Below are 72089 nucleotides of genomic sequence, written 5' to 3' on the forward strand. Positions count from 1 at the left end.
GAACATCATTATCTGCCTCTAATATACTAAGATCTTCTAAATCATAGAATTCCTTGTACAAGGGCTCTACAACTTGTAGGAACACATCTTTCCAAAGTCTTTCTATTCTCTGGTTATGAACAGATACTCCAGTTATGTGGCTGCCACGCTGGAGCCCTCTCAAGATGTTCATAAGCAAGGCTACCTGTATGTTTTCTCCACCATGGTCTGACCTCATGCGAGACGGTAACCCATATTCTGCCACTGCTTTGGAGAAAGCCTGTAGAACTGTGCTTGAGCTATTGTCTGTGGCACAATGCAAATATGGAACAAGGCGAGAAAAACCATCTATGGCACCATGGATAACAAATCCCCACCTACAATCAAAAGTAAACATTTAAAAAAAGTTATTTTTACAGTAATAAGATATGCGTATTGTGAACAATACATATTTTTTCACCAATAGCAGTCAGAGCATTTTAACACCAATAAAGGTTAAATATTCAGATTATATTGTGCCTCTATATGGGGTGAAATGCAGAGTTCTCAAGTTTATTTTAATTAGGCAGTATTCACCTATCTACCAGGACTGGCACATATAGGTTCTGTTCTTTGTCACAATTTAATTATATGACCTCTTCTCAAAACAATGACCCAGTTAATTATGAAGATTCTGACCTTTCAGTACGATCACCTGAAGAATGAGGGTATGAGAGCCTAATCTATTACAAACAAATACAAATCTATTACTTTTCTTCCAGGAACAAATATGGCAGTTTAATTTGAGAAAATTGGATAGTTTTGCTTCAGACTTTAAAAAAATGCATACAAGCCATTGTGCCAAATTGGGACAAACATGTACTCAAAATTAATGCATGTATATTAAATACATAAAAAATAAAATGTAATAAAGTGATATAAAAACATTTTTCGTGGTCAATAGACATGAGCAGCCAAACAAATATCTTTAACATATGTGATTTCAGATCAGATAATTGGGTAAAATAAAATATTAACCTCGTTACCATGGACAGACAACTCGAGTATACTGATTTCTCCCAGAACTCGAGTTGATGTCAAGTTGATATCGGGCTTATGTCTTTGATTGCGTCACCTACGAACCCTGACCCCTACCCCTGTGCACGCTAATATATATTTAACACACACACAAAGTAGACTCACCTTATCAGCTTCATATGACCGTCCATATGCCACATGCTGTTTGGTGATGGGACGTGGTAAGATCTTCTGTTAATGACCTGGGCCCATCGTCCAGCACTGCTTACTGGATCGATGCTGTTTAGAGACTTGAGTATTCTCTGTCGCTGAACAAATATCCCCTTAGCTCTAAGATATCCATTCATCATCTATAGAGGAAAGCAAACATCAATTTGTTTTATTATGCTTACTTTTATGACACAGTTGTTATGACTCAAAAATATTACTATTATATTATTGGAATAAACTGCTGTAATACATCCAGGACATTATAATATTAGCATTGTTTGTATGCGCAGGTATCCATAAACAGGTATCTGTTCCAAATTATAATTATATTTTGAACAAATCAGATACAAACCCACATTTCAAATCTTTTTTTTTTTTTTTTTTTTTTTTTTTTAACGTAAACGTTCGTAGTGAAAGCGGGCACAGACCCTCAAGCATTAAAGAATAAACACCAATTTCAAAGCTGTAAATACAATAACTAACCTCGGCCCCTGCATTTGGATACTGGGAATGAAGTGACTTTACTTCAGTATCGAGTTCGCTGTCTGTGATGTTGCTGTGTTTGTCTCTTGGTGACAGACCCTCTGCTTTTAAGCGCTTATAAATGTATGACACTGAGCATCCTAAATGTTCAGCAATCCTCTTTCCTGTGTATCCTCGAGAAACGTAAATCTGGAGCTGGTGTCTCGAAACAGAAATCATTGGCAAACCAAACTGACCTGTATTAAAAAAAATTAAAAATTAAATGCGACAATAACCAATCCACGTGTGTATTAAAATGACTGTAGTTCCCAAAGAGAATAGAGACATTAACTTACCTTCTCTCCTCCGCTGAACCACGAAATCACCACCGGTATTTATGCTTGACTGGGTGTCAGAAATTCCTTCGTTTTCGAACACCGGCATTAATTCATGAAAACAGTTTGATATTTCCACTCTAACGTTTTCTGGAATTTCCATACTGATTCTATCAAAGTTTGTTTTTGCATTTTGAAACAGTCTATAACTGTTATCAATTTCAATAGAACCGTCTTGAAAATGTCTTTCAAGTGTGCTGAGTGTATTTTTAATTGCTCCAAGAGTTGTTAGTACAGCTTCAGGATGATCCATAGCGCATTTGCCCCCACCGTACTCCTTAACTGAGTTAATAAAATATTTCTCCTGGTTTACTTTTAAACATGAAGTTATTTCGAGATATCTTGAAATGGTTTAGAGATATCTCTAACTGACAGTTTGGCGCACCACGCTAGCCAAATCCACATATTATTTAAAGATATCTCTAAATCATTTGAAGATATCTTCAAATAACGTCCTTTTCATTTAAAGATATCTCTAAATCATTTGAAGATATCTTTAAATAACGTCCTGTTCATTTAAAGATATCTGCAAATCATTTGAAGATATCTATAAATAACTTCCTGTTCATTTGAAGATATCTTTAAATGGACATGAAGTCCATTGAAAACATAGAGCATTTTCACAGGAAGTCATTTTGAGATATCTTGAAATGGCTTCCTGTTCATTTGAAGATATCTTCAAATGAACAGGAAGTTATTTCAAGATATCTCTAAATGATTTAGAGATATCTCGAAATGAACAGGAAGTTATTTGAAGATATCTTCAAATGATTTGCAGATATCTTTAAATGAATAGTACATTATTTAGAGATATCTCTAAATGATTTAAAGATATCTGAAAAGTATTTAAAGATATCTCAAAAACATTTAGAGATATCTTAAAATGATTTAAAGATATCTAAAAATGCATTTTAGATATCTCATTTATATATGTTTATTTAGAGATATCTCTAAATCATTTAGAGATATCTTGAAATAACTTCCTGTTCATTTAGAGATATCTCTAAATCATTTGAAGATATCTTCAAATGATTTAGAGATATCTTTAAATGAACAGGAAGTTATTTGAAGATATCTTCAAATGATTTAGAGATATCTTTAAACGAACAGGAAGTTATTTGAAGATATCTTCAAACGATTTAAAGATATCTTTAAATGAACAGGAAGTTATTTCGAGATATCTTTAAATGATTTAGAGATATCTTTAAAACCCTCATTTTAAGATATCTCTAAATGACAGTTTGGTGTGCCATGCTAGCACAATCCATATGGTTTCCATAGTATTTAAAGATATATGTAAATCAATTTGAGATATCTTTATTTCAATTTTAGATATCTCAAATTGATTTACAGATATCTTTAAATTAATTTTAGATATCTTAAAAACTGCACAATTAAAGATATCTGAAATTCAATTTGAGATATCTTGAAATGTTTTACAGATATCTCTAAATATTTCAAGATATCTTAAAATGCATTTAGAGATATCTCTAAATGATAATTTGGCTTGCCATATAAAACAAAACTTTTTTTTGTCAATTTAAGAGCGCTGTTACTTACCGTTCCTAACTACCCAACTTCAAACTATCCGGCGGGCTTTCAAACTCCAATACAGAGAGGACATGGCGTAGCTGTAGGAGTGGCAGGGCGGGCTTAGATGTGTGACATCAGTAAAAGTTGTGCCCTTTTGTTGTTATCTGCCTGTCAGGCGCTTTTGGTTGCAAACTTCTGCCTCTTGCTAATGAGTGGTCTTTTTGTGTTTGCGTCATACTTTTTGTTTTTGTGTTTCTCGTTTTGTGTTTGCGTTTTTCTTTTTGTGTTTGCGTCATGCTTTTTGTTTTTGTGTTTCTCGTTTTGTGTTTGCGTTTTTCTTTTTGTGTTTGCGTCATGCTTTTTGTTTTTGTGTTTCTCGTTTTGTGTTTGCGTTTTTCTTTTTGTGTTTGCGTCATGCTTTTTGTTTTTGTGTTTCTCGTTTTGTGTTTGCGTTTTTCTTTTTGTGTTTGCGTCATGCTTTTTGTTTTTGTGTTTCTCGTTTTGTGTTTGCGTTTTTCTTTTTGTGTTTGCGTCATGCTTTTTGTTTTTGTGTTTCTCGTTTTGTGTTTGCGTTTCCCTTTCAAGTCGAAAATAACCATCAAGTATGGGATATTGCCGTCAGGCAGTAAGGATTGGCTGAGCTTTACAGCAAAGCTGCCGATAGCCCTCTGGGCGAGCTGCCACGTAAGCCAGCCCCCCTTGGAGCTTACTATAGAACATAAGAACATAAGAAAGTTTACAAACGAGAGGAGGCCATTTAGCCCATCTTGCTCGTTTGGTTGTTAGTAGCTTATTGATCCCAGAATCTCATCAAGCAGCTTCTTGAAGGATCCCAGGGTGTCAGCTTCAACAACATTACTGGGGAGTTGGTTCCAGACCCTCACAATTCTCTGTGTAAAAAAGTGCCTCCTATTTTCTGTTCTGAATGCCCCTTTATTTAATCTCCATTTGTGACCCCTGGTCCTTTTTTCTTTTTTCAAGTCAAAGAAGTCCCCCGGGTTGACATTGTCTATACCTTTTAGGATTTTGAATGTTTGAATCAGATCGCCGCGTAGTCTTCTTTGTTCAAGACTGAATAGATTCAATTCTTTTAGCCTGTCTGCATACGACATGCCTTTTAAACCCGGGATAATTCTGGTTGCACGTCTTTGCACTCTTTCTAGAGCAGCAATATCCTTTTTGTAACGAGGTGACCAGAACTGAACACAATATTCTAGGTGAGGTCTTACTAATGCATTGTAAAGTTTTAAGATTACTTCCCTTGATTTAAATTCAACACTTCTCACAATATATCCGAGCATCTTGTTAGCCTTTTTTATAGTTTCCCCACATTGTCTAGATGAAGACATTTCTCAGTCAACATAAACTCCTAGGTCTTTTTCATAGTTCCCTTCTTCAATTTCACTATCTCCCATATGATATTTATAATACACATTTTTATTGCCTGCATGCAATACTTTACACTTTTCTCTATTAAATTTCATTTGCCATGTGTCTGCCCAGTTCTGAATGCTGTCTAGATCATTTTGAATGACCTTTGCTGCTGCAACAGTGTTTGCCACTCCTCCTATTTTTGTGTTGTCCGCAAATTTAACAAGTTTGCTTGCTATAGCAGAAGCTAAATCATTAATGTAGATTAGGAATAGCAGAGGACCTAATACTGATCCCTGTGTTACACCACTGGTTACCTCACTCCATTTTGAGGTTTCTTCTCTAATCAGTACTTCCTTTTTCTACATGTTAACCACTCCCTAATCCATGTGCATGCATTTCCTTGAATCCCTACTGCGTTCAGTTTGAGAATTAATCTTTTAAGCAGGACTTTGTCAAAAGCTTTCTGGAAATCTAGTTACCTGGTTCGGTTTTGTCTCCCTTTTTGTGGATCGGTATTACGTTTGCTATTTTCCAGTCTGTCGGTACAACCCCTGTGTCAAGAGACTGTTGCATGATCTTGGTTAGCGGTTTGTAAATAACTTCTTTCATTTCTTTGAGTACTATTGGGAGGATCTCATTCAGCCCAGGGGATTTGTTTATTTTAAGAGCTCCTAGTTCCTTTAACACTTCTGCCTCTGTTATGCTAAAGTTATTTAAAACTGGATAGGAGCAGGTCGACATGTGGGGCATGTTGTCCGTGTCCTCCTTTGTAAAAACCTGTGAAAAGTAATCATTTACTATATTTGCTCTTTTTTTTTTTCTTCATCTATGATTTTGCCATTTGTGTCTCTTAGACATTTAACCTCCTCTTTGAATGTTCTCTTGCTGTTATAATATTGGAAAAACATTTTGGAATTGGTTTTAGCCCCCTTATCAATATTGATTTCTATCTCTCTCTTGGCTTTTCTAACTTCCTTTTTGACTTGTGTTTGCAGTTCCAAGTACTCTTTCTGTGTACTTTGTTTTTGGTCCCTTTTAAACGATCTGTAAAGTGCCTTTTTTCGCTGAATATTTTTTTAATCGATCTATTAAACCATTTTGGCCATTTTGTTTTAGATTTAAATTTGTCTACTTTTGGGATGTAATTGTTTTGCGCCTCTAGTACTACATTTTTAAAAAACAGCCATCCTTTTTCTGTGGATGTTTTCTCTATTTTACTCCAATCTACTTCTGTTAGTCTCTGTTTCATACCTTCATAGTTTGCTTTTCTAAAATTGTAAACCTTAGCGTTAGTCATTACTTTTGGGGTTTTAAAAAACACTTCAAATGAGACCATGATGTGGTCTGAGTTTGCCAATGGCTCTCTGACCTCTGTTTTAGTTATTCTGTCTTCGTTATTTGAAAAGACTAAATCAAGTTACAATGTATTTACTTCAACTGAAAAAAAAACAGTTTTAAAATAAGACGCTACAAACCTTTTCAGTGTCAGTGGTTGTCTGTATCTGAACAAACAGAGAGAATTGCGAGTGTGGCTGGCGGTTCCCCCAATGTGCTGAGGGCGTTGTGGAAGTGCCACTACCCCTTCCTGTTACGTGTTTGTAGTTTTTACAGAAGTTGTACCTCGGTTAAGGGCCTTGTGTGTAGTTTTAAAGCAACAGTTTTAAAGATTTTAGTTTCAAGTCAATTTTGATCTTAAGAAAACAAATTTTTACCCTAAAACGGTAAATAAAACTAAAGTATAGAGTTGTTGTTGTATTTTTTAATTTCTACAAATAAAATAAGGCATATGTTGACCCAGCCATGCAGAAAGATCAGTCTGGGTCTCTCTTGGCAATGCTGGAGCGGCCTGTAAGCTTATGCAGAAGTAAATGAACACAAAAGTTTTCAAAAGTACAGACTGAAGGATTATCAACTGAACAAAACAGTCTTTAGGCACGTATTTAAACACTTTGAAACCTGGTGTTTATGCTGAAATACACAGATCATGAATGTCTATTTAAGTTTATTTAGTCTAAAGCTTAAAAACGTTAAAATAAAATAAAATAAAATAATAATATGCTCCAAACATTGACAATCAGCGGTCATATTTTAGACAATTTCCAACTTTGTTACAACGTATTTACTTAAAACAAAAAACAGTTTTAAAATAAAATGTGACAAACTTAGGCTGTGTCTATTCTTGTGTGAGCATGGCAAACTGAGAGACAATTGTACAAGCGACAGGCCCCCCTCATGGGCGAGGGGCTGGGATTACACTGGCCTGTGGTGATAGGTTATAGGTGGTAAGTGACTAGTGTGTTTTATTTTAAGATGCTGTACAAGAGTTTGCTGTAATTCCTTTAGGTAGAATGAGAACGGTTTCAGAGAGGGGAACGGTAAACAATTTATAAGTTAATTAAAACAAGAATTGGCTGTGTTGGTGTTTGTGTTAAATAAATAAAACAAACAGTAATTTATCGTATAGATAGCCCCTCTCAATAATGACAAAGAACACTTCTCGTTTCACAGTATGTCACTCCCGTTTTGAAGTTTTTCATACATAGGACAGTTATGTATTTACATTAAACTAAACAAAAACTATTCCGGATAGCCTGTTAAAAAGTGCGCAGAATAGCGGCTTATCTGTATAAAGAAAATAAGTGTCAAATTGGTTAACAGAACTGGTTAACAGACCTGTACGCTTACACGATGCATAAACCAAATAGGGGGAACATTTTTAAGATAAACAGAACAGTGGTGAACTAGCGATGTGCCGGTATTCAAACTTCAACAATGGTTTTTGGTTACATTTTAACGTGTATAGCTGCGCTGTCTAATAAAGCCCTTGTTACACGAGTCAATTTACTAGCAACTTTTATCGCCTGCGACCAAATCCCGTGAGGATTACCCCGTGTACAGCCCTGACAATTTATTGTCAACGTTCTGGCAACTGCGTGGCAACGCGATTGCTTGAGTGGACAGCGATCCTACTCCAAGCAACAGGTTCCAGGCAATATCCAATCAGAGCACTGATGTGTGTCACGTGATTGTCTGCTACAATGAAAACAACAGTTGAAATGGAACCAAAAGCCGCAATTACCTGGACTCATGAGAAAGAAATACTCGTAGAGTTTTATGAAGGGTGGTCAACACATCGTTATTTTGGTAGTGGACTGTTTTGATAACAACCAATGCTGGGAGAGTTACTTTTAACAAGTTTTTAAAACTAATTAAAATCTTTGTCCAGCTATCGTTAACTACGCCCAAACTGCACCTTGTTCAGGTCTCCCCTTCATAATATTTAAAATACCTTTGTATAAAAGACAGCAATAATAATAATAATAATAATAATAATAATAATAATAATAATAATAATAACAGGGGAATAAAAATGTCCATATTATGTTATTTTGTTACCTTTTTGTAAACCGTTACTCCGCAGCACTGATAATATAACCATAAAAGGCCGTTTTTTTATTATGACTTTATATATATATATATATATATATATATATATATATATATATATATATATATATATATATATATATAATGCTGCTTTTTGCAATTTAGGTGGATTTAGTTATTCTAATTGAACTGTTTAGAGCACAAATTCCTCTGGGGGGATGAACAATATTTTAAAAGAGGAAAACGAGAGGCAAAACTCTCTGAACTCAGTGGGATTCTAGGTGTTAATGGCATGGAAACAGCATATAACAGTAGGTATTTTACAGCATTTAAAGAAATTAAGAATTATCGTTCATTTTTATCTACGCGTAGTACTGTACGTTAAATTGAGTTTTACATATTTGGCTTATTTGCTTGTATTCTGTAAACGTTACTACTTTATTATTATAATTATTAGTTGTAAAGATGACAGTAATACTAAATAGTTGTACTGGTGCTTTGTATTTGTAAGTATATGACCTGAAAATCAGAACCACGTGACGTAGTTCTTAAATATGATTGGATATTGCTTGGATTAAAGGCAATTTGTATCGAATGCGAGTTGCCTGTTAGTTGTATCGTGTACAGGTCAAATCCCCCGTGGTGACGTCACAGGCAACACGTTGCTACAATTTATGTTGCCAGCGCATTGACTCGTGTAACAAGTCCCTAAGGATGCAGGGGCTGGCCCTTTTGTCTTTATGGCGGAGAAATTTAGCTCTAAACTGACACGTCCATGGAGATACACCTAAGACACATTTTTTACGTCTACCGTTCGTAATGTAACGGGGTCGAAATGACCCGTTGTTTCACATTTTTATTTTGCACTTTTTATTTTATTTTTTATTTGTATATTTTGATTTGTACACGTTTTCTTTGATAGGGCACTTTGATTGATTTTGTAGCACTTTACTGTTCCTTCCCCACTGTTGTGTTTTGTACTACAACTAAGATGTGTTGTTAATTAAACACACAGGGGCAGGAGTTCCGATAAACTTCAGATATCTTTTTATCTGTTACGTTCTTGTAAAGTACACATACACTTGCATTCACTTGTGTAGATTCAACAATCAACCACTAGGAGGTATACATAGAATTAGCATTCATTTGCATCAGCAGATTTGCCATAACATATATAGCACCCACTCAGCTAATTAATTAATTACCTGGCAATGGAAACTAATACGCACCTGACTGTAAATGTGTTTATTTGTTTGCTAGAATGGCCATCCACCGTCCCATTCCGTCAGACCTGAGACTGAAAGAAAACGAAAATAAATGGTAAACCTAGTACTGACGATGATGATTATGTAGTTGGGAATAATGTTTATCGATGTCCCCTCTTCTGCACTCACCGGCGGTTTGTGTTTTGTGTTTGTTTTTAAACTGGTTGTTTTTATGCTTCAGATCTTTATTGTGATTTTAAACAAAACCCGTGTTTGGTGTTGTGTGTGTGTGTTTTTTGTACAAAGCACCTACGGCGCTATTGCAATGATCTGATGCTAATTCTTAATTCTGTGCAATAAAACATTATTTTAATTGACAACAACTGTGTCCTGGTTGCTCCCTTCCCTGATTTGCCCTTTAATTCTGAGGGTGCAATTCCCTCTGTGGCGTAGCAGGTGTTACAGTAAGGCGTGGGATTTAAGACCGGGTGTAACTCAAAGACACGTACGGCCTGATGGTGCAACAGGCATACATTATAATTCTGGTTTATTCCTAGTTTTAAGTCGGACGTAAATACAGAGGCCACAGAAAGAGAGGGAGCCCAAAGACGACTTGGAGAAGAGCAGTAGAAGCAGAGCTCAAGCATCTCCCCTGAGCTGGGGCACAGCAGAGAGACAGGCCAACAGGGCTGGCGAACTCTCAGCACTGAATTGCTGTAAAATTATTCGTTTCAGTTCAATGTGAGCACATTTAAAGTGAGGGATTGTGAAGCTAGTTGTCTTAAAACACAGCTTAACAAAGGAGTTTTTTTTTTTCTTGAATCCTCCATGCTTCAATTTATTTCTAGCAGACACCCTTATCCAGGGCGAATTACAATTGTTACAAGATATCACATTTTTTTTGCATACAATCACATTATTTTTTTACACATTATTTGACATACAATTACCCATTTATACAGTTGGGTTTTTACTGGAGCAATCTAGGTAAAGTACCTTGCTCAAGGGTACAGCAGCAGTGTCCCCCACTGGGGATTGAACCCACGACCCTCCGGTCAGAAGGGGTTGTAGCATTCTGTGGCCTGTGGTCCGGACCACTCAGCGCTGTGACGTCACAGTGGTCCGGACCACTCGGACCACTCAGTCACAGTGGTCCGGACCACTCCAGCTGTCGCTGTTATGTTATGATTTCAAAGTTTTCTTTTCTTTTTCTTTAGTGTTAACCATTAGGTGTAATTCGGTGGACGCTGTAGAGGGAGATCCCTCGCTGAGCTTCCAATTTGTATGTGTATGTTTGTATTTGGCTTCTCTAGCTCCCTGGCAGCTCTCAGTGGGGTCTGGATTAGCCATGCAAATTACTTCCAGGTGGGGTGGGGTGGGGGGGCAGTTCAGTTTCAATCAAGTTCCAGTCTCTCTGCCAATAGCTTGCGCAGCTCTGTTTGGTTTGGGCAATCCCGTTAGGTAGCTTGCATGTCAATCTCTCCTCTTTTCTATTTATACATCCAGCACTGCTTCCTCCCTTTGTCTGTGTTTGTTTTTATCCTCCTCATCCTCCTCCACTTCCACTTCTACTTCCACTTCCTCTTATTTCTAATCCCGCTCCGTCCGCACGGGGATCTCTCTGGGGGGGAAGTGATTTTCACTCCCCCGACTGACCGGGTCGGCCTCCTGCCCATGTCACTGCCGTCCCCGGCTGTTCCTCGCCGGCTAGAGGGGACCCCCGGCCACAACTATCCTGTCGCAGCTCATGCGCTAGCCTCACCAAGGCCACAACCTTGCTACCCCATCTACCTAGTTTCTTTTCAGGTCCGCACACCCTTATGGCCCTTCTGGCTGGCCGAGTCCCCACCTGCCGAGCCGGGCCCCGCCACGGGGGGGGGTCTCTATTTTCATCTCTCCAACACAGACCCGAGACTCTTTATCTTAACTCTCCACGCTGCCCAGTTGCCAGCCACGCTGCCTGAGGATGCTGCCTGACCTGGTGAGATGTGAGAGTTCAGAGTGTTATATGTCGTTGTCTTGTCCAGCTCTTCTCATCTCAGGCTATCCAGCTTTATGTCTCTAATTCTGTGTTACACAAGCACCCCCGTTCCTCAAATTAAATCCCCCTTATTCTGCACTAATCAAGTCCTTGTAAGCGACCAGTGAATTGCCAGTTATGTTATTTTACAAATAGGTATGTTACAGTAATACATGCCAGTGTTAAGGTTTATAATAATCAGTACAGGGGACTACATTGCTTTTCATTGCGCTGAGTGGTCCGGACCACTGTCGCTGTATTGTTTTCATGGTCAGGACCACTCGAACCACTCAGTCACAGTGGTCCGGACCACTCCAGTTGTCGCTGTTATGTTATGATTTCACAGTTTCCTTTTCATTTTCTTTATTGGCAGTTATGTTATTTTCCAAATAGGTATCTTTCAGCAATTCATACCGGTGTTAAAGTTTATAATAATGTGCTTGGGACCCGTTACCATTATGATGTGTATTTAGAAAATTACAAATACAGTGCAAAACAGATATTTCCTAATAGACAATGCTGACATATTTTATTTACACATCTTTATATATTGTAACACAGCAGGGAGGGGGTTAGTATCCTCCCTGCAGAAAACATGTGCGTATGCACATTTTGGTTAATTGTTTTATTATTTAATTATCACCCGCACCTGGTTACGATTGTAAATTAAAACCAGGTGCAGGGTATTTAAGAGAGGCAGCTAAACTGCTCTGGACTGCTGAGTAGAAAGAGACAGAAGGCGTGCGCTGTTTCCGAGCTGTCAAAAAGGAAACTGCATTTTGTTTTATGCCAGGTAAACGGTTTAGCCGTCCTGCGAGATAGTCAGGGACCTGCATAAGTGTTTAGTAGTGTGTATTAGAACTAAGTGTTTGTTTTGTTTAGATTGTGTATTAAAAATAGCGCGTAAGCGCTTAAAACTCCATTTCCTGTGTCCTGGGTCTGCTTTGAAAGGGGCAAACGAACGACCGTGAGTGCCGGCCGGGTTACAATATATATTGTAGCGTGCACTGGGGTAGGCAGCAGTAGGGCTAGTAGGTGACATAATCACACACAAAAGACATTGTATTTGTGTCGTTTTTGTTTCTTAATGTTAAATAATTGGAAGAAGATACACTGTGATTATTAATTTTGTGAACTCGCAACGCTTTAAACATGTTATTCTTACTTCAATCAATATCATTGGTTAATAACCATTATACAATCCTTTCGAATTCGCGAACTTTTTTCTCATGTAACATTGGGGCAGTTTACAAGCAAAAACGGAAAAGCGTGACAATAGATCTGTTTCCACGTTTACATGAGAGTTTATTTTAGAGAGAATGTAGTCGTCCAAATGCAAACGACCTCATTAATAATAAAATTTTATGGGAGGGTTTATTTAAATATCACCAAACGCGCTGAAAAGATATGCTGCGCGATAAAGGATATCGTTCAAATAATGCATAGGGGTTTACACGAGGCTTTATGCGCTAGGCAGAGATGATGAGGTTACCCCCCATCTGTCTAGAATGCAAAACGCTTGCAGTTAAAACGAGTCATGATGCCAAGAAGAAGAAAATATTTATTGTTTAGAATTAGTGTTTCTAGAAATGGTAGAAGTATCATGTGTACAAAACCGACAGCACTCACCAATTCCCATTACTGCTTTTCTTATGCTTCTTAGGCTACTGATGTCCTTTCACACACCCATATATATTGGTCTTAGGCAACTGCGTAACTGTTAATGCGCTAAACAAAAGTAGTATGCGTTCAATAATCACAAATATATTAAAAACAACTAATGATGTGTTGGTTTCAAACAGGTACTTTGTTGAAATATTAAAATTAATTATGCAGAAAATGTGGAAACTTACACAAACGCTGTTAATATAATAAATACATAATTTGTGTGTATTTGCTAATTTGTTATAAGGGTATATAAAATCATAGGCCTACTTACAATGTAGTTGTGACAAAAATGGATGGATGGAGAAGACGCAGACAAACACTGGTTAGATTAAGTCTTGTATGGGAAGAACTCCTTCAGGCCCATGCAATGGGCCTACTACAAGACAGGAGACATCAACTATTGATGAAGAAGTTCGTCAATTGTTTCAAGGGCGGAATGTGGTCGCTGATCGTCCCGCTCAAAATAATTCCCCTGCATTCAATATGCAAAGAAACTTTATCACATCTGGAGCAGTTCCAGGGATTTTAAATAGAAGGGCCAGGTAATTATTATTATTTCTGAAAACATATATGCAATTCATTTCTTAAGTTATGCTGCTAAGGACTATTTTAATTTGATTCAGAAATACGTACCTCCAACTCATGATTAATACTTCTACTCTAGTGAAAGTCTACTCATTAGTATATGCAAAAAGATAAATAAAATAAAATAAATAAATAAATAAACGATGTAAAAGAACCGATTTAACATCCCGTATTACACAGAATAATGTACAAATGCAATGTTTTGGACACAGTAGTAATAAAGTAATTAATACCCATTATCTTTGCTTTGTAGTCGCCCTGGGTAAGGGCATCTTCTATACTAAATAATAATAACAAATGTAGGCCTATTATTCTTTCTTTTATTTGTATTTATTATTTCCGAGCTGTATTTGTATTTTAGTAGCAGTATTTACATATTACAAACGGAAGGTAGGATTACAATGGCACCAACAATTGTAAAGCTTTTAGTAAGTTAATTTCTAATAATGAGGCCTACTGTTCAATTTAATTCAACTGCTAACTGCAACCCCCCCCCAAAAAAAGCCCTCCATGAAAGCAAATATTTTGGGTATTAGTTACATTATGTTCAAAATATTGCATTCTTCTTCTTCTTCTTCTTCTTCTTCTTCTTCTTCTATTTCTTTGCAGACACCCTTGTCCAGGGCGACTTATAATTATTATATTATTTTTACATACAATTACCCAGTACTACTGCAGTGAATTATACAATATTTATCTTTTGGTTGTATAATATAGTAAATATGACTATTATAATGTATATGTATACATATTGAAATGTGGAACTAAATGTATGGTTTATGGGCCTGGGGGGGGGGGGGTAATATAGGCTATATTAATATTAAGTGAATATGAGGCAAATGTAACCAGATCTTCATTTCCTGCAATGCAAAAAAAATTAAAAATCTGCTCATGGAAGTAATTTATGGGCATTGTCATATCATTGTAGTTTGTACAACTGCATGTCCGTTTGCTTTAGGAACAGATGAGAAATAAACGAGTTGCCATTAAGTGATATATGTTAAATTTACTGGGTTGATGTTTTGCTTTTACTGTATATATTTTAATTAATTATTAATTTCTTAGCTGAAGTCCTTATCCAGGGCGACTTACAATTGTTACAAGATATCACATCATTTTTATATACAATTACCCATTTATACAGTTGGGTTTTTAGTGGAGCAATCTAGGTAAAGTACCTTGCTCAAGGGTACAGCAGCAGTGTCCCCACCGGGGATTGAACCCACGACCCTCCGGTCAAGAGTCCAGAGCCCAGAGCCCTAACCACTACTCCACACTGCTGCTCTTTCTTTATAGGTATATCATGACTTATACTAAACAATATACTATTTTGAGTAGATAATCCTATTTTAAGGCTAGTTAGTCCTGAGTAATATAATGAATGCAGTGGTCATAACATTTTTAAATATATATATATTTTGCACAGAAAGAGACCCAGAAATGTTTGTGGCCCTTTCCACAAAGATGTTTGTCTACTAACGGGTCCCAATGACACAGACGTCCCGAAAGGCAAAATACGCTTATACCTGGCAGAGCAAGGGCATCTGGTTTTAGGTGTGAGATTTATGAAGGAGTGGGAGCCATATGAGGTGCAAAACCACTTGCACACAGTCTTTGAAAGAAACCTGACAGAAAACATTCAGTGAGTAAAGGAAGGCAGTCTTTGTAAACATAAGCACTTTATCATTTGTGTTAATATAATGATAATTGGTAGTTAAGATTTAAATATATATTATAATGTTGCATTTTGAAGAAGTGTGCTTTAGGGTATGATGTATTCGGTTTCCTAAGACAATGATATATTTTAGCTTGCATTCTCTATTCTTGTAGATTTGAAATAATGGTGACACTCCACAACAAATTAATAAAGCCAAGTCTGGAGCGAGACCAAAAGATGAATGGACTGTTACTAAATAAAATTTTCAAGCAAAAAACTGTGTACCTTCGTCCATCTTTACAACTGCTGGTCGTTCCTGCAAATGCAAAGGTAACAGTCAATGACTGTTTCTATTTGTTCGAATGTACAGTATATAGAAATGGCGATTGTTAAAGATTATAGTCATTCATTCACAGTCTTACTGTATTTATTTTTAAAAGCAACTAATTCAGGCACTTTAGTTTTCTAAACTTAATTCACTACAGGAGTTTTTTTTTTTGCAGAAGAACAGAGGTACTCTGTCAAATAATGATGATGATGATATTGAAATAGATTTGACTGATTTCAGTCCACCAATGAACAGCCTGAATGTAACAGTTCTTCAGGTCATTGAGGATGCTCCTTCAGAACTCATAGATGCTCCGTATTCGACAGCAGGTTCAGATGGGCCTCTTATCATAACAGAAGAAGAAAATGCCACAGTTTCCAGGGTTCTTGATTGTCCAAGGTAAGAAATCACACCTACAGTAATGTGCTTACACTTTATTTGATCCAGATTGTGTATTATGTCCCAGTTGTACGATAAAAAAAAAGTGCTAGTTTTTTTATTTTTACAAATATTAAGAATTTAGCTATTAGTATATCACAACAGGTCATAGTCTTTCTTGAATAGCAACAGATTTGCAGGTCATGCTGTGAAATCGGTGCCACAATACCTGGACTCCTATCAAATCTATTTTCTAGTGAATGGCAGTATGCTGCTTTATTTGTTGATGAAGAGCTCAGCGAAAGCTTTGAAGATCCAATACCCCTTTCCACTGGTATTGAAACATCCCACCATGAACGGTAAAGTTGCATTTGTGTTTCATACTTCCTTCCTTATAATTAGGGCCCTATGTTTTTCACTACTTGTTTTTTTAAACCGTGTTTCAGTTGATTAAAGTAACGCAATGGGGTGAGTGTTAATAATTGCTTAATTGGTAGTTTCATGAGGACACTGTATCGGCATCTTGAGGTGCAGGTTGCAAAAAAACGTAAGGCCCTACTTGTAATACATTACAATTATAACTGTTAAAAGGGGGACCATTGTAGCTTTTATCTGTAAACCATTTAAAATTAAAGACAACTTTTTATTATCTTTCCTTTTATAGGCATTTAGTTTGATGTATAGGTATATATTCTTATGAGTTAATGTAGTTTTATTTGTCAGATATTTCTTTGATTTTTACATTTATAGTATCACAGTCAAGTGTTTCTGACAAGATATTTGATACAATAATATCTGCTAAAAAATAAATAATTATTTTCTTTTAATATTTCTTATTATTTCACCAGAGATATTGGGGATATTCTCTGTGAGCTGGCCTCCCAGATTGATACAGAAAATGTTTCCCTGTTTAATATCAGCCGGAATCACCTATGGGAAGGAGCGAAACGAGGCTTTAAAAAAAAAACTTTCTTACCTTGCAAAAGGCTTTCGGTGAAATTTATGGACGATATAGGAGTGAGCGAAGGAGCCGTCGACCTCGGAGGACCAAGGAGAGTTTTTTTAACCATGCTAATGGAGTCCTTGCACCAAGGAAGCCTCTTTGTGGGACCAGACCATGCCAAGTTCCTAAACTACATTAGTGGATGTAATGAATCCATGCTTTTTTAATTCTTTATCATTACGTTTTCAGTCTGTCTAGGTCTAACATTCTTTATTTCAGTGATAGTCTCGGATGACTATTTTTATGCGGGTATGACTATTGCAACATCACTGGTTCATGGAGGACCTGGCCCACAGTTCTTATCACCAGTACTTTTTGAGGCGCTTTCAAGTACACCCGAGTCCACATTTGTGGCAGTGCAAGATATCCCTGATATGGACATAAGGAACTATCTGGAGAAGGTAAATATTTGCCAATTGTGTTTGCAAAAGTAATCTACCATCATATTTACAGCTTTTTCTAATCTTATTCATCAATGTATCTATTGATTAGAACAATTATTCACATTATGTTGCACAGGTATGGAGTGAGATTACTGTAAAATAGTATGTACTTGTATTTACCATTATGAATAAAAAAATACGACCATGAATCGTAAATACGACCACAAAAAAAAAAAACAGGAGTGCGAGTAAAAAAAAAACAAAAAACTACATTTTGGATGAAGATTATACGCTCAGAAGTCCTAATCAATTGTTCCCACCATTAACAATCTGTGGCTTCTGTGATGTATTTTTGACAGTGATATCACACTCCATCCAACTCGTAGCTTTTTTGATTCATAGTCATATTTTTTTTTTATTCTTGTAAATAGTACAACATATTTGACAGTAATCTCACTCCATAACAGATTGCCTGGAAATGAATATAAGTAGTCTTTTCTTTGCAAAATGTAATATGAAAGATTTATAAAGACAAATTGCATTTTTATTTTTTACAGCTTCTAACTTACCAGGAAGAACATTCAAACACAGCAAACTTATTTTGAACCAATCCAAACTCTGATACAGCTGGCTGGAATACACAAAGTAAGTTATCCGTAATGCTGATGATTATCGCAAGATTGCTGAAGAAACTGCACATTGGTACATTTTTGGAAGAACACGGGCAGCATTTGAGAGGTACACTCATTCTGCTCGGCCCTGCCCTGTCCTGCTCGGCCATCCCCGGCCATGTGCACTTGGCCCCCTACGTGGCTCTGTTCTGCCGTTCTGCCCTGCTCTGCCCCGCTCTGCTCGGCCATGCCCTGCGTTTGGCCCTGCTTTTAATTCTTATTAAACAATGCAAAGCTGCAATGTAGATTTTATGTTTGTTGGTTAACTTTGCTTTGCATTATAAATGAAAGGTAATTGGTTTTTAATTAATGTTTAATTCATTTTGATGTTTATTTTTCATTTTTAAGAGGGCTGTAGTGGGGTCATTAAAAACAATGTGCTTGTTCAGGCTCGGTTTATGGTTGGGCTCTTTGTTCTCTGGCACTGTACGATATCCATATTTCACACAGACTTCACTCCAGTGGTCTGCTCTTTTTATCTTGTGATTTTGTACGAAATGATTGTTTTAGTAATTGTCATTTTTAACACACAGTAAGGCAACTGTGGAAGGAAGCACCCTTCTGAATATTAAATACCTCCCTTGTGGTGTCATTTGCATACATTTCAATGGCATTTGTCCCCGGTATATAGTCCATGTGTTAAAAAGCAGATAGAGCATGGTAAGCTGAATCAGGCCCTATGTTTTTAATTCTTAAAATGTCCATTCTTTTTCAGATTAAAGGAAGGGCTGAAAACTCTAGGTGTACTGGATGCTATGACCAAGTATCCCAATGCATTCAAGCATGTCATGTGCTACACAGAAGACACCCTCACAGCCAAGACATTTGATGATATCTTCCGCCCTGTTCTACACCCATTGGGCTCCAATAAAAGGGGAACAGAAAATCTTGTATTGTCTCACTGGAAAGACTTTATACAAGAACTACAAGGTGACTGTACTACTGTTGTTCACTAGAAAAAAATACATACTTCTTTGTAGTTAGGTTACTTTTCTAACTTGTTTAGGGGATTCATCTTTCACTCAGCTGGGCACACTGTCTTTGGAAGTATTTTGATTATGTTGATGTTGGCCACGCAAACACAGTAAGTAACAAGCTTGCTTTATTTATTTATTTATTTATTTATTTGATTAATTTCAGATGAGCCATCAGATGTCACATTGAAGTCATTACTATTCTTTATTACTGGCTGCAAGACCGTACCACCACTGGGATTCAGACCAGAACCCACTGTAGATTTTTTACATGATGCTGAGGACAATGGAGAGAAATCAAGATTTCCAAAGGCAAATACATGCAACTGCACGCTGTTTTTGCCAACTGTACATGTAGTTTATGAAGAATTCACTGAAGCCATGAGATATGCTGTTCTAAATTGTCAGGGCTTTGGCTTTGCATAGTCAACTATTGATCTTCTGGTGTGCTGGATGGTAGGGATGCTCCAGATAAAACCAAAGAAAGGAAAAATAAAAAAAAAATGAGAAAAAAAATACAGTATACTGGATTTCTTGTTTTTCCTGGTCCTGGGGAGATCTGTGTGTTCTGTTTTTTTTTCCCCAACTCAATGATTTAATTGCACCCTTCATTTAACTAATAGTTTACCTAATCTGAGCTTTTTCTTTTCTTTGGAGCTCTTAAAGTTAATTTGAAGTTACAGGTATAGAAAAGAATTGTGAAACACTGCTTTAACCAATTCATCAGTTTCAAACAACAAACACTAAATGGGCAACTGATTTGATCATTTATTATTTCCATGGCAAATGCAAATTTATTTATATTAAATATTATTTGTATTAAATATATTTGGCTCAGCACTACTTTTTATTATTAGTCATAACACAAAATTGAATGTTTAATAATGGTTTTGAAAAAAAACCTGACAAGCAGGGGTGTGCTCTAAATTACTTAAGTGGGCCAATTATGTATTTATTTATTTATTGATATTTATATAGCGCTTTTATCAAAGTGCTTTACAAAGTGTAACAGTACAGTATAGGATAAATGAAAATTGTATTAAACAAAGGAAACTGACAAATATGTAAATAAATGAATGCTGGGAAGGGCAGGAGAGGACAATAGACAAACAAAAAGACAACAACAAATCTAATTGGAAAGATGGTATGGAAGGATTCGGAGGTGAATTAGGGTAGGCCACAGAAAATAGGTGGGTTTGAGGGAGGAACGGAATGTCATTGGGTTGGGAGACTGCTTAATATTAAGGGGGAGCCTGTTCCAGTGAAGGAGGGGGGGGAGGGGCAAGAAGAGAAAAGAGAAACCACAGTAATACGTTAACAGAGGTAAGATTGAATCCAAGATAAAGGTGTACCAGAAATACCAGGATTAGACAGAGTGGTAGAGAGGACAGAATGATCCACGGTGTTGAAGGCTGGCGAAAAATCAAGAATAAGACTAGAGGAAAGGTTTGCATGCACAGCATTAGCAGATGGTTGTAAGTGATCAGAGGTAGAGGAGAGAGATGTGGCAGAGATGGAGTTGAAGATAACAGAAAGGAATTGTTATTGGAAAAAGGAAGAAGAAAGAAAGAGGACAAACAAAGGAGGTTTGCTAGGAACTATGGGGATTGAAGCTTTTGACCTGGACAGGCTACTAACCCAACTTAAAAGGGACAGGGGGATGAGTATCCACCCACATATGTAGCATCGGGAGTGATACAACAACATAGTTTTTGCAATTAATTGAGTTGGAACGTAATTATTTGTATACAACACTATCTAACATTGTTTATCACATAATCCAAAACAAATAAATAATGATTAATACCACTATTGTCATCATCTGATAATGGATCACAAAGCGACAGAAGCTCCCTGTGGTTTTCAGCGCTCATTTGTACTGTATTATGTGGAACATGAATGTATGTGTCTGCCTCATTTGCTGTAATTGGGCCTGCATGGTCAATTCCATAATTATCTATGCCACTCAGAAGATCTTGTGAATTTACTGTAGTAAGATTTGAAAGTATTCCAGAATGCCATAATGCTAAGGGAGACATTGACTGAACAGTGCTAAGTCGATGGTAATTCCACTGGCGAGTGAATTCTTGCACAGAATTTCCTATTCTTGGAATGTAAACAAAGTGTAATGCACATAAATCAACTTCATTTGTAGAATCTAAGATTCCAATGTTTTCCATGTACATAAACAATTGCCTATAAAACTCAGAAACCACTCTGTTCACTTCACCCCAAAGACGCTCTATTCTCTGGTTGTGAACACTTCTGCCTGCAATAAAACTTCCTCTGTTTCTGCCACGGCTCATAATCATGTATCTAGCAACATCAATGTTTTCACCACCTCGATCCCCTCTAACTCTCAGTGGTAACCCATACCTTGATACACCCTCTTCAAAGAAATGCAAAACAGTAGCTGCACAATTGTTTGTACAGCATGTCAGGTATATAATCATTCTACTGTAACCATCAATGCATCCATGGTACACAAATCTCCATGAAATAAGCTTGTGATTTGAATCAATGTGCCTGAAATGACAAAAGAAAAAATATAAGTTTTAAGTATTAGGTTTCCATGGTTTCCAATAAAACAATTTACACATAATGTACACAATGGACCTTGTGAATCCACAACCAAATAGTGTTATATATATATATATATATATATATATATATATATATATATATATATATATATATATATATAATTTAAAATCTTTAATCCCTAGCAGTACAGGACTGGTGGATTTATAATTTACCTTAAACTTTATTTTTACCTTAAACTTTCCTTAATCATTATATAAATGTTTAAGTTCCTACCATAAATGATTAGGTCCTCTGACATTATATATTCTCCTTCTAATTGTATGCTGTCTTCTAAGGGCTCTGCCAACTGGGTCCAGGGCATTTAATCGATCTCTAATTCTCCTTCTCTGAACTCTTAATCCTCTGGCTAGGACACCACCTTAGAATAAGAGCAATAGTTCATAATGTTGTTTAGTTCGAATTAAATAAACCTAATCATAACTACATGCAAGTACACTTTCACCTGTATTGCCTAAAATAACATGCAATATATATAACAAATAACTATTGAAATGTGTATTTTTTGTGAAACCTCTAAGTTGCACTGGGTAAGAGGATATGCACTGATTGAGACCTATGCTTTATTAAACACCTTTGATGAACAAATACCAAAAATTCTACAGCGAAAAATGTATTTTACCTTGAACATAGTTGCCTCCTGCATTCGGCGTTTCTCTCAGGATTTCCCTTATAATATTATCCAGTTCAAAACATGATTCCCTGCGCGCAGAAAACCTGATTCCCTGCGCGCAGAAAACCTGATTCCCTGCGCGCAGAAAACATGATTCACTGCGCGCGGAAACATGATTCCCTGCGCGCAGAAAACATGATTCCCTGCGCGCGGAAACATGATTCCCTGCGCGCAGAAAACATGATTCCCTGCGCGCAGAAAACATGATTCCCTGCGCGCAGAAAACATGATTCCCTGCGCGCGGAAAACATGATTCCCTGCGCGCGGAAAACATGATTCCCTGCGCGTGGAAAACATGATTCACTGCGCGCGGAAAACATGATTCCCTGCGCGCGGAAACGTGATTCCCTGCGCGCAGAAAACATGATTCACTGCGCGCGGAAACGTGATTCCCTGCGCGCAGAAAACATGATTCCCTGCGCGCGGAAACATGATTCCCTGCGAGCGGAAAACATGATTCACTGCGCGCGGAAAACATGATTCACTGCGCGCGGAAAACATGATTCACTGCGCGCAGAAACGTGATTCCCTGCGCGCAGAAAACATGATTCCCTGCGCGCGGAAACATGATTCCCTGCGCGCAGAAAACATGATTCCCTGCGCGCAGAAAACATGATTCCCTGCGCGCAGAAAACATGATTCCCTGCGCGCAGAAAACATGATTCCCTGCGCGCGGAAAACATGATTCCCTGCGCGCGGAAAACATGATTCACTGCGCGCGGAAAACATGATTCCCTGCGCGCGGAAACGTGATTCCCTGCGCGCAGAAAACATGATTCACTGCGCGCGGAAACGTGATTCACTGCGCGCGGAAAACATGATTCACTGCGCGCGGAAAACATGATTCACTGCGCGCGGAAAACATGATTCACTGCGCGCAGAAACGTGATTCCCTGCGCGCAGAAAACATGATTCACTGCGCGCGGAAACGTGATTCCCTGCGCGCAGAAAACATGATTCCCTGCGAGCAGAAAACGTGATTCCCTGCGCGCGGAAACATGATTCCCTGCGCGCAGAAAACCTGATTCCCTGCGCGCGGAAACATGATTCCCTGCGCGCAGAAAACATGATTCCCTGCGCGCGGAAACATGATTCCCTGCGCGCAGAAAACGTGATTCCCTGCGCGCAGAAAACCTGATTCCCTGCGCGCGGAAACATGATTCCCTGCGCGCAGAAAACGTGATTCCCTGCGCGCGGAAACATGATTCCCTGCGAGCAGAAAACGTGATTCCCTGCGCGCGGAAAACATGATTCCCTGCGCGCAGAAAACCTGATTCCCTGCGAGCGGAAAACATGATTCCCTGCGCGCAGAAACGTGACCCTTCACTCGCCGTTTTTGACAGACTTTTGTCCGAAACGGCCCCTCATACTTTTATGCGTGGCTGAGGCTAAGTGTGCGTATATGCGATATGTTATTATTTTCCAGAAATTATTAGGATTAACATGTAAAACAAGTTGGTTTGAGCACTCCAGCTTCTGTGGTTTGTCGATATACAGCCATTTTAGGTAGCATATTTTAGTTTTGAAAAGTAAATGATGGCTGGCGCAATTACCATATTGTATTGATGGGGCTGGTATTTCACAGGATGTTTGGGAGGATGAGGATTCCAGCAAATGGTCCGATGCCACTGCCACTGGCCGGTCGACCATTAACCGGTGCATTTCCTCCCAGAACCGAAATTGGGACCTCGAGCTTTGACCGCAGGACTTCATGCGTTTTCTCTCCTGCAGGTACAGATATTTCAGTTTCTTGAATTTAGCTAGTACCTGCAGGAGCGTTCTATTTATACCAAGTTCAGCCAACGCACCGGTAATACTGGTGAAAATTGTGTAATTTCTTTGGCGAGGTGAATCCAGTTCATCCATAACCCCCAGATCCGCAATAATTTGGAGGAGGGAATGAGTTTCCTCATCCCTCCAGCGGACCTGGTGTTGCGTGCTGTCAGGAGTGGAAGCTTGAAACATCCTGCGGGAAAAAAGCTACATTATTCGTAGTATTATTTTTTATGATAATAATGCTGGTCATAACGATCCAGTAGTTCTCATGCGTTCATAATACACTGAAACTGCTAAAATCATTGTATTGGTATAAATCAACATCTCTATATACAATGTATATATAATTTAGCCGCGACCCTCATCGGGAGAAGCAGATTGATAATAATGGATGGATGGATATTTAACTGATTTGTATTAGTAAGACTGGGATAAGGACAATCTTACTTGCGCTACAGAGGAGGACAGAAAGACCATATCCCAGAGAAGAGCGTTCTTTTACATAGGGGAAGTGGAGGAGTGTGGCAATGTGCCCCGCCCCTGTGTGCAATTGTGTGTTATATGTTGTATGTTGCGTGCGTGTGTTAATGTTGGTGTATAGTCATTGGTACACGGGATATAAACGGGTCTGTGTTTCACGTGTATTAAAGTGTAGATTTGTATTTAGGCACGAGGAGGGCACAAATCACTTCACGTGCTGGTTAAATGTAATATGTGAGCACGGGGTTGCACAGAATTAATTCACGTGCTGGGATTCAAGTGGATAATTAATTAGTAATTGAATCCCAGCACAACAGTATATATAGAGACACGTAGCATTCAGTCGGGGTTAGGTGTTCGGTGAGTGGAGAACGAGTGTGGAGAAGGAGAAACTAAATAATAAGAAAGAACGTAAATATAAAGTGAATAACTGTCTCACTCACCGTGTTTCGTTTGTCTGTCTGTTTACTGTGTAGTCCGTTTTGTTTGTCTTTTTATTTTGGTGTGTAGTGCCGACACAGCGTCCACAGCCCGAGCGGGAGGAGCCTGAGCGTCCACAGCCCAAATGGGAGGAGCCTGAGCATCCACAGCCCAAATGGGAGGAGCCTGAGCGTCCACAGCCCAAATGGGAGGAGCCTGAGCGTCCACAGCCCAAACGGGAGGAGCCTGAGCGTCCACAGCCCAAACGGGAGGAGCCTGAGCGTCCAAAGCCCGAGCGGAAGGAGCCTGAGCGTCCTACGCCTGAGTGGAAGGAGCCCGAACATCCTACGCCTGAGTGGGAGGAGCCCGAACGTCCTACGCCTGAGTGGGAGGAGCCCGAACGTCCTACGCCTGAGTGGGGGGAGCCCGAACGTCCACAGCCCAAGAGGGGGGAGTCGGTGCGTCCACAGCCCAAAAGGGAGGAGTCGGTGCGTCCACAGCCCAAGAGGGGGGAGTCGGTGCGTCCACAGCCCAAAAGGGAGGAGTCGGTGCGTCCACAGCCCAAAAGGGAGGAGTCGGTGCGTCCACAGCCCAAAGGGAGGCAAGTCGGGGCTTCCACAGCTCTGGGACCCAAGCCACCAGCAGAGGGAAAATGCCTGCTGGTTCAGCCCCAAGAGCCGGAAGGGGAGGAGTTACAGGCCCAACCCCCTGAAAATTTTTTGGGGGGAGAGGGGCAGGAGGCTGGTGTCCCCCAGCAGCCTCTATTCATGCTGCTGAAGGCAGCACGGCGCGCACCAGCCCAGCCGCCACAGCGGAGGGAGCCAGCGCCGCCAGGAGCAGAGGAGCTGGAGCTGCCTCTGCCTCCACCACCACCAGGAGCAGAGGAGCTGGAGCTGCCTCTGCCTCCACCACCGCCAGGAGCAGAGGAGCTGGAGCTGCCTCTGCCTCCACCACCACCAGGAGCAGAGGAGCTGGAGCTGCCTCTGCCTCCACCACCAACAGGAGCAGAGGAGCTGGAGCTGCCTCTGCCTCCACCACTGCCAGGAGCAGAGGAGCTGGAGCTGCCTCTGCCTCCACCACCACCAGGAGCAGAGGAGCTGGAGCTGCCTCTGCCTCCACCACCACCAGGAGCAGAGGAGCTGGAGCTGCCTCTGCTTCCGCCACCGCCCGGAGCAGAGGAGCAGGAGCTGCCTCTGCTGCCCGTACCTCCACAGGGAGTACGGTGGCCGGAGCCCCAGAAAGGGGAGCTGCCGGCCACGAAGAAGGGGGACGAGGTCTGGAGACCACTTTCCCCAGCAGCAGTTTCGCTGCAGGAGTTCTTGTGGCCGGAGCCCCACAGGAGGGAGCTGCCGGCTACGAAGAAGGGGGAGGTCGGGGGACCACCTGCCCCCGCAGCTTTTTCGCTGCAGGACGGGACCAGCATGCTGTCAGCCGTGCCACTACCGGCAGGGGAGCTGACAGCATTTCCAGCCATGGGCCCACTGAAGCCTCCCTTCCCAGCCCGAGACTTTGTCCTGGACTGCTGGGTTTTTAAGGGGGGAGGTGGCCGTTGAGGCCATGTGTGCTGCGCACAAGGGGGGGTATATGTGGCAATGTGCCCCGCCCCTGTGTGCAATTGTGTGTTATATGTTGTATGTTGCGTGCGTGTGTTAATGTTGGTGTATAGTCATTGGTACACGGGATATAAACGGGTCTGTGTTTCACGTGTATTAAAGTGTAGATTTGTATTTAGGCACGAGGAGGGCACAAATCACTTCACGTGCTGGTTAAATGTAATATGTGAGCACGGGGTTGCACAGAATTAATTCACGTGCTGGGATTCAAGTGAATAATTAATTAGTAATTGAATCCCAGCACAACAGTATATATAGAGACACGTAGCATTCAGTCGGGGTTAGGTGTTCGGTGAGTGGAGAACGGGATTGGAGACGGAGGTAAAGAGAATAATAATAATAATAATAATAATTATAGGTAAATCTGCTCACCGTGTTTTGTCTGTGTAGTCCGTTTTGTTTGTCACAGGTTTTTACAAAGGAGGACACGGACAACATGCCCCACATGTCGACCTGTTCCTATCCAGTTTTAAATAACTTTAGCATAACAGAGGCAGAAGTGTTAAAGGGACTAGGAGCTCTTAAAATAAACAAATCCCCTGGGCCAGATGAGATCCTCCCAATAGTACTCAAAGAAATGAAAGAAGTTATTTACAAACCGCTAACCAAGATCATGCAACAGTCTCTTGACACAGGGGTTGTACCAACAGACTGGAAAATTGCAAATGTAATACCAATCCACAAAAAGGGAGACAAAACCGAACCAGGTAACTACAGACCAATAAGCCTGACTTCTATTATATGTAAACTTATGGAAACTATAATAAGATCCAAAATGGAAAATTACTTATATGGTAACAATATCCTGGGAGACAGCCAGCATGGTTTTAGGAAAGGGAGATCATGTCTAACTAACCTACTTGACTTTTTTGAGGATGCAACATTGAAAATGGATAACTGAAAAGCATACGACATGGTTTATTTAGATTTCCAGAAAGCTTTTGACAAAGTCCCGCATAAAAGATTAATTCTCAAACTGAACGCAGTAGGGATTCAAGGAAATGCATGCACATGGATTAGGGAGTGGTTAACATGTAGGAAACAGAAAGTACTGATTAGAGGAGAAACCTCAAAATGGAGTGAGGTAACCAGTGGTGTACCACAGGGATCAGTATTAGGTCCTCTGCTATTCCTAATCTACATTAATGATTTAGACTCTGATATAGTAAGCAAACTCGTTAAATTTGCAGACGACACAAAAATAGGAGGAGTGGCAGACACTGTTGCAGCAGAAAAGGTCATTCAAAATGATCTAGACAGCATTCAAAATTGGGCAGACACATGGCAAATTAAATTTAATAGAGAAAAGTGTTAAGTATTGCATGCGGGCAATAAAAATGTGCATTATAAATATCATATGGGAGATAGTGAAATTGAAGAAGGGAACTATGAAAAAGACCTAGGAGTTTATGTTGACTCAGAAATGTCTTCATCTAGACAATGTGGGGAAGCTATAAAAAAAGCTAACAAGATGTTTGGATATATTGTGAGAAGTGTTGAATTTAAATCAAGGGAAGTAATGTTAAAACTCTACAATGCATTAGTAAGACCTCACCTAGAATATTGTGTTCAGTTCTGGTCACCTCTTAGAAAAAGGATATTGCTGCTCTAGAAAGAGTGCAAAGAAGAGCAACCAGAATTATCCCAGGTTTAAAAGGCATGTCGTATGCAGACAGGCTAAAAGAATTGAATCTATTCAGTCTTGAACAAAGAAGACTACGCGGCGATCTGATTCAAACATTCAAAATCCTGAAAGGTATAGACAATGTCAACCCGGGGGACTTCTTTGACTTGAAAAAAGAAAAAAGGACCAGGGGTCATAAATGGAGATTAGATAAAGGGGCATGCAGAACAGAAAATAGGAGGCACTTTTTTACACAGAGAATTGTGAGGGTCTGGAACCAACTCCCCAGTAATGTTGTTGAAGCTGACACCCTGGGATTCTTCAAGAAGCTGCTTGATGAGATTCTGGGATCAATAAGCTACTAACAACCAAACGAGCAAGATGGGCTGAATGGCCTCCTCTCGTTTGTAAACTTTCTTATGTTCTTATGTTCTTATACTGCCAGCTATGTGCGGGGTTTCAGACGCGCACCCTTCGCCAGAGAGCTAGGAAGGCAGTTGGAGGTCGTTCCCCATCCTCGGGCTCGTCCCACACCGTCTCGGCCCCACCGTCATCTGTTGTGACGCCGCCAGTGACGTCTCAGCTCCCTCAGAGCCCATCCTCCCAGCTTACAGCTGGTCAGAGGTCTCCAGCCAGGCGTGCTCGGGAACGTTCCCGCAGTCCCTCCTCTCGCGGGGTGCGCCCCCGTCGGGAGTCTCGATCGAGATCTCGATCGCCTCGCCGGAGAAGGCACTCTCGCTCCCCTCGAAGGGGCAGGCGTTATCAGGACACATCTGGAGTGGCTGAGCTCACCTCCAAGAAGTCACAGTTCATGGAGCTCATGATGGGACAGCAATCCCTCCTCATGACCCTAGCGAATGTGGTGCCTCGGGCCCCAGAGCTAGCAACCGGACCCATCGCTAGTCAGCCGATGGTTCCTCCACCAGTGCCTCACTTCCTGGCCAACCCCAGGAAGTAGAGTGGGACACCGATGCTGTCTCAAGGGACGCATCTGACGCAGATCCGCTCTTTGAAGAGAGCACGGAGCCTGAGGTGGCATCCCAGCACTCTGGGCAGGATGACCCTGAAGTGCTGGATACTAATGACCCTATGTGGTCAGTGGTGGAGAGCGCAGCCCGTCACTTAGGCGTGGAATGGCCTGCGTTAGAGCCAACACGACGCTCCCTATTTGAGTTGCCATCGGCTCCGCCTCTTCAGTCCCGGATGCTCCCGGCATTCCCGGATTTTATTAAGAAGGTGCAGTCCACCTGGGGGGCCCCGGCCTCCGCCCCTGCAACTTCTCGCAAGGCTTCGGCCTTCACCATGCACGGGGCGAGCGAAGCTGGGTTAGCGTCCTTTCTGCCAGTGGGCGCTGCGTTCGCCGCGCTAGTTAAGGCGCCGACATTATCGGGGCTGGCTAAGGACCCCTCCTGCCCTAACAGGCAGTGTAGGATTACTTAGGCCCACCTGAAAAAGGGGTATGCCGCGGCTACAGAGGCAGTTAGGCTGTCTAACATGGCCAGCCTCCTGACGGTCTACCAGGCGGCGCTGATTCGTGATCTGCCTGAGTTCCCATCTGTTGGACTTAGGACCGAGCTGGGGGCAGTTGCGCAGCTTTTGGTTAAGCTGGCTCAGCTGAATGCACGAGCACAGGGCAGGAGCATTGCTTCTCTTGTGGTGGCAAGAAGGCAGCTCTGGCTCTCACAGGCCAGGGTACAGAAGCCTGATAAGGCCCCATTGCTAGATGCTCCTATATCCCCGGGGCACACGTTTGGCCCAGCGGATGAGGAGATGCTGCAACGCTCCATCAAGGCGCGTGAGGCGTCGCAGCAGTTGGCAAAGATGTGGCCAAGCAAACCCTTCCAGCCAAGGCGGCCACAGGAGCACCAGTGGCGCAGGGCACCGCCGCAGCAGCAAGCACACCCACAGGGCAGTAAAACCGCCCCTTTGGGGGTTTCAGCACGCAGCCAACCCGCGTTTGCAAGACCGCAGCGCGGAGGGTGGCGCCCTAGAGGAGGTGGCAGACCGCATCCTCGTGGCTCTGGCCAGGCCCCTCGTGAGCGAGCGCAGCCTAAGCAGCCCTGAGAAACCCCAGCAGCCGTTAACCCACCCCTACACTGTTCCACAGCTCCTGTTCTGGCAACAATGCACCAACGACATCTGGGTGCGCAAAACTATACTCACCGGGTACACCCTTCAGTTCCGGTTAAACCCCCCCCCCTTCAGGGGAGTGGTGATAACTGCAGTGAAGGACTCGGTTCAGTCCTCAGCTCTAAATGCGGAAATACAGGCATTGCTCAAGAAGCGTGCCATTCAACTAGTAGACCCTGCTCTGACCGACCAGGGGTTCTACTCCAAGTATTTCCTAGTGCCAAAAAAGGGCGACGGGCTCCGCCCTATTTTAGATATGAGACTACTGAACAAATATCTACGGGTGTTGTCGTTCAAGATGCTTACGCACAGGCACATTGTCCAGTCTGTCCGGCAGGGCGACTGGTTTACTGCCATAGACCTCACAGATGCATACTTTCACGTTCCCATCTGTTCGGGTCACAGGAAGTACCTACGATTCGCATTTCAGAGCAGGGTCTATGAGTTTTGTGTCCTGCCATTCGGCCTGTCTCTAGCTCCTCGAACCTTTTCGAAGTGTATGGATGCCATTTTAGCTCCCTTGCGGGCTCAAGGCGTCCGACTGCTGAACTATCTGGACGACTGGCTCGTCTACGCGCAGTCAAAGGAGCAGTTGGCACAGCACACAGTGATGGTTACAAACCATCTTCACCGGCTAGGTCTGAAGGTCAATTCAGAAAAGAGCCGCCTCGTGCCGAGCCAACGGACCGAATTCTTGGGTCTGCATCTGGACTCTGTGTCCATGGAAGCGACCCTGTCGACACAAAGAGTTGCCTCGATGGAGCGGTGTCTCTCCCTATTCAGGTTGAGAGAAACAGTCAGCATGGAGCTGTGTCAGCGCATGCTGGGGTTGATGGCTGCTGCCTCGCAAGCCCTTCCTTTGGGCTTACTACACCAGAGACCTCTGCAGGCCTGGTTCAATGCCTTCGCGTTGCATCTGCGGAGAGACAAACACCGCAGGTTGAGGGTATCCAGAACCTGCTGGGAAGCACTGCGCTGGTGGAAAGTTCTGTCGAACATCCGCCAGGGCGTACACTTGGGTCCCATCTTCCGAAGGGAGGTTATTACGACCGACGCGTCCAACCAAGGTTGGGGAGCAGTCTGGAACGGGACAGGGACCCGTGGAGTGTGGTCAGGACCCTGGAGGTCAGCCCACATTAATACTTTGGAACTCGGGGCGGTGGACCTCGCCCTTCGGCACTTCTTGCCAGTGCTTCTAGGCAAGCACGTGCTAGTGCGGTCAGACAACACCACGGTAGTGGCATATATCAACCGCCAGGGCGGCTTGCGGTCCCCCGGTCTTCACCGGATGGTAACACGGCTGTTGCTTTGGGCACAACCGCGCTTAGCCTCTCTGCGTGTGGTTCACCTACCGGGCAGAGCCAATTACGCAGCGGATCTCCTGTCCAGAGGAGGTCCTCTTGCAGGCGAATGGCGTCTTCACCCTCGGGTGGTAGAGCGCATTTGGGACTGGTTTGGCACAGCGCAAGTCGATCTCTTCGCTTTGCGAGAGACCACGCACTGTCCCCTATGGTTCTCGGTGAAGGATCTCGACAGCCCCCTAGGAGTCGATGCACTGGCTCACGAATGGCCGCCAGGGCTCCTGTATGCATTTCCACCCATTCCGATGCTCCCTGCCTTCTTGGAGAAGGTCAGGGTAGAGCAAGTGACAGTGATTCTGATCGCTCCTCGGTGGCCTCGGAGAATATGGTTCCCGAGTCTGGTGCAGTTGTTGCACGGTCGCCCGAGGGAGCTCCCTCTGCGAGCGGACCTGTTGTCCCAAGTCCAAGGAGGGCTATGGCACCTAAACCCCAAACTCATGCAGTTATGGGCTTGGCCCCTGAACGGGAGCGCCTGTCAGCCTTAGGGCTTTCGACGGCGGTTATATCGACCATTCAGAGTGCGAGAGCGCCCTCTACTCGGTCGCAGTATGCGTATAAGTGGCAATTGTTTCAGAGTTGGTGTCTGGCTGAGGGCCATGACCCGGTCTCCTGCCCTATGGCAGTGATATTACAGTTTCTGCAGAAGCTGCTAGATGAGGGGAAATCTCCCTCTACACTTAAAGTGTATTTAGCTGCTATTTCGGCTTGCCATGTACGCATTGACGGGTTATCACCTGGTTGCCATTTTCTGGCATCTCAGTTCCTAAAGGGCGCAAAACGCTTGCGGCCTCCAAGGTCGACCAGTTTACCGTCATGGAGCCTTGATGTGGTGTTAGAAGCCCTTACCAAGGCACCATTCGAGCCTCTCCACAGTGTGGATATGAAGTTCGTGTCTATAAAGACTGTGTTTTTGCTATCAGTGGTATCAGCAAAACGCGTGGGCGAGTTACATGCACAATCGGTGCATTCATCATGTACTCGTTTCGCAGGAGACGGTTCTAAGGTCTCCATGCGTCCAAATCCGGCCTTTTTACCCAAGGTCATATCCCCGTTTCACATGAACCAACCAGTTGAGTTGATGGCGTTCCATCCTCCTCCTTTTTCTTCCCCAGAGGAAGAGCGGTTATATTGACCGCACAAGGACTGTGAGGCAAACAGAACAGCTGTTCATATGCCATGGTTCTAAGACTTTGGGTCAGCCGTTGTCTAAGCAACGCCTTTCTCATTGGATAGTGGATGCTATTCAGTTAGCATATGATTCTATGGGCCTTCCGCCACCAGGGCAGTTGAAGGCACATTCCACTAGGGGTATGGCAACATCCTGGGCCCTCTTTAGAGGGTTGCCGATGTCTGACATTTGCGCTGCAGCCAGTTCGGTTACACCGTATACATTTACGAGGTTCTACCGGTTAAATGTACTGGAATCCTCTGCTCCGTCATTTGGAGCATCTGTGTTGCACTCTATGACGCCTCAGGTTGCGGACGTGTAGAGTGGTTGACAATATGGTGTGACTATTCCACCTTAGGACAGGTGTCATTGCGAGCATAGACACTGAGGCGCAGCTCCGCATATGCGTAGATGTACTGCCTACGCAGTTGCGTTGTGACGTAAGTCTGTCCTACTGCCGAGAATCCTCCCTCGCGACGGCTTGGGTACACTGCTCCCATACCTTGATGGTTATTTTCGACTTGAAAGGGAACGATAGGTTGCGGATGCAACTCCGGTTCCCTGAAAGAGAAAATAACCATCAAGCCGCGTGGTCGCTCTGGAGGCCTTCACGGCCTGAAGGGAAAAAGAGGAAGTGACTCTCCGCGCGTTGCATATAGTAAACTCCCAGGGGGCGGGCTTACACGGCAGCTTGCGCGGAGGCCTATCGGCAGCTTTGACATAAAGCTCAGCCAATCCCTACTGCCTGACGGCAATGTCCCATACCTTGATGGTTATTTTCTCTTTCAGGGAACCGGGGTTGCATCCGCAACCTATCGTTAGCCTCTTCTCCGAGCCAACAAGGACATCTGGCCGCATCCTGTTAAGAGTTGTAATACTGGCACCAAGCTGTGGGTTCATAATTGCTTTTATATTTATAATGCATTTTGTCTGCAGACAGTGCGTGCCACAGGACAAGTTTGTTGAAAGTACAGCGGACCACGGTCCCATATGACAAATTATTTGTTTATTTAGCAGACACATTTATCCAAGGCGACTTACAGAGACTAGGGTGTGTGAACTATGCATCAGCTGCAGAGTCACTTACAATTACGTCTCACCTGAAAGACGGAGCACAAGGAGGTTAAATGACTTGCTCAGGGTCACACAATGAGTCAGTGGCTGAGGATTTGAACCGGGGACCACTTGGTTACAAGCCTGTTTCTTTATCCACTGGACCACACAGCCTCATACAAACTCTTCCACACCATCACAGCTAATTAAAATGACAATTCCCAACGCCTTCATTTCTAATGATCATTAATTAATAACACTAACTAAAACCACTTGAATACACATTATACCAAAAACGATGCAATCATACACACTAACCAAAACATAGCCAACACAACCCTTGTGTAGAGATGTGTTAGAGGGCCACATATATATATTTTTTTGCCTTCTGGTTTGGTGTTTTATGTGGTTATCCCAATTGTGTAAATTATTTATAAACGTCAGTGTGAACAGTATACATTTGATCGGATCCAACTTACTCAGGTCTCATAATGAGGTATGTCAGATGTGGTAAGTTTGACAGGCGTTGACGTGATTCAGCTTGAGCAGCACTTGTGAGTTTGATGTGCGTCTAATGCATGAAGAGCTCACAGATGCACGAGCAGGGCGGGATGAAGGGGTCTGGTGTATGATTCTGGAGATCACTCACAGTATGAGCTTGAACAGCACGCCGTGTACACAGGACCCGCTTCTTCCTGCTTAATATACAAGCGCAAACTTTAGTGAACGTGCCAGGTAAGAACAGCAGCCCAATCCTGTGGCGCTCCTAGTTATAATGAAACGATGAAGGAGCAATGTGTGTCTCCTTGTTATAATGAAACGATGAAGGCGCAATGTGTGTCTCCTTGTTATAATGAAACGATGAAGGCGCAATGTGTGTCTCCTTGTTATAATGAAACGATGAAGGCGCAATGTGTGTCTCCTTGTTATAATGAAACAATGAAGGAGCAATGTGTGTCTCCTTGTTATAATGAAACGATGAAGGCGCAATGTGTGTCTCCTAGTTATAATGAAACGATGAAGGAGCAATGTGTGTCTCCTTGTTATAATGAAACGATGAAGGCGCAATGTGTGTCTCCTTGTTATAATGAAACAATGAAGGAGCAATGTGTGTCTCCTTGTTATAATGAAACGATGAAGGCGCAATGTGTGTCTCCTTGTTATAATGAAACAATGAAGGAGCAATGTGTGTCTCCTTGTTGTAATTTCAGTGCTCCAGATAAGGGACGTACCGTAATTCCCTACTAAAAAACAGCCATTTATGACCTCCCAAAAATACTGAGGATTTGTTTTACAGCCGTGGAAAACAAATCCGACCCCTGCCGCTTTAACACCATACAGAAATTAATGAGTGTGTTCTTGTAGAGTTCTGCACAGATCTGATCTGCGCAGTTCACACAACAGAACTGCAGAAATATACGCTTTTCAACCGCCAGAAGATCCCTTTCAATTCGAAGACGACCACCAATGACATTATGTATGGGATATGCCTGCCCATTGGGTAGGTATCGCTGATACCAGAGCTGCCGATAGGTCCCTTCCTGGGATGACACACTCGGTCCTGCCCACCGAGGGATTAAAACCGTCGTCCTGAGGAAGCCATTTCTCTTTTTTCTTGTCAAGATGGTAAGGTAAGACCTCTGTGTTGAGATGAGCGTGTTGATAGAAAAGAGATTCTCGAGTCGATTGTATTTTGTGCTGAAAGCTGGCTCGCCGCTTTCCCGGAATCAGCGACTTTGAAAAGGCCAAGCCTTTCACCTTTCTGTCTTTCAGTGGCCTCCTCGCTTGTGTGGTAGGCCGCTCTTAGTTATCTGTCTGTCATGTGTGAGCAACTGCCTGTGCAGTCACCTGCGAGTGGTTGTCTATTTCTTTCTTGAGAGTACACAGTTCCTCCACGGGGCTGGCCTTGCTGCATCCTCGCTGGCTGCATAGGCCCGCCCACCTCGGTGAGTTGGGCCTTGTAAACAAACAGTGTGCTCTCCCCTATCTATCTATACGACCGTGTTTTTTTGCTGTCTGCTTCAACTCGCCCACCGCTGCTTTGGCCCCTTGTGTCCCCCTGGTACATGCTACGCGCTGACCAGGTGTGTGACCGGGCGGTTAGGGTAGGCACAATTGTATAGCTGCCCACCGGTGCTTCGGTACTGCGGCGCACACATAACCCTTGGTACTTTGGTATCTCGGTGCACAAGGTGCTTATTGCATACGGCACACGGTGCCCAGCGCTACAGCATCACTGTACAGACACAGCGCTGCACGATACACGGTACACGGTACACGTAGTGCTCTCGCTACTCGGTGCGCACGGTGCTTGGCCCACTGCTACAGAGCTAGTGCAAGAGCGCACAGTACTTGGTGCACATGGTGATCGGTGCCGTTTGCGACAGCGTCAGTGCACGAACGCACAGTGCTACACGGTGCATGTAGTGCTTACGGTACTCGGTGCGCATAGCAACCTCGGGTGCTCGGTGCACGAGGTGCCTCAATGTCCTCTGCCTGTAGACGGTGCTCCACTCCGCTGTAGGCTACGCGCTGCCCCAGTGGTAGTCCAGGCTAGACACACTGTCCAGTTGCTGTGATCGAGACTGTGTGAAATAGCTCTCTCTCTGGAGTTTTCTGGAGTCCCCCGCTTCTGTGAATTCAGCTATAAACGCTGCACAACTGCGCTGTGTTTACTCTTTTTCAACAGCCTATTTTTTTTCAACTGCCTTGCAGTTCTCTGTTCTCCACTCTATTCTGCACCCTATTCTCCACAAAGCTCTGCACAAAGCTCCCCAATCTCACTCTGTGCCTGTAAAGCTCACAATAAATACAGGGAATTTCACTTGGTCTATTCAATGAGGCACACCGCTGCACGTGATTAATTCATTTTCTCTTTCTTTTAACTCAGGATGGCTGCTCCGTAGCCCCTCTGCTAACAGGCAGGTGTCTGTAATAACAGGAAATGATTAGTTTACTGGAACGGTGATTCACACGACGATTCTTTCTTCTCAATAATGATTGTCTTTTTCAGCACATCAGTTCTTCGTGCAGTAGGCAAAAACAAACCACCATTGCACTCCAAAAATATAGTGAAAGAAAGCAATAGAACATTTTATACATAATTATAAATGTGCAAAATAACACTTCAATAAAAAATCTAACCCAACCTTTATACGTGATTAATATTACTAATACAATAAAACAAAAAAACAGTCACCCCGTGTGGCACTAGCGCTAAGCATTCCTTCAGAACCTCAACATTTAAATGTCCATCCAAGGGGAATGTACTGCATGTTAATTAAGACAATAGCAATGAACTGACCACAGGTGGATGTAACAGGCAGCAATGGGGTTATGTTTCAGCCTTTTTGGTTTCCTCTTTGGCACTTGTGTTTCTTTGCTTTGGTTTTAGTGTGGTTGAAATTCCAGTGTAAACAGGCACGACTCAAGCTGGGCTAGCACACTATTGTCTGACCAAATCAAAGAAGTGCTTTTCACTGGCTCAGTGGGCTGTTCCAGTTGCTAAATAAATATAATTTAATACATATAAATATAAATACATACATATAAAAATACATTCCTGTTCATACACATAGCTAGTTGTATGCTTGTAGCACTAGCTACATGAATGCAGCATAAGTAATTTGCTGCCTGCTGCTCTTAATTGAGTATCAGAATACCTGGCCAGGTTAAGTTAATTCTCTATTCAATTGCTAAATAAGTAATTCTGTCCTCATTTCTAAAGTGGGCCTTTCAGATTCATAAGGTAAAATTAGGTGAAGCTATATCAATTTACTGTCAGTTTTTGTTAAGGGGTTTATCTCTGCACTGGTCTCTCTCTTGTTGTTTTAACTGAATGATCTTTTCCTTAATTTCCACATGGAAAATCTAATTAGATTCAGGTGTTTTGCTAATTGCCTTGGCAAAGGGCTTATCATTATGTCTTTAAGTATCATTCAAATTGTTTATTTTTATCCTAAAAGCAACAACGGTGACTAATTCATTTATTATCCAAATCATCACTTTTTGTCTCCGTACCTGGTTGGAAATTACAAGCTCTACAGGACCAAGGAGGAACTGGGTGAGATCCCCTAATGCTGCTGGATTATCTGGGCTGTTCTGACTGTGGGATTATTATCCTTTTTGTTTATTTATCGGGGTTTAACGAGCACCCCGCTCAGAAGTCTCATTTTGTTTTGTTTTTTGTTTCGTGTTTAAACTGTTCTGGCTCAACTGCATTCTCAATACGGACCTGATACTGAAACATTTTGACTGGTCCAAATGCTGTCTGATTTAAAACCCATGTACACCAAATGTTTGATACATCTGTCTACAAGTATAATATTCCACGCATATTCAATAACATTTGCTATTTGAATTCTGGTGTTGCCTTCTGGTTTAATCTTCTTCCTATTTTCTAGGTGTTGTAAACAATCCTGCCTTACCCAGCAATTTTTCTTGCTTCTGTTGCGCAATCCTACTGCTTTGGAGAGTTATATTGTTCAGGGTAGTTTATTTGTATTTCCATCACAAAATACTAGTTATTGGACGTTGCTTAAGGATTGGGTTTGTTACATGCTTCACAACTTTTAAAAACAATAAAGGGGTCCCAGAATGGCTCCCCTGGGAGAAGCCCAACCGCGTGATGTGCAGGATGCAGCGTAGGTTCTCTCCTGGATGTGCGGTGTCACTGGTCTTCGCTGGGGCCTCCAAAAGGATCGTCGCATTGGCTCTGGCGCTCCCGTGGTTTAGAGAGGCAAAACCGGCAGGGACTGTTTCACCTCATCGTGCTACAGCAAACCCTGCTGACCAGGCACCCAGTGAGCTCAAAGGCGGACACCTGCGGGGCTGGCCTTTGTCCTCCAGAGGTCATTCGCTCACTGACATCTGCTCTCGAGTTCCTGAGTGAACTGGAAAGCTGGCTCGGTCGTGGGATTGGAGGACGCTCATTCAACCTCCGGGTCTCCTGAGCCATGTGGGGAATTGCTGCAGTTAGGGGAAAAGTGATTGGTCATTCCAAATTGGGAGAACAATAATTGGACACTAAATTTATGTAAAAAAACATAACAATTAATACTACATTTTCTTCTTTTTGTGTATACCGGTTGCTTTGTGACACTGTGGTTTTGTAGTTGGGAATCTCCCTCCTAACATGGATGCACACAGATGCAGTTGCTACTCATTCTAAAGTCTGGTAAATGCCTGGCAGAAGGCATTAGTTGAGTTGTAGCAGTTGTACAAGCATGAATGATGTTAAATATAAGATATTGTGCAGTAAAACATGTTGAATCCAGTCCCTCTACAGAGGCCAATCTGGAACATTTGAGGCTAGCGTGCTTGCATGACCACCATTGTATAGAACTAGGGAGGATTTCAGCAAAGAAAAGGTGAGTTTTAAATACAGTCACACCTGTATTAAGAGACCACTCAAGGGACAGTCTAATAGTGGCCTCTTAACACAGTTGGTCTCTTAAGAGAGGGCCCATAACTTATGAATTTTCTGTTTGTCTCTGACATGCTTTCCTGTAATTATGTATGTCTTAAATACACTGTAAAAGCCAGAAGATGTAATATGAACAAAATGAAGTATGTAATTTAACATTCATTTAGATAATGCATTTACAAAACAAATTATTTTGTTAAAGTAGTGAATGCTTGCCTGTCTCAGGTCTCACAAAATTATTTAAATCCTTTGCAAATTTCAATGCCTGTGTCCGCCTTTCAGATACGTGTTGATTCATTGCATCCTGAAACCAATGCCAGCATAAGCATAAGACCTATTTCGATTACCGCGCACATTGTTTTCATACTCTCATAAGTATGGCTTGAATTTTTCGGTGTTTATTTTCCATATAATGGTTTGCCTTTAAGTCTTAAGCTGCCACATGCTAATTATTAGAACATTCTGTTAAATTAGAACAACACAACACGAAACTGACACATTGAAGCTACCTAGTTCCCAGGCAAGTGCAAGAACGAAATGCAAGTTAAAGTAGCATCTGGGGGGAGTGATTAATGTCATTGCTTGCTCTTGTGTTCAAATAATGAAGAAGGTGAAACAGAATCAGCAAGTCAATTAGGACATCAAGGTAAAAAGAAGCGACTTTGTTTAGTAATTAACAGTTTAATTAAGATATTGAATTGGTTCAAAACATGGTCACGTGAACAAAAATAAAAACCTAAAACTTCAAGCCCTAGTTCTTTCAGTTTCAAAATGTTGTATCTGCGTCTTTCTAGTGCTGAATTTCTCAGCAGGTTTTCTGGCACTTACTGTCTTTACAAGTTTAATAACTTTCATTCTGTCACATAGGGAGGAACTTTTGTTTCTCCACGTTTTCTTTCTTCCTTTACAAGAGAGCGCTGTTTTATTGATTATGATTAAAGATTGCTAAAGTGGTTACTGTATTCCTTTGAATTTAGGATGTATCTTTTAAAACCATCATTTTCTTATAACAATAGCCCTGTATAAGGGTACTTAATACAGGTTTGAGTCCGTTGCTGGGTAAGAGAATTGTGGTCGCTTAATACAGTTAAATAAAAGCACAAATACCATTGGGAGGAATTTAAAATGGTCGCTTAGACCAGGTGGTCGCTAAATAAAGGTGGCCGCATGAGCAGGTTTGACTGTATAAGCTTCTAAGACACACATTCCTGTTAACAATAAGACTGTGGTGGCAAGTGACCACATAAAAGCATGTAAACTAAACTATAAAACATAACTGTTAAAACACCCTTACTGCTGAGTGTGTCTGATGGGGTTGTAATGCAGAACAGATCACTGTGAAGTTCAGGTTTCTGTGGGTGTGTACTACAGTATGCTTGTATGTCGACAATGAGCTGTACCTGTATAATCTTCCCACTGTAACGATGATAGAACACTTGTAACCCTTATAAAAGTGGCTCATAGTAAAAGCTTGGCGTAACTGTGTAATAAAGCACAGTGTAATAAAGCACAGTGAAAACAAAAGCAAGCATTGTAAAAACAGATATGGTAAAGCATAGGCAATCATTGTAAAGCATAGGCAAGCATTGTAAAGCACAGTATGGTAAAGCATAGGCAAGCATTGTAAAAACAGATGTATGGTGAAGCATAGGTAATCATTGTAAAGCACAGAGGTATGGTAAAGCATAGGCAAGCATTGTAAAGCACAGAGGTATGGTAAAGCATAGGAAAGCATTATAATATAGAATTGTGGCAAAGTGCCCCGCCCCTGTGTGCATTTGTGTGTTGTGTTGTATGTTGCGTGTGTTAATGTTGGTGTATAGTCATTGGTACACGGGATATAAACGGGTCTGTGTTTCACGTGTATTTAAAAAGTGTAGATTTGTATTTAGGCACGAGGAGAGCACAAATCACTTCACGTGCTGGTTAAATGTAATATGTGAGCACGGGGTTGCACAGAATTAATTCACGTGCTGGGATTCAAGTGAATAATTAATTAGTAATTGAATCCCAGCACAAACAGTATAAATAGATGCACGGTTAGTCACTCGTGGTTAGGTGTTCGGTGAGTGGAGAACGGGTGAGAGAGAAGGAGAAATAAGTTTAAATATCAATTGCTATTACGTGCTGGTAGGACCAGCACGATACTTGTTTATTTAAAACTCACCGTGTTTGTTTGTGTGTCTGTCCGTTTACTGTATAGTCCGTTTTGTTTGTCTTTTTATTTTGGCGTGTAGTGCCGTGTCCCGTGTTTTTGTCTGTTAAACCCTTTTATTTTCTGTGCTGTTTTATTAAATGCTGAGCGAAACCATTCGCTCAGCTCCACCAAACTCCAAGTCTCTGTCGTTTGTGTTCCTGTTTCTGGTCTGACGCCACCCACTCCGGCCGTCTTTGTGACAAGAATATAGAGCACAAACAGCAATGTGTTACAAAACTACATCACAAATACCAGACCTTATCAAATACACGATTTTCACTTTGATTATTCAACACTGGCAAATAAGTAGTCATTCTCAACTACTCCCAGCATGAATACAACTCTGAACTGTTTTTCAAGCATGTGTACTGTGTTATACTCATTTAGTAGTTTTTATCCAAAGCGACTTACAGAGACTAGGGGGTGAACTATGCAAAAACTGCTGCTTAAGAGTCACTTCCAATAGGACCTTGTTTGTTTTACATCTCACCCGAAGGACGGAGCACAAGGAGGTTAAGTGACTTGTAATACGGTACACACCATGACTTACCCATTCACACTACTGTGCTGGCCCAGGGCTGCCTCAGGGGCTGCCCTATATTTAGTCAAGACTAAAAACGCACTTTTATAAAATGGCTTTCTTATCTTAGAGGGCTTAATGTAACTTTAAAATTGCTGCTTTTGTATTATGATGTGTATACTGTTATTTAAATGGTCTGACTGTGGTAGTTGTATGTGTGACATGCTATACAAATGTATTATGGTTCTTTTTTCTGCTATGTACTGTACAGTGTTCTGTGATACTTTTGTATAAAAAGCGCTATATAAATGCAATAAATAAATAAATAAATAAATAAATATATAATTAAGTAATACCCCAAACATAAAAGCTAAAGGTGGTTCAATGCTTGTTGCTACTCAGATTTGGCTTTCTAAATGATACATTATTAGTATCATTGTTATGTATTACTATTTGTCAGATAAAAGGCATATACGGGAATAATCTGACACTTTAAATATATGTTTATACTTTTATGGAACGATAGCCTGGAAGAGCTACCGGGATATACAGTAATCCTTGATTTGTAGCAGATGTTTCTTATTATGTATTTTTCCATTGCAGCACAGTAGCAATTTTATGGTATGTGAGTGTGTTGTATGTTATGGTGTGTGTGTGTGTATATATATATATATATATATATATATATATATATATATATATATATATATATATATGTATATATATATATATATATATATATATATATATATATATATATATATATATACAGTACTGTGCAAAAGTTTTAGGCAGGTGTGAAAAAATGCTGTAAAGTAAGAATGCTTTCAAAAATAGACATGTTAATGGTTTATATTTATCAATTAACAAAATGCAAAGTGAGTGAACAGAAGAAAAATCTACATCAAATCCATATTTGGTGTGACCACCCTTTGCCTTCAAAACAGCATCAATTCTTCTAGGTACACTTGCACACAGTTTTTGAAGGAACTCGGCAGGTAGGTTGGTCCAAACATCTTGGAGAACTAACCACAGTTCTTCTGTGGATTTAGGCAGCCTCAGTTGCTTCTCTCTCTTCATGTAATCCCAGACAGACTCGATGATGTTGAGATCAGGGCTCTGTGGGGGCCATACCATCACTTCCAGGACTCCTTGTTCCTCTTTACGCTGAAGATAGTTCTTAATGACTTTCGCTGTATGTTTGGGGTCGTTGTCATGCTGCAGAATAAATTTGGGGCCAATCAGATGCCTCCCTGATGGTATTGCATGATGGATAAGTATCTGCCTGTACTTCTCAGCATTGAGGAGACCATTAATTCTGACCAAATCCCCAACTCCATTTGCAGAAATGCAGCCCCAAACTTGCTTCACTGTTGCCTGCAGACACTCATTCGTGTACCGCTCTCCAGCCCTTCGGCGAACAAACTGCCTTCTGCTACAGCCAAATATTTCAAATTTTGACTCATCAGTCCAGAGCATCTGCTGCCATTTTTCTGCTCCCCAGTTCCTGTGTTTTCGTGCATAGTTGAGTCGCTTGGCCTTGTTTGCACGTCGGAGGTATGGCTTTTTGGCCGCAAGTCTTCCATGAAGGCCACTTCTGACCAGACTTCTCCGGACAGTAGATGGGTGTACCAGGGTCCCACTGTTTTCTGCCAATTCTGAGCTGATGGCGCTGCTGGACATCTTCCAATTACGAAGGGAAGTAAGCATGATGTGTCTTTCATCTCCTGCAGTATGTTTCCTTGGCCGACCACTCCGTCTACGGTCCTCAACGTTGCCCGTTTCTTTGTGCTTCTTCAAAAGAGCTTTGGACAGCACATCTGGAAACCCCTGTCTGCCTTGAAATTTCTGCCTGGGAGAGACCTTGCTGATGCAGTATAACTACCTTGTGTCTTGTTGCTGTGCTCAGTCTTGCCATGGTGTATGACTTTTGACAGTAAACTGTCTTCAGCAACCTCACCTTGTTAGCTGAGTTTGGCTGTTCCTCACCCAGTTTTATTTCTCCTACACAGCTGTTTCTGTTTCAGTTAATGATTGTGTTTCAACCTACATATTGAATTGATGATCATTAGCATCTGTTTGGTATAATTTTTAATTATACACCTGACTATATGCCTACAAAATCCCTGACTTTGTGCAAGTGTACCTAGAAGAATTGATGCTGTTTTGAAGGCAAAGGGTGGTCACACCAAATATGGATTTGATGTAGATTTTTCTTCTATTCACTTACTTTGCATTTAGTTAATTGATAAATATAATCTATTAACATGTCTATTTTTGAAAGCATTCTTACTTTACAGCAATTTTTCACACCTACCTAAAACTTTTGCACAGTACTGTGTGTGTATATATATATATATATATATATATATATATATATATATATATATATATATATACACACACTACCGGTCAAAAGTTTTAGAACACCTCAATTTTTCCAGTTTTTATTGAAATTTATGCAGTTTAATGTCTCAATGTACTCTGAAATTAAAGCATAGAACAAATAAACAATTGGAGATAAAAAATAAATCATGGAATCGTTTTGTTTAACAAAATTTAATCTAAATTTTTGACTCATCAAAGTAGCCACCTTTTGCAGATATAACAGCCGAACACACTCGTGGCATTCTTTCTACAATGGAAATCAAATATTGTTTGGAAAGTTCTTCCCAACACTGTTGCAGAAGTTCCCACAAATGTGTTGCACTTGTAGGTTGCTTTGCTTTCACCCTTCTGTCCAGTTCATCCCAAACCAGAAATCCAGACAGCCAACACATTTGAGCCACTTCAACATTTAGATGACCAAAACTAACATCAAGAGAATGAAAGAAACAACCTCCAGGACCCTGTAAACAGTGCTGGCCAAGCAGCAAAAAGAAGGGAGGTCATGATTGTTGGGGACTCCATACTGAGAAACACAGCAAGTTCAGTTCGCAGTTTGGACCCCCTTACTACAACAGTGTGCTGCCTTCCAGGAGCCTCAGTCAAGCACATCACTGAGAATGTGGACAGGCTCCTAGAACGAACAGGAGACGACCCGGTAGTAGTCGTCCACATTGATACAAACAACATTGGAAGAGACAGGCCAAGATCCCTGCAAAACAAATTCAGAGAGCTAGGAAGGAAATTAAAAGACAAGACCAAAACTGTTGTATTTTCTGGGATACTGCCGGCACCTTGCAAAGGACCATATGGACAGCTGGAAATACAAAATCAAAATGCATGGCTGAAATCGTGGTGCACACAGGAAGGCTTCACCTTTCTTGAACATTGGAGCACTTTCTACAAGAAGGACTATACAGGTGGGACGGACTGCACTTAAACAGAAAGGGAACCAATCTACTCGGAGAAAGGATCCTTCAGGCGGTACAGAAGCATTTAAACTAGAAAGGAAGGGGGGAGAAAACAAAAAAACAGAAGGGAGACTACATCAAAACAAGGGCAACAACTCAGGTAAGACCACTATTAAATGTATTTATCTTAATGCTAGAAGTCTCAGAAACAAAATGTTAGAACTTGAAGCTACTGCACTAACAAGTAACTACGATGTGATAGGTGTTACAGAAACTTGGTTGTCTGAGAGTGATGGAGACGAATATAATATTAGTGGGTACACACTGTATAGGAAAGACAGGCAGGACAGAAGAGGCGGAGGGGTAGTGCTATACATAAGAAATAGTCTTGAAGCCCAGGTGTAAAATCAGGACAAAGAAAACAATGCAGAATCAATATGGGTCAGAATAATGGACACAAATTCAAAGGGCATAATAATAGGAGCATGCTATAGACCGCCAAATTCAGACGCTGAGCAAAATAATCTGTTGTACAATGACATTCGAAATGCGTGTAGAAAAGGAGAAGCCATACTAATGGGGGATTTCAACTTCCCCTGTATAAAATGGGAAAACCCAATGGGGGGCACGACGGACGAAATTGAAATGGTGGAAATGACAAATGACTGCTTCCTAACGCAATTTGTCAAGGCACCGACTAAAGGGGAGGCATGCCTTGATTTAGTCTTTTCAAATAATGAAGACAGAATAACTAAAACAGAGGTCAGAGAGCCATTGGCAAACTCAGACCACAACATGGTCTCATTTGAAATATTTTTTAAAACCCCAAAAGTAATGACTAAAGCTAAGGTTTACAATTTTAGAAAAGCAAACTACGAAGGTATGAAACAGAAACTAATAGAAGTAGATTGGAGTAAAATAGAGAAAACATTCACAGAAAAAGGATGGCTGTTTTTTAAAAATGTAGTACTAGAGGCAAAAAACAATTACATCCCAAAAGTAGACAAATCTAAATCTAAAACAAAATGGCCCAAATGGTTTAATAGATCAATTAAAAAAAATATTCAGCGAAAAAAGGCACTTTACAGAGCGTTTAAAAGGGACCAAAAACAAAGTACACAGAAAGAGTACTTGGAACTGCAAACACAAGTCAAAAAGGAAGTTAGAAAGGCCAAGAGAGAGATAGAAATCAATATTGCTAAGGGGGCTAAAACCAATTCTAAAATGTTTTTCCAATATTATAACAGCAAGAGAACATTCAAAGAGGAGGTTAAAAATCATAGATGAAGAAAAAAAAATAGCAAATATATTAAATGATTACTTTTCACAGGTTTTTACAAAGGAGGACACGGACAACATGCCCCACATGTCGACCTGTTCCTATCCAATTTTAAATAACTTTAGCATAACAGAGGCAGAAGTGTTAAAGGGACTAGGAGCTCTTAAAATAAACAAATCCCCTGGGCCAGATGAGATCCTCCCAATAGTACTCAAAGAAATGAAAGAAGTTATTTACAAACCGCTAACCAAGATCATGCAACAGTCTCTTGACACAGGGGTTGTACCGACAGACTGGAAAATAGCAAACGTAATACCGATCCACAAAAAGGGAGACAAAACCGAACCAGGTAACTAGATTTCCAGAAAGCTTTTGACAAAGTCCTGCTTAAAAGATTAATTCTCAAACTGAACGCAGTAGGGATTCAAGGAAATGCATGCACATGGATTAGGGAGTGGTTAACATGTAGAAAAAGGAAGTACTGATTAGAGAAGAAACCTCAAAATGGAGTGAGGTAACCAGTGGTGTAACACAGGGATCAGTATTAGGTCCTCTGCTATTCCTAATCTACATTAATGATTTAGATTCTGGTATAGTAAGCAAACTTGTTAAATTTGCAGACGACACAAAAATAGGAGGAGTGGCAGACACTGTTGAAGCAGCAAAGGTCATTCAAAATGATCTAGACAGCATTCAAAATTGGGCAGACACATGGCAAATGAAATTTAATATTATTATTATTATTATTATTATTATTATTATTATTTATTTCTTAGCAGACGCCCTTATCCAGGGCGACTTACAATCGTAAGCAAATACATTTCAAGTGTTACAATACAAGTAATACAATAAGAGCAAGAAATACAATAACTTTTGTTCAAGCAAAGTACAAGTGTGACAAACCACAATTCAATAATACAGCAGATAATAGTGATAGTTACATCAGGATATGATTAAATAGTGATAGTTACATCAGGATGTGATTAAATACAAAGTACTACAGGTTAAACACTTGGCAGATTACAGTATTCTGAAGTACAGGATTAAATGCAGTAAAATAGGGGGCAGATAAGAGCAAAATAAAGCACATTTACATGAAGGGTGATAGTGTCCCAGGATACAAACAGAGGAGTTCTACAGGTGCTCTTTGAAGAGGTGAGTCTTGAGGTGGCGTCAGAATGTGGTCAGGGACTGGGCAGTCCTGACATCTGTAGGAAGGTCATTCCACCACTGCGGAGCAAGGGTGGAGAAGGAGCGGGCTCTGGAGGCAGGGGAGCGTAGCGGAGGTAGAGCCAGTCTTCTAGTGCAGGCAGAGCGGAGAGGTCGAGTGGGGGTGTAGGGAGAGATGAGGGTCTGGAGGTAGCTGGGTGCAGTCTGGTCAAGGCATCTGTAGGCTAGTACAAGAGTCTTGAACTGGATGCGAGCGGTGATCGGGAGCCAGTGGAGCGAGCGGAGTAGTGGAGTAGCGTGGGCGAAGCGAGGCAGAGAGAACACCAGGCGGGCAGCAGAGTTCTGGATGAGCTGGAGCGGACGGGTGGCGAACACAGGGAGGCCAGCCAGGAGGGAGTTGCAGTAGTCTAGGCGGGAGAGTACTAGGGCCTGGACCAGGAGCTGGGTAGCATAGTTGGTGAGGAAGGGTCGGATTCTTCGGATGTTGCTCAGGAAGAATCGGCAAGTGCGTGCCACAGTGGAGATGTGCTGGGAATAAGAGAGGCAGGAGTCCAGGGTGACTCCAAGGTTCTTAGTTGAGGAAGAGGGAGAGAGTGTGGTAGATTCCAGAGGAACAGAGATAGAGAGATCAGAGGAGGGGGAGGAGGAGGGAAAGAAAAGGAGGTCAGATTTAGAGAGGTTGAGTTTGAGGTGATGCGAGTGCATCCAGGAGGAAATAGCAGACAGACAGGTAGAGATACGGGAGGAGATGGTGGAGTCAGAAGTGGGGAAGGAGAGGAAAATCTGAGCATCATCAGCATAGAAATGGTATGAGAAACCATAGGATGCGATGAGGGGGCCCAGGGAGCGGGTGTAGAGAGAGAACAGGAGAGGACCCAAGACTGACCCTTGGGGGACTCCAGTTAAGAGAGGGTGAGGTGTGGAGGTTGCTCCACGCCAGGTTACCTGGTAAGTGCGGTTGGAGAGGTAGGAGGAGAACCAGGCCAGAGCAGTGCCAGAGATCCCCAGGTCAGCAAGAGATGATAGTAGAATAGAGTGATCAACAGTGTCAAAGGCAGCAGAGAGGTCGAGGAGAATTAGGACAGAGGAGAGAGAGGCAGCTCGGGCACACTTAAGTGAGTTGGTGACAGACAGGAGGGCGGTTTCAGTGGAGTGAGCAGAGCGGAAGCCAGATTGGAGAGGGTCAAGCAGAGAGTGGTTGGACAGGAAAGCAGAGAGCTGGCAGTGTACAGTCCGCTTGAGGGTTTTGGAGAGGAAGGGTAGGAGGGAGACAGGACGGTAGCTCTGGAGGGAGGTGGGGTCGAGGGTAGGTTTTTTGAGGAGGGGAGTGATGGAGGCTTTTTTGAAGGCAGAGGGAAAGATACCAGAAAGTAGAGAGGTGTTGAGGAGGGAGGAGATGAAGGGGAGTAGAGCAGGAGCAGCAGCTTGAAAGAGGTGAGTGGGGAGGGGGTCCAAGGCACACGTGGTGGGTTTGTGACCCTGGAGCAGGGAGGAGAGGTCAGAGTCTGAGAGGGGCAAGAAGGTGGAGAAGGAGGGTGAGTTAGTAGGGGTTGCAGTGGGTGTAGGAGTTGGAGCGGGAGGGGGTGCGGGGGAGGGAGAGGTGTTAAAGAGTTTGCGGATATCTGAGATTTTAGAAGAGAAGAAGGAGGCAAAGTCATCAGGGGAGATAGAGGAGGGAGGAGGAGGGGGAGGGTTTAGGAGGGAGGAGAAGGTAGAGAATAGTTTACGTGGGTTGTTAGTGGAGGCTTGGATTACAGATTGGAAATAAGCACATTTAGCAGAGGAGAGAGTAGAGGAGAAGGAGGAGAGGAGAGTGCGGTAAAGGTCTAGGGCAGCAGGGAGTTTGGTTCTCTTCCATTTCTTTTCAGCAGATCGCAGTGTGATTCTTGCCGAGCGGAGCGCAGAGGAGAGCCAGGGATGGGGAGGGGAGGGGCGAGCAGGACGGGAGGTGAGGGGACAGAGGGAGTTGAGGGAGGAGGTGAGTGAGGAGAAGAGGGTGGAGGTAGCAGAGTCTACGGAGAGTTGTGAAAAGGAGTCGATAGGAGGGAGGTGAGAGAGAGCAATGGAGGCAAGGACAGAGGGGGAGAGAGAGCGGAGGTTACGGCGAGAGGTGACAGTGGGGGTAGGAGGAGCAGGGAGAGGGGGGAGAGACAGAGAAAAAGAGATGAAATAGTGATCAGAGAGGTCCAGGGGGGTGACAGAGAGGGTGGAGGGGCAGCAGGCCCTGGAGAAGGTAAGGTCCAGTTGACGGCCAGCTTTGTGGGTAGGAGGGGACGGAGAGAGACAGAAGTCGAAGAAGTGCAGGAGAGGGAGGAATCCAGCAGAGTGGCTGGGGTTGGAGAGATGGATGTTGAAGTCACCCAACAGGACAGTCGGGGTAGACAGAGAGGGGAGGGAGGAGAGTAGATAGTCGAGTTCATCCAGAAAGTGAGTGAGAGGCCCAGGGGGGGCGGTAAAGAACAATGAGCAGGAGTTGACAGGGAAAGGTTAGTTGAACTGCATGAAATTTAAAGGTATTGACAGAGAGTGAGATGAGATCGGAGGGGACAGAAAAAGAGTAAGGAGGGAGAGAGGAGAAGACCCGTCCCACCTCCCCGTCCAGTGAGACGCGGGGTATGGGACAGGACGAAGAGAGAGGACAGGGCAGCAGGAGTAACAGTGTTATCATGGGACAACCAGGTTTCAGTGAGAGCAAGGAAATCGAGCGAGAGGTGGGAGGCAAAGGCAGATATGAAATCAGCTTTGTTAGCAGAAGAGTGACAGTTCCAGAGTGCACCAGAGAGTGTGCGGGAGGGGGGGAGAGGCAGAGAAATGAGGTTAGAGGGGTTGGAGGAGCAGCAGCGGAGGGAGGGCAGAGGACGAGGTCGAGAGGACAGAACAGGGATGTGAGAGACAGTCATAGCAGGGCAAGCAGGACAAAAGGCACAGTAGGAGCAGTAGGGTGGAGGGTACAGACCTGACTAGTAGATAGCTTCTTCTAGAGCCCCGTTAGGTTTGGATCTATTGGAATAGCATCACAGCGCAGGCCTCCCCTTGCTAGACTCCCACAGCTAGACTCCCGGCTCTTTTGTTGAGGCTCTTCTGTTGGCTGGTGCTTCTGGCTGGCGCAGAAATAGGCTATCTTGCCTCAGACACTGGTTACCTGTAGACTCCCACAGCTAGACTCCCGGCTCTTTTGTTGAGGCTCTTCTGTTGGCTGGCGCTTCTGGCTGGCGCAGAAATAGGCTGGTACTAATCACACACCAACTTACAAAGTTACCAAATGTAGTTAATTAAAAATTACTTGAAGCAGGAACTTGCCTATCTGCCTCAGTCCCTGATTCCTGTAGAGAAATGTGTAAAGTATTGCATGGGCAATAAAAATGTGCATTATAAATATCATATGGGAGATAGTGAAATTGAAGAATGGAACTATGAAAAAGACCTAGGAGTTTATGTTGACTCAGAAATGTCTTCATCTAGACAATGTGGGGAAGCTATAAAAAAAGGCTAACAAGATGCTTGGATATATTGTGAGAAGTGTTGAATTTAAATCAAGGGAAGTAATGTTAAAACTCTACAATGCATTAGTAAGACCTCACCTAGAATATTGTGTTCAGTTCTGGTCACCTCGTTACAAAAAGGATATTGCTGCTCTAGAAAGAGTGCAAAGAAGAGAAACCAGAATTATCCCGGGTTTAAAAGGCATGTCGTATGCAGGCAGGCTAAAAGAATTGAATCTATTCAGTCTTGAACAAAGAAGACTACGCGGCGATCTGATTCAAACATTCAAAATCCTAAAAGGTATAGACAATGTCGAGGCAGGGGACTTCTTTGACCTGAAAAAAGAAACAAGGACCAGGGGTCACAAATGGAGATTAGATAAAGGGGCATTCAGACTCCCCAGTAATGTTGTTGAAGCTGACACCCTGGGATCCTTCAAGAAGCTGCTTGATGAGATTCTGGGATCAATAAGCTACTAACAACCAAACGAGCAAGATGGGTTGAATGGCCTCCTCTTGTTTGTAAACTTTCTTATGTTCTTAAGTCTGGAGACTGTGCTGGCCATTCCATGATTTGAAGCCTACCGTCTTGTTCTTTTCTTCTAAGGTAGTTCTGACATAGCCTGGAGGTATGTTTTGGGTCATTATCTTGCTGTAGGATGAACCCCTGACCAACTAGGCGTATACCAGAGGGTATTGCATGGCGCTGCAAAATGCTGTGGTAGCAGTTTTGGTTCAGGGTGCCACTCACTCTGTGCAAATCGGCGACTCTGGATCCAGCAAAAGAGCCCCAGACCATCACGCTTCCTCCTCCATGTTTGACAGTTGGTGTCACACACCGAGGAACCATCCTTTCGCCTACTCGACGGCGACCAAAAACCCTGCGTGATGAACCGAAGATTTCAAATTTTGATTCATCTGTCCATAAGACCTTCTTCCAGTCTTCAGTAGTCCACTGGCGGTGCTTCATGGCCCAGGCAAGCCTCTTTTTCTTATTTTGCAATCGTAGCAATGGCTTTCTTACTGCCACTTGACCTGTCAAACCTGCAGCTCGAAGTCTTCTCTTCACAGTTGAAACTGAGACTTAATTACTTCGACCAGTGTTAAGCTGTGCTTGAAGCTGTTGTCCTGTGAGCCGCCTATCATGCAAGCTGTTGACTCTCAGAAACTTGTCTTCTGATTCTGTTGTGGCTTTGGGTCTGCCAGACCTCTTCCTGTCAGAGTTTCCTCCAGTTTCCAAGTGCCTTTTGATGGTGTAGGAAACTGTACTCACTGACACCTTGGCTTTCTTTGCAATTTCTCTAAAGGAAAAGACCTACACTTTTAAGGGTTATAATGGTCTGTCTGTCTTCCTTTGTTAATTGCCTTTTTCTCGCCATTATGAGAGCAATATACTACTTCCTGCAGTACAATACTGTCCAAATAATGCTTTAGAGGGTGTAGTAACACAGTCTGTTCCAGCACTGCTTTTATACAGACAGAGGGTTTGTAAGTAATCAACAAAAGTTGGGACACCTGTAGGAATTGTTAGCATCAACTTTCAAGGCTAATTTACTTCCATTGCTGCAGAACAGCTGTAAGTTGTTAACCCATTACTTGTTCCCTGAAAAAGGCCTTTTTGTATAAGTCTGAAATGTACATTATTTTTCAGTTTTTGGTAACCTAAACTTTTTTTTTAACCTCTGGCAGTTTACCGCTTACCTTTGTACCATTTCAGGTTATTCACTGGACTTGAACTGCTTAAATTTCAATAAAAACTGTAAAAATGGGGGTGTTCTAAAACTTTTGACCGGTAGTGTGTGTGTGTGTATATATATATATATATATATATATATATATATATATATTGTAATGATTTCACCTCTCTCGGGTTCGTTGCCCCTTTAAAAACAGTGACCCAACACACAGAAATGGATTTTTCTTGCGCGGTTGCGCTATTTTAATAAACACCAAAACAAAAATACAAAAACAAACACCTAGCTCTTTATGAGCACTAACTACACAAACAGGAACTCCCTGACTAACGCGGGACAGCTAAGCTGTTTCCCCGTCTTTTCAAAAACCCAGGTTTAACACAGCACTTACTTTAATTCAATGGCTACTCGGAGACAGCGCACCTCTCTGCCTCCTTCCACTCAGCAGCCTCGAGCAGACTGCCTGCTCTCCTTTTACACCCCACACCTGGGTCTAATTCCCCAATAACGTCCAGGTGCGGATGATCATTAATAAAACAATTAAACAATTAAATTTAAGCAATAAACCAAAAGTGCATTTTCACATGTTTCTTTTTCAGGGAGGTTTTAACCCCCTCCCTGCTGTCTCACTCAACCTGCTTCCTTACAATATATATATATATATATATATATATATATATATATATATATATATATTGTGAGACAGCAGGGAGGGGGTTAAAACCTCTCTGCAGTAAAAACATGTGCGGAATGCTCATTTGTCCTGGTTAATTATTTTATTAGTTTAATTATCACCCGCACCTGGTTAATTGTAAATTAGAGCCAGGTGCAGGGTTTAAAAGAAAGACAGCCAGTCTGTTCGAGGCTGCCACGAAGTAAGAAGCCCGATTGTTGGTGTAGTCAATCGTATTGTGGAAAAAAAAAGGAAGTAACTGTGTGTTCTTTTTGGTGTTTTGTTTTAGCCGGTAAACAGCTTAGCTGTCCGGCTTATTAGTTAGGTTCCTGTTTGTTTAGTTAGTGCTCGTACAGAGCTAGGTGTTTGTTTTGTAGTTTGTTTATTTTGTGTTTATTAAAAATTAGCGCAACCGCGCTGTAAAAATCCATTTCTGTGTGCTGGGTCAATTTTTAAAGGGGCAACGAACCCGAGTGGGTGAGTGTCATTTACAATATATTGACTATTTTGAATTCATGTTATGGTGCATCAACAATCTTAATATGTGTGGATGGGAACAGTATTTTGTGTGTGTAAAAGAAAGCAGCTAAAAGAAATGATCAACATTTTAATGTAAACACACACTTCTGTAGCTATGTATATCGTTATGAGCAAAATAAACAATGGTGACTGAATATGCCAAGTCGCCAGCATTATTGATCATTATTAAGACCCACAATCCTGCAGTTTTTATATTTACTTAGTAAATAACAGGAAGAAAAGGTAATTATGATAAATTTGGCTTAATTTATGAATACACATTTTATATTTTCGCGTGTGAGTATGGGGGTGGCTCTGTTTACCTTTTGCGTTCGTGGGAGCATGGGAGTGTCTACTGAGCTACATAACCAAATTGGACATGTGATACGAAGAGACAGCCCTAAGTCTGCTTCGTGTTCATAAAGGCCGGCCATAGTCCTGGATTGCAGGCCCTGGGCCGCTTCGAAACGATGGCCTCAATCTAGGCTGGCCCTGGGCTGCCTTTTCTTTTCTGGAGCATTCACATATGAGAAAAGGGCCGCCTTAAATCGGAAGTGTGAATGTTGTTTGGTTACACCCCAATCTCATTGCCCTTCCCTAATCTCTAGAAACGGGCACCTGCTGTAGATGAGCCCTACCCTTATTAAATGAATAATTAGAATTTGAAATACTGTGTTTATAAAAATAGATACTTGACATCTTCTCTATTCTTGTTTCATCAGGTTACAACCAAATATTTATACTGCATACAAACTGGCAACAACAGAGGGAGCAAATGTTTCAACCTGTATTATTATTATTTTTATTATTATTATTTATTGCATTTATATATAGGGCTTTTTATACAAAAGTATCACAAAGCACTGTACAGTACATAGCAGAAAAAACAAAACACAATACATTTGTACAGCATGTCACACATACAACTGCCACAGTCAGACCGTTTAAATAACAGTATACACATGATACAAAAGCAGCAATTTTAAAGTTACATTAAAACCCACTAAGATAAGAAAGCCATTTTATAAAAGTGCGTTTTTAGTCTTAACTTGAAAACTGCAACGGTCCCAGCCTCCCTGACAAATGAAGGCAGAGTATTCTATAATTAGGAGCTCTACAAGAAAAAGCCCTACCTCCTGTGTCGCTTTTGTTGACCCTAGAAATAACCAGCAGCTCCGCATCCTGTGATCTCAGAGTGCGGTTTGGAAGATACAGGGTCAGTAACTCCTACAAATAAGTAGGTGCTAAAACATTCAGAGCCTTGTAACAGCAAAATCTTAAAATCAATTCTATACTGCACAGGGAGCCAGTGTAAAGAGGCCAAAACAGGGGTAATATGTTCACTTTTCCTGGTTTTAGTGAGAATTCTAGTGGCGGTATTCTGAACAAGCTGCAAGCGGGATACCACACTTTTTGGGACACCAGAAAAAAGGGCATTACAATAATCAATTCTAGATGAAACAAAGGCATGCATTAGTCTCTCGGCATCAGATACGGAAATTGGTCTAAGTTTGGCTATATTTCTCAAATGGTAAAAAAGATAATTTAGTAACTTTCCTAATATAAGTCTCAAATGAGAGATCAGGATCAAAGATGACCCCCAAACTCTTAATTCCTAGTTTAAGTTTTGATGAGAGACTGCAAGGGTCAAGCTCATGTAATCCCACATTTCCTTTTAGTTGGTTCTGTGAGCCCACTAGCATAACCTCTGTTTTATCTGAATTCAACATTAGAAAATTCTGTGACATCCAATGCTTGATGTCTGTGAGGCAAGTAGCTAATACCACCAAGGCAGAAGAAATTCCTGGCTTTAGGGACAAATATAGCTGGGTATCATCAGCATAGCAGTGGAAGTTCACTCCGTGTCTGCGGATAATGTCACCTAATGGTAGCATATATAATGAAAACAACAAGGGACCTAGAATGGAGCCCTGTGGAACACCACAGACAACTTCCGATAATGACGATTTTACCTCCCCAATAGCGATTAATTGAAACCTATCAGAAAGATAGGATTTGAACCAGGATAGGACAAGGCCAGACAGTGCTACTGTGCTTTCAAGATGATTCAGTAGGATGGAATGGTCTACAGTATCAAAGGCAGCACTTAGATCAAGAAGAATCAGAACTGATGGAAAGCCAGAGTCACAGCTTATCAGCAGATCTTCACAACTCTGACAAGGGCCGTCTCAGTGCTTAGCCAAGTACAAGGTTGTCCTGGAAGAAAACTTGCTTCCTTCTGCTCTGACAATGTTCCCCAACTCTAAGGATTGGTTTTTCCAGCAGGACAATGCTCCATGCCACACAGCCAGGTCAATCAAGGTGTGGATGGAGGACCACCAGATCAAGACCCTGTCATGGCCAGCCCAATCTCCAGACCTGAACCCCATTGAAAACCTCTGGAATGTGATCAAGAGGAAGATGGATGGTCACAAACCATCAAACAAAGCCGAGCTGCTTGAAGTTTTGCTCCAGGAGTGGCATAAAGTCACCCAACATCAATGTGAAAGACTGGTGGAGAGCATGCCAAGACGCATGAAAGCTGTGCTTGAAAATCAGGGTTATTCCACCAAATATTGATTTCTGAACTCTTCCTAAGTTAAAACATTAGTATTGTGTTGTTTAAAAATGAATATGAACTTATTTTCTTTGCATTATTCGAGGTCTGACAACACTGCATCTTTTTTGTTATTTTGACCAGTTGTCATTTTCTGCAAATAAATGCTCTAAATGACAATATTTTTATTTGGAATTTGGGAGAAATGTTGTCAGTAGTTTATAGAATAAAACAAAAATGTTCATTTTACCCAAACACATGCCTATAAATAGTAAAACCAGAGAAACTGAAAATTTTGCAGTGGTCTCTTAATTTTTATATATATATATATATATATATATATATATATATATATATATATATATATATATATATATATATATGTATGTATATATATATATATATATATATATATATATATATATATATATATATATATTAGTACCTTGCAGAAGTATTCAATTATTAATGGTACATTGAAATTTCGTTCTGTTTGATATTTTATTTTAAAACACTGAAACTCAAAATCAATTATTGTAAGGTGACATTGGTTTTATGTTGGGAAATATTTTTAAGAAAAATAAAAAACTGAAATATCTTGCTTGCATAAGTATTCAACCCCTGTGCTGTGGAAGCTCCGATGAAAGAAATTGCCCTAACAAGGACACAATTACCTTACCATTGGCCTCCACCTGTGAACCATTAAAGTTACTGTCACATTTTCTGGATAAAAACCCCACTGTTGAAGGATCATTGGTCAGGCTGTGAATCTGAAGGAAAATGAAGATCAAAGAGCATTCTACAGAAGTTAGAGATAAAGTAATACAAATGCATAGATTAGGGAAAGGGTACAAAATAATATCCAAGTGTTTGGATATCCCAGTGAGCACAGTTGGATCAATAATCAGGAAGTGGAAGCTGCATCACACCACCCAGGCACTGCCAAGAAAAGGTCGTCCCTTAAAACTCAGCACTCAAACAAGAAGGAGACTTGTGAGAGAAGCCACAGAGAGGCCAACAATCACTTTGAAGGAGCTACAGAGTTCAGTGGCTGGGAGTGGAGTAATGGTGCACCAGTCAACCATATCAAGAGCTCTGCATAACACTGGCCTGTATGGGAGGGTGGCAAGAAAGAAGCTGTTACTCAAAAAGTACCATCTGAAAGCACGTCTGGAGTTTGCCACAAAGCATGAGAGTGACCTAGCTGCGATGTGGGAAAAGGTTTTGTGATCAGATGAGACCAAGATAGAGCTTTTTGGCCAAAACTCAAAGCGCTATGTGTGGCGCAAACCTAACACTGCCCATGTCTCAAGACACACCATCCCTACAGTGAAGTATGGTGATGGCAGCATCATGCTGTGGGGATGCTTCTCATCAGCAGGGACTGGGCATCTTGTTAAAATTGAAGGAAGAATGGATGGAGCAAAATACAGGGAAATGCTGCAAGAGAACCTGCTTCAGTCTGCTAAAAAACTGAAGCTTGGGAGGAAATTCACCTTTCAGCAGGACAATGATCTCAAGCACAAGGCCAAAGCAACATTGGAGTGGCTCAAGAACAAAAAGGTGAATGTCCTACAGTGGCCCAGTCAAAGTCCTGATCTCAATCCCATTGAGAATCTGTGGCACTATTTGAAAATTGCAGTCCACAAGCATCGTCCAACCAACCTGAACAACCTGGAGCAAATCTGCTAAGAAGAATGGGCCAAAATCACTCCGACACTGTGTGCAAAGCTGGTACATACTTACCCCAAAAGACTTAAAGCTGTTATTGCAGCGAAAGGTGGCTCTACCAAATATTAATGTGTGGGGGTTGAATACTTATGCAAGCAAGATATTTCAGTTTTTTATTTTTCTTAAAAATATTTCCCAACATAAAACCAATGTCACCTTACAATAATTGATTTTGAGTTTCAGTGTTTTAAAATAAAATATCAAACAGAACGAAATTTCAATGTACCATTTGTAATTCAGTAATATGAGAGAATTGGTAAGGGGTCTAAATACTTTTGCAAGGCACTGTATACAATTTGTTTTTTTCCCAAATATCATAAATTTTCCTAAGCTGTCAATGGAAGGGTTACCTTTTAAAAATATTTCATGTGATTGATTCTATATATTAAGCCTTTTGTGCAGCTACAGTAGATAGTCTATTGATAAATATTAGTATTACAGTAATAGGCCTTATTTACTTAAAATGTACTTATTTACTTAAAAGCTGACACCCTGGGATCCTTCAAGAAGCTGCTTGATGAGATTCTGGGATCAATAAGCTACTAACAACCAAACAAGCAAGATGGGCTGAATGGCCGCCTCTCGTTTGTAAACTTTCTTATGTTCTTATGTTCACAGTTTGAAATGAGGTGTAACGACTAAACAAGATGTGTTTAAATGCCCCAAATTAACTTTTATTCTGACATACAGTGTATTACGTGCAGGATACATGAACAGTATAGTAACCTGATGTAATCTGAAGTGTAGTGCACCCTAATGTGACCTGCTAACCTAGAGCCTAGAATGGGGTAGCGAAAGTGAACTTTCCCCCTAGTTCCTGCAACTACTGGAGCTTCAGTCTTCCTAATTACATCCTTTTGGAAGTGTATAATGTTGTCAGGAGTATCTGGCTATTTCCATTTTGTTCCAGATGGGCACATGGCATTGACTTTATAGATGTGTTGACCATCCTCTTTACTCAGCTCGGAGACAACTCCTGGAAATATGTTGCCATCGTACTTCACTAGAACCCAATCCGCTACCAAGAAGACTTCTTTGCAAGAGATATCCTCTTCTTGATTTGGTTGACTGCTGGACTCATCGAGGGTCTCATCCAGATCTTTGTCTTAATTGGCACCTCCGTGAAATGACTGGCAGTCAATTTGGAATTACCATGGTTCCTTACCTGTGAGACTCAAGCATATTCCTCTCCTTTTCAATTTGCTCTCTTGAGATGTACAGAATATTTATTCCTGGGTTTCTCTCCTTAGCTGCTCTGTAGAAGGCAAATGGTGTTGTTGTTGTTTGACCTGTGACAGGCTGGCTCGCAGTGGTGAAGTGTGGTGACGTCACGGACCAGGAAGTAACTGAATCAAAACAGTGGATGGGTGGGTGAAGGTGTGCAATAGCACTCAGCGCATTTAATAAACAAACAAAGCAAAAGATTCAAACAAAAACAGCAAAACAGAAACCAAAGTGCACGAGGGCCAAACGAATAAACAAACAAACAAACAAGTAAGTGTCGTGCTGGATACTCCAGCACGTTTTAGCAATTGTTTTTTAAATGTCCTTCTTTCTCTCCGCTCCCCGTACTCTCCTCTCTACACTCAACAACCACAGAACAGACAGCTGCCGCTTCTTATACTCTGGCCGAGGGGTTAACTAGTTGTTAATTATCTTATTACCCCTCGGCCAGAGTCTGCACGCGTTTGGTAAGGATGCATGACTGTCAGCTAGTTACATAATCAGTAGCTGATCAGTCATGCATCCTCACTGGGTTTTTAAATATAAATAATAAGAAATACGCGGCGCTGTTATCCGCGCCGCAAACAATAATACAAATAATAATAATAGGGGCGGGACACTCCGCCACAGACCTTTTCCACTACGAACATAGCGCCAAACTGATCTTTTCACTGTTTCTCCAATCCCGTCAACAACCCCTTTGCCACGAGATGTTGCAAAAAAATGCCAGCTAACTTTGAAGTTGAACTTCTCCTCCCACAAATACAGGTTTGAGAAGAGGAACCGCTGTTTGAATTGGGAGCTAGCCCCATCTGAAAAGATCTTAACTTCTTCCATTGCAGGGTATTTGTTCTTCAGTAATCTAAGGATATGGGTCTTGAAGGTGTACACACTCAGTTTGGTATGGTTCAAATCATCGGACACGATAACAATGCTTTCCTTTTCTTCAGGTTCTGTGGAAATCCAACCATATGACGTGAAGAGAGTGGATTGATTGTGGCTCCAGTGAACTGACTGGATTTCATTCTGATCTTTCAGGGTAGCATTTCCGGCAAAATCAACTTGGACAACTATCTTGCACACATCACAGACCTTCTTTGACTTGTCCATGTATGTAGATTGTCGCTTCTTGTGCTGCTGTTGTTGTTAGAAGTTCTTCATTGTTTTGAGAGTATGTGACTTCTTCATTTGCTTGAGGTCTATACTTATCAAGTTCATCCTTGCAGTCTGGGCAAATCATAGTCATGCAGTCCTTTGACGCATCACAGACTATCCTTTCGGTGAAGGCTGATATGTCATCTGGGAGGCCTGTTGATGGGATTTCCAAGTAATAATGTTGTTATCTTAGTGTGTGCTGTATTCTTGGATAAATGTGGATTATAACACCACCTGTTCAACCATGTGCTCATACCAGGAAGTTGAAAGTGATATATGTTGCACATGAACAACAGGTGGCAGTAATTAACACTTAAAATATGGTGTCGGACTTACTGGTGTCAGACAAAAAATGTACGTCCGACACCAAGATGAGCCCGCGACCCCGCACACCGCAACCGTGCGTCTTAACCATGAAGCTTGTCTTCATTCGTGGCTCTAGAGCTTTTAACCTCATCTCATCTTACCCACAGGAGGCAGTATCCGTAAGGGCAGTGCATCACATAACACTGCCTGCACGGCATGCACAGCACCACTGGCACCAACAGTAGCCCAAGTGACAGCCCCATTTGGTGGGCTTTGACTGTGGACTGAAGTTACAATTTAACTGAACTGCAATTGTGGTTTATCTTCTCTACACAGTTATTGCAAGTTAGAATCACTGTAATTGAATTGCATATCTCTGACAGGAAACATTCCTTTTAACTTAACATTACATATGACAGTTTATGCACTGAAGCCCTATGCTTTCAGAACACAGTCTCTTGTGGCACATTTTCAATTATATTAATTTTATGAAAGGAGACCAAATGTCACCAAATGAAAACCAAATAATTATTATTTATTTGGTTCTAGTTTTTATCATTTGTTTTCTTTAAAAAAAATAGGAGTTAATTAAAGAGCTAAAGTGTTCCAGGACCCAAAGCAGTGTTTATCATGAACACATGCGTTGTGCAGAGCGCAACAGTGTTTATAATGAACACATGGCTTTACCTTTGCTCTGTCTGCATTGTGCAGAGCGCAGCAGTGTTTATAATGAACACATGGCTTTACCTTTGCTCTGTCTGTGTTGTGCAGAGCGCAGCAGTGTTTATAATGAACACATGGCTTTACCTTTGCTCTGTCTGCGTTGTGCAGAGCGCAGCAGTATTTATAATGAACACATGGCTTTACCTTTGCTCTGTCTGCGTTGTGCAGAGCGCAGCAGTGTTTATAATGAACACATGGCTTTACCTTTGCTCTGTCTGCATTGTGCAGAGCGCAGCAGTGTTTATAATGAACACATGGCTTTACCTTTGCTCTGTCTGCATTGTGCAGAGCGCAGCAGCATTGTTTTCTTAACCTGTATTCATTCACACATCATAGAGAAATAATCTAGGGAATTATTTTTACTCAGGAACGTTCGTCAGGACGTTTAAACATCTCAGTGCATCCAGATCATGCTCCCTCCTGCAACAGTGATTGAAATGAGTGGCATATTGTAGGAACAGAAAAACTAAATTGTTGCAGGAGGGAGTGTGATCTGGATACACTGTAACTGCGTACATGTTGAGAAATGCATTGCCAAATTGATTTAAAAGGAGTTTGCAATATGTTTAAAAATATATAACACTGTGATGAGACAACATGGGACATAGGACAGGTAACGGAATGTATTTCTTGTAAACTGTTACTTTAAAGAAAAAACTATGCCCCCTTTTATCTAAAAAGAACTCAGACACCTTGTAGATACAGCCGATTCTCAGTGCTGGCATCCTGCACCTTAATGAGCACAACAGCACAGCCGGATAATTCAGAGAAGATGTGATCTGAGCTAACCCCCCTGCCACTCTGCCACCTGTGTGTAATTAATCCAACTTTCACAAGGCTGCTTTTGTTTTCATGCTGTGTTCCCAGGTGAAATCCACGCTGACAGACAACTTGGCAGGTTAAACATTTTCATAAACCGGATGAAAACTACCAATAGGAACACATCCTGACCTGACCATTACAAGTTATCACATTATAAAATATCACATTGTGGCACTGCCACTTAAATTGAATGTTTGGTTCTACATGGTACAATAAACGTACCATGTGTTGCGCCTTAATTGGGCAGCACGGAAGCCTGGCCAGGTTCCAAATACATTTTGAGGTTCTTATTCGCTGGAAGCGGCAGCGTTGTTAATGGAAAGATTGTTTTAAACAAGTATAAATAGTACCTTTGTTACGCCATAGGGGGGTGCTGCTTACCTGCCTTGTGAGTTCCTGTCGTCTCCTTAGTTCCTGTTTAGGGACTCTATTCCTTGTTTTTGAAAAGTCCGCGGCGTTCTTTTTCCCGGGGTGGTTTGCCATGGTAGAGCGATCCTGTTTACCTTCGACTGTCGTTCTTGTTGGAAGTTGATTTGTTTTTTTTTATCAGCAAGTGCTTTGTTCCAGTTTCAGGCTGTTTAGCCGGTGTTGTTCACCTTTGCTGCCCACGATCGCTAAAGTCTGGAGCCGGCTTGTAATGCACCACGTTGCTGACGGTGTTGGTTTTTCAAGTGCATGTTCATAGTTTTTGCGGATTACTGGTCATCGTCTTCCGAGAGGATCTTCAAGCAAGCGGGTACCCAGGAGTTTGGTGAGATCGTTGTTTTTTTATTTTTGTTGCGGGACTGTTTTGTTTTTTTGTTTTATTTTGTTACTTTGTTCTCGCAGTAGTTGAATGCGGCAAGGTATGGAGCAGTTCAGTGCATTTGGGTGCCATATAGTCCAGTATAGTTGAGGTTTACAGATGGTGTCTGAACAGGTGTGTCTTGAGGAGGCGCCGGAAGGTGGTCAGGGACTGAGCAGTCCTGTTATCCGTGGGTAGCTCGTTCCACCACTGAGAGGCAAGGGTGGAGAAGGAGTGGGCTCTGGAGGGGGGGTACAGCTAGTCTGCTGGAGGTGGAGGAGTGGAGCGGGTGAGAGGGGGTGTAGGGAGTAATGATAGTCTGGAGATAGGAGGGAGCAGAAAGGTCAAGACAGCAGTAGGCGAGTACAAGAGTTTTGAATTGGAGCCAGTGCAGAGAGCGGAGCAGTGGAGTAGTGTGGGAGAAATGAGGAAGGAAAAAGACAAGGCGAGCAGCAGAGTTTTGGATGAGCTGGATTGCGGATGGATAGCAGAGGCAGGGAGGCTGGCCAGGAGGGATTTGCAGCGGTCGAGGCAGGACAGTACCAGGGCCTGAACTAGGAGCTACGTGGAGTAATTATGCGTATGTTGCTGAGGAAGAAGAGACAGGAGCATGCTAGAGTCAAGATGTGCTGAGTAGGAGAGGGAGGGGTCAAGGGTGATGACAACGTTCTTGGTGGATGAGGAGGGAGAGAGGGTGGTGGATTCAAGAGGAATAGAGAGAGAGAGAGATCAACGATGGGGGGGGAAGAAGAGGGGGAAGAGGAGGTCAGATGTTGAGAGGAGTGACCGAGATGGCGGGGTGCAAGCGCTTCCTGGTGAAGACGAGGTCCAGTTGACGGCCCAGTGAGTGAGGGGGGGGGGGCGAGGAGAGACAGAAGGCGAAGGAGTGAAGAAGGGGAAGAAATCCAGCAGAGTGGTTAGTGTTGGAGAGGTAGATGATGAAGTCACCTAATACAGTGGTTCTCAATGGTCCAAGGAAGGGTTACATAATTATGGAAAGGATGCAGCAGCATAGTTTATAGATCCCATTGCAAACCCAAAATGGGACCATAAAAACTACAGCTACAGATGCAATGCATCTACAGAAGGCAATGCATACATGGAGAATATCTCCAAGGAAAAAAGTGTGTAAACTCTCCGTCCATATATAGTTTTTTGCAGTGTCTCAAATGTTTCGTTATTTGGGAGTTTTCGTGTATTGCGTGTGCATTGTGTTGCATTAACATACGGCACAAGCCCTGGAGTGTTATTCCGATTATAAAACGAATACAATTAAAAAAATTAAGTTTTTATTTAAAAAAAAAAAAAAAATTATATCCTTCTGCTTTGCAGAAAAAATAGTCCCTCGAGAGGAATGTCACTCATTAAAAACGTGTATATTTATTGCAAGTTGTGTATTGATAATTTATTAATTGAACTGTGCTTCGGCAAAAATTAATTCTGCCGTGCATCCAAACATTTGTTTTATAAATACAGATTATAGTTGGAGATTCGTGGCTCAGACTGCATTGGTACCTCAGGGGTGACTTCACATCTTATTAATTCACATAAATCAATCTCTGCTGTAATTATCAATTTAAAAATAAAACCGTCCATTCTTTTCCCTCTCTGTAAATTTGTGTTAAATGAAAAGTAAACTAGAACCGTTCTTTAAAACCAATTTTAAAATAACTTTGCTCACAGAAACAGGTCCACCCTAAAAGAAAGGAATGGTTTGGAGTTGGAGCCGTCTAATCGAAGCTTGGATAGGACTTTATGCAGCCAGTCCACGGCGACGTGTCCTCATTTGGACTACCACAGTGTAGACTGCCAGCCTTTTTGGGATAAATCCCTTCGGTGAGCATCACGTAAGAAATAACCCATGCCAGGACAATTCTTACCGCACGCCCTGGGTGTGTTGTGAGGCACGAGGCCGCAGGCCGAATACCTTCAACCACCCAGGCAGTGCGCTAAGAACTGTCTTACCGCACGCCCTTTCGTGGGTTATTTTGCTTATAAAATGGCTAATTTTTTTTTTTTTAATTACACAAACTAACTTTTTAAATATTTGTCAAACATTATATTGAACATTGCCATTTACAGTAAAATTTAAGATGAAATGACATTTGTGAATTGAAAGCAGACTGATTCCCCACATCCGAAGGAGGATTCATGGAACAGCCAAACACTGCACTGGCACTCGAGGGAGGGGCTTGCGAGGTTTTTTTTTTTTTTTTTGTAAGAAGTTATCCTACTCAAGCTTTGCGGTCTTCAAGAGAATCTGACCAATGATTCCTGAGTGTGTTTTCACACCGACGGCCGGTAACCGGCATAATTTCCCTAGATTGTAAACCAGTATTGGATGATATGTGGACTAAACGACTTCCGTGTCAGTTTGCGCAGTCCTTCCGGCCCACAGCGAGCACAACAGAATTATATGCCGAACCTGACCTTGTTAAAAAGCCCAACGTTTGTGTCAGCACAGAGCAGGAGAGATTTTAATTTTGTTTTAAATATGTTTCTGAAATCGGAGGGTAGTGGTGAGATGTATCTGTGTCGAGTTTAAACATCGCATACTCACTAGTCAGTTTTATAAGGCGGTATTTAGTTTAAGAAGTAGATGCTGCTGCTGCATATACCGTATATATTACATGCTGAGTGAGATTTGCGTGGTGATTTCTCAGATGGCTTTTGAATAGTTACTGCTACTGCTTGCCTCTGAGTTTTCTTTGTTCTGTTCCTAAATAAATACCACAGTATATTTGCCAATTTTTCTGTAATTCTTAGTCACAGAGATGAAAAAAAAGATTGTTGAGTGATTTAAATGCTGTTTCAGTTGTATGTTGACATTTTTACCTACAGAAACACTGTTTAGATAATTGTTACTATTAAGGTGTAGTAATATTAATAGATCAAGTAAGTAATTTGGTCTATGATGTCATAGCCGTGCTTACCGCAATTATGTAAGGGGCAGCAGTGTGGAGTAGTGGTTAGGGCTCTGGACTCTTGACCGGAGGGTCGTGGGTTCAATCCCAGGTGGGGGACACTACTGCTGTACCCTTGAGCAAGGTACATTACCTAGATTGCTCCAGTAAAAACCCAACTGGGTAATTGTATGTAAAAATAATGTGTAAAAACTAATGTAATTTTATGTAAAAATGTCATATCTTGTAACAATTGTAAGTCACCCTGGAAAAGGGTGTGTGCTAAGAAATAAATAATTAAGTCCTGTGATCTTGTTCAGCCAATCACAGCATTTAATTTTTCCAAGCCATTTTATAATGTTTATATAATGCTCGCAGGTTGAGAGCTGGGTGCTGTAGATAATTGGTTGCAAATTATCCTAAATCCAGTCAGCTGTGCCCTGTGCGAGTTGCTAGATTGTCAGAACATAATATGTGTATTTATATAATAAACTATTCCATATTGTTCAATGTCTTAAATGTTCCATGATTTGTTTCAGTATTTAATCATCTTTTTTGAATGGTTGATTGCGTATTTGAACTGCTGGTCCAGCATCAACAGCAGCTCTTGTGTGTTTCAGGTGATGAGTGCATGACGCTGGCGCTCAAGAGCCGCTGTGAAAACCTGCTAAAGAGGAGACTGAGCTACAGTTAGGGGTGCGCTCGCAGGAGCCAGGCAGAGGGGAGCGGCTGGGCAGCCTGTGTGAGGTCCTCTTCCTCCCTCTAGTGTGGGGACGAGAGATGCCAGCAGGACACAGCAGCTGCACTGTATAGGTGTGTTCAACTAGAGCAAAGATCTGACCCTTGTCATGTTTCTGGTATAGGCTTGTGAGCACTTTGAGCAGTTCTACCTCAATCAAGAGTGGCTGATAAGATGTTCTTATATCACATAAGATTAGCTGTACATATTCATTTATTTTTGTTCATTTAAAGTATTTTACCGTCATCTTTCTTTGAAACCGCTTGTCACAAAGTTTGTAATTGTTTACAGTTGAGTATTTTAGAATGTGCTTAAACCGAGTGTTTGGAATGTAAGTGCTTTACAATACAAAGGAATGACTCTAACTTCAGTGTGTAACAGAACCCTGAATAGCAGCTCTTCCACTCTACAGTGTGTAACAGAACCCTGAATAGCAGCTCTTTGACTACAGTGTGTAACAGAACCCTGAATAGCAGCTCTTCTACTCTACAATGTGTAACAGAACCCTGAATAGCAGCTCTTCCACTCTACAGTGTGTAACAGAACCCTGAATAGCAGCTCTTCCACTCTACAGTGTGTAACAGAACCCTGAATAGCAGCTCTTCCACTCTACAGTGTGTAACAGAACCCTGAATAGCAGCTCTTCCACTCTACAGTGTGTAACAGAACCCTGAATAGCAGCTCTTTGACTACAGTGTGTAACAGAACCCTGAATAGCAGCTCTTCTACTCTACAATGTGTAACAGAACCCTGAATAGCAGCTCTTCCACTCTACAGTGTGTAACAGAACCCTGAATAGCAGCTCTTCCACTCTACAGTGTGTAACAGAACCCTGAATAGCAGCTCTTCCACTCTACAGTGTGTAACAGAACCCTGAATAGCAGCTCTTCCACTCTACAGCCAAGCTATATTTCCTTTTGGACAAGCTTAGTTACAAATCATTTCTATTGCTTATACTGCTGTACTTTTCATAATACACATTTATTTTATTTAATTTTTTTTTTTAATTCGCAATCTGCAATTATTTCTCATTTTCTCCCCAATTTGGTAAGCCCAATGATTGTTTCAACCTGGCCCACCACTGCCAGCCCCTCGCTGACACGGGAGGGATGAAGACAGACACACGCGTCCTCCGAAACGTATGCCGTCAGGCGTCCGCTTATTTTCACTCTGCAGGCCTGGCATGCAGCCACCTCGGAGCTACAGCGTCGGAGGACCACGCTACAGGGGTCGCTGGTGCGCAGTGAGCCAAGGACACCCTGGCCAACCTAAACCCCCCCCCCGGGCGGCACCCAATTGAGTGCCGCCCCCTGGGAATTACAACTGGCGACCTCCAGGCTATAGGGCACATCCTGCACTCCACACGGAGCGCCTTTACTGGATGCGCCACTCGGGAGCCCCCTGTGCACATTTTTTTTGTGTTATAACCAGAGTTGGGGAAGTTACTTCTAAAAAGTAATCCGTTACTTATTACAAATAGTTACTTCTTGGGTACAGTTTCCATTTTGCAGAGATATTGTTTTTGGTTTGGTCAGGCTCCAGCTCGAAATATTCTTTGACAATCCAGCTATCAAACCAACTCGTTCTTTCTCTGATGCCATTTTCGAGCAAGATATGACATTTCTAATTTCCATGTTATGCATTAGCCGTAGTCCTTTTTTTTAAAAATGTAACACTATGAACTGATTTTTTTTTTTTTTTTCACAAAAAGTGTTATGCTTAACACTACATTTGGTGTTTACTGTCTGCCAATAGCCTGAAGTCTCAAAGTCAATGGCATGAGACCTCCAGCCAAGGAGAGCAAAAGAAGAACGATCCCTTTTCTCACCAGAGAATGAAAAACAAAACCCACAACCACAAAATACAATCCATATTTCATGTGTTTATCATTGGAACTGTTTTACCCTCCAGAGCTGGAGGTACCCAGAAAACTCGATGGCATTAAGCAGTGTTTGTGTTCCACTTCACATTCCACATGCACTGCACCTGCCTAACACATTGCACATTCCACATGCACTGCACCTGCCTAACACATTGCACATTCCACATGCACTGCACCTGCCTAACACATTGCACATTCCACATGCACTGCACTGCACCTGCCTAACACACTGCACTGCACCTGCCTAACACACTGCACATTCCACATGCACTGCACCTGCCTAACACACTGCACATTCCACATGCACTGCATTGCACCTGCATAACACACTGCACATTCCATATCCACTGCACATTCTATAGAAAAGTGCAGTAAAGCATAGTGAAAACGTGTTAAAGCACAAGCATGGAAAATCTTTGGGAGCAACTGTAAAGCTGAGTAAAACCCATGGTCAACCATGGATAAACACACTACATGCATAGTATAAGCATGGGAAAAGCATGGTTAAATGAAAAGCATGGTTAAATGTAAAATTACAATTTATAAAGGCCATCTGATTAAAGGTACTAACATGGCTTTTAGAAGTAAACCTTTACATAATTCTGGATGCAAAGTTTATAAATGCAGCCTCTGTGTCTATATAAAAGTTGTGGTATATAAGAATGTGGTATTAATATCCTGTGAAGGCATTGCACAAGCATAGTGAAAAGGGCCCAGCCAAGCATGGCAAAGCCTGGTAAAGTCCTAATAGAGCAGTATTGGTGTGGCAAATACAATGTAAACTATGGCATTCCCTTTTCTAATGATCCCCTGAACTCATGTTCCTCTCCTGACTCTCATCCCCTGCAGATCATCGTGATTTCGCTCCTTGCCCACAGTTTCTGCCCATCCACAGCCCCAGACCCACCCTCACCAGCTGTGAGCTCAACAAGAACACGCGTCGCTGCCACCAGCAGCAGCTGCCCTTCCGCCAGTCCTGCCGCACATACCAGACCTGCGACCATGCCGTGCTCATCTCAGGTAGGGAAGGCTCATTCATTCACACCGGCACCACCGGAGAGCAGCCAAAAGGGGAGTACAAATCAAAGGAGGTTATGATGAGTTATAATGCACTGCTCAGACCGCACTAGAGTATTGTGATCGACACAGCAGAGAGAGTCCAGCGAAGAGCAACCAGACTAATCCCAGGGTTTAAAGGTGTGACGCTGTGGAGTCAGGTTCAAAGAGCTGAAATTATTTAGCCTGGAACAAAGAAGAATCAGAAGGGAGTTAATTGAAGTCTTTCAAATCTTAGAGTTGACAAAGTTCACCCAAACCAGTATTTTAAGTGCAGCACAGAAACCAGGACCAGAGGACAGTTAAATGTGTGAAATAGACTCCAGACAGAGGAAAGGAGACCCTTGTTCACACAGAGTGTTGAGGGTATTGGTGGGTTACCTAGTCATGTTGTTAGTGCTGAATCACTGGGATCCTTTAAAGTACATGGTGCTAATAATAATAATAATAATAATAATAATAAAAATAATAAAAATAATAATAATAATAAAAAAAAATAATAATAATAAATACCTGAATTTGAATTCCGCAGGGACAGTGCGAGGCTCTCATCAGTAGAATGTGCTTATATTGGTTGTTATTACAGGGGATCCAGTATACCGGGAGATCAACACATTTCTCAGTAGTGTTAATTCACCCTGGCATTTTTGTAACTTTCTGGAGCTTCGTTCTGTAAGTCTTGCAGCAAGCTGATGTTAAACCCTGTATTTGTCTTTTTGAACAAATTTGTGGAATCAACATTTTTTTCATGTTTTCATTCTTCTAAAACAATTTCCTTTCTCAATGAATTCGGTTTAAGAGAATTTACTTTCACTCTATAGGTAGTCACTAAAGTTTGGTGCTGTCAGAAGCCTGCAGCAATCAGCTGTGCTATTTTAATACATTTTGGGGTACAAAGTGACTTTTGTCCTTGGTAGGTACCCATGATAGATCCTACTTATGGCTAGTGTACAATGAATTGCATCTTACTGCTAAGGGACAAAAAAGTCTAGCCTTAAAGCTATCTGATGACCAAACATGAAGATAACAAAAGTCTAAAGCATGAAAAAATTAATCTTTCTGTGCTTTGCAAAGGACTTTAGTTATTTCTTTTCTTTATTGCAAAGGGCTGCATTTTTTTATTTGTAGTAGCTTCAGTATTTTTTATAACCTTGCTTAAAAATAACTAAACTATAAAGCACCATCATTTTAGAAGTCAAATTGCAATAATCTGAAACAGTGAATAAATGGAGTCACATAAAAAAAATGTGAAACACTGAACCCCTCATTCTGTGTGCTTTTTTTAAATGTAAAACACTGAATGAAGAGGTCTCTGAACCCCTCATTCTGTGTGCTTGTAAGACAACTATTAAATGTATTTATCTTAATGCTAGAAGTCTCAGAAACAAAATGTTAGAACTTGAAGCTACTGCACTAACAAGTAACTACGATGTGATAGGTGTTACAGAAACTTGGTTGTCTGAGAGTGATGGAGACGAATATAATATTAGTGGGTACACACTGTATAGGAAAGACAGGCAGGACAGAAGAGGCGGAGGGGTAGCGCTATACATAAGAAATAGTCTTCAAGCCCAGGTGTTAAATCAGGACAAAGAAAACAATGCAGAATCAATATGGGTCAGAATAATGGACACTAATTCAAAGGGCATAATAGGAGTATGCTATAGACCGCCAAATTCAGACGCTGAGCAAAATAATCTGTTATACAATGACATTCGAAATGCGTGTAGAAAAGGAGAAGCCATACTAATGGGGGATTTCAACTTCCCTTGTATAAAATGGGAGAACCCGGTGGGGAGCACGACGGACGAAATTGAAATGGCA

General features: G+C 41.9%; 1 protein-coding gene and 1 long non-coding RNA gene across 2 annotated transcripts; one reads left to right on the plus strand and one right to left on the minus strand.

Annotated features, from left to right (window-relative positions):
• The first annotated feature begins 13629 nt into the window (after positions 1-13629).
• Positions 13630-20055, plus strand: LOC117408968 (uncharacterized). Its single transcript, XM_059031971.1, has 9 exons — positions 13630-13792; positions 15262-15477; positions 15666-15822; positions 15996-16219; positions 16456-16557; positions 17047-17602; positions 18142-18229; positions 18971-19185; positions 19396-20055. The coding sequence occupies exons 1-6, from the start codon at positions 13734-13736 to the stop codon at positions 17366-17368; spliced, it is 1080 nt and encodes a 359-aa protein (XP_058887954.1). The 5' UTR covers positions 13630-13733; the 3' UTR covers positions 17369-17602; positions 18142-18229; positions 18971-19185; positions 19396-20055.
• A 109-nt stretch (positions 20056-20164) lies between these two features.
• Positions 20165-22515, minus strand: LOC131738157 (uncharacterized). The gene is made up of 3 exons (XR_009329687.1): positions 22453-22515; positions 22047-22191; positions 20165-21755 (listed from the first exon to the last, which is right to left on the minus strand). It is a non-coding gene; the product is annotated as an uncharacterized LOC131738157 (long non-coding RNA).
• Positions 22516-72089: the final 49574 nt, after the last annotated feature.

Source organism: Acipenser ruthenus, chromosome 10 (genome assembly GCF_902713425.1).
Source record: "Acipenser ruthenus chromosome 10, fAciRut3.2 maternal haplotype, whole genome shotgun sequence".
Classification (NCBI taxonomy): domain Eukaryota; kingdom Metazoa; phylum Chordata; class Actinopteri; order Acipenseriformes; family Acipenseridae; genus Acipenser; species Acipenser ruthenus.

What these genes read in the sequence shown, in the direction of transcription:
- LOC117408968 (XM_059031971.1), top strand. Translation starts at nt 13,734, where the DNA reads ATGCAAAGAAACTTTATCACATCTGGAGCAGTTCCAGGGATTTTAAAT. An exon ending in AACCTGACAGAAAACATTCA is followed by an intron (nt 15,478 to 15,665) that starts GTGAGTAAAGGA and finishes CTATTCTTGTAG; the next exon opens with ATTTGAAATAATGGTGACAC. An exon ending in AGGGTTCTTGATTGTCCAAG is followed by an intron (nt 16,220 to 16,455) that starts GTAAGAAATCAC and finishes TCTATTTTCTAG; the next exon opens with TGAATGGCAGTATGCTGCTT.